At 49.9% G+C, this 63,396-nt stretch overlaps 1 protein-coding gene across 1 annotated transcript; it reads left to right on the top strand.

The window, feature by feature from the left end:
* The first annotated feature begins 9,811 nt into the window (after positions 1 to 9,811).
* znhit6 (zinc finger HIT-type containing 6) lies at positions 9,812 to 60,419 on the top strand. The gene is made up of 10 exons (XM_069936375.1): positions 9,812 to 10,134; positions 12,184 to 12,249; positions 14,468 to 14,574; positions 14,661 to 14,746; positions 25,232 to 25,335; positions 37,223 to 37,291; positions 38,450 to 38,530; positions 39,442 to 39,522; positions 57,656 to 57,780; positions 59,306 to 60,419. Exons 1-10 carry the CDS (start codon positions 9,869 to 9,871, stop codon positions 59,389 to 59,391), a joined length of 1,071 nt encoding a protein of 356 aa, XP_069792476.1. The 5' UTR covers positions 9,812 to 9,868; the 3' UTR covers positions 59,392 to 60,419.
* Positions 60,420 to 63,396: the final 2,977 nt, after the last annotated feature.

The raw sequence follows: 63,396 nt of genomic DNA, 5'->3' as shown, positions 1-63,396 counted from the left end.
AAGGGGCTGCGGGAAGGGCTGAGTGGTGATGGGCTGAAACTTCTCATTGGTTCACTTCATCAAGGGTTCTGGCCCAGCAAGGGTACCCACAAACGCTGCACGACCTGCTGAGCTCCTGCAGAATGGGTTTGCCCCCAGATTCCATCGTCTGCAGTCTCCTCTGTCCCCTATATTGTTTGAGGAACCTATTATGATACAGAGGCTTCTGTCATCACTGTCACATCCAGGTCCCTCCTTCCCCCAACCCCACCCCCCCCTCCCCTTCCCCTCGGCCTCCTTTCACAGAGCCAAAAAAGTTCTCACATTCCTCATGACACCTTCTGTCTGTCGGTCTCCCCCCGCTTTTCTTCTCCCTTTCCCTCTCAATATTTATTGAGATGTCTGCTTGCTCCTTGCATGGGGTGGTGGGGGGGGGGGGAAGGCTCTGGTCCTGAACCATTGGCGATGTATTTTTTGCCTCCTGTGGACGCTGTGAGACCGGCTGAGTTCCTCAAGCATTTCTGTGGTTTTACTACATTCTCAGACTCTGCATACTTTAGAGTTTCACTCAGTTCCTCATCTCCAACCTAAATCTACTCGCCTCAATCTCAAGGCTACGTCCCCAAGTTCTAGACTCACCTGCCGGTGGAAACAACCTCCCCGATTCTCTCTCATCTGTTCATTCATAATGTTGCCTGCCTCTACAAGATTCCCCCCTCCTCAATCCAAACCCCATTGAGTATTGTCCAGGACACAATCTCTCCTCACAAGTGACCGCCTCCCCCTCATTTCCAGTGTGGTGTTTGCTGGATGAGGCCTTCCCCATATCTGTTTCCCAGCAGAGTTCAACTGGCAGGCAAACCACCTGGGCTGGATCAGGAGGCCATTCAGCCCTTTGTTCATTCTGTCATTCAGTTGTTGACCCAGTCGTCAACACTGACTTGGTAAGCATTCTACAAACTCAAGCAGAAAATGTTGCCATTGTGGGGCAGCGACTTGCTTTTGATGGTTAGGGGTGAGTCCAGTGGATGGGAAGGGGGGGATGGGGGGAATAGGTATTGGTTGAGCTGAACCAGGCAGGCATTAAATTATGAATGAGGTTGCTGGCAGGACAGGGTTCAGAGAAGATTCACAAGAATGATTCCTGGAATGAAGGAATTAGCATATGAGGAATGGTTGCCGGTTCTTGGACTGGACTCCTTAGTGTTCGGAAGAATGAGGGGGGACCCTGGAATGTTGAAAGGCCTGGACAGAGTAGATGTGGTAAGGTGATTTCCCATGGTGGGGGAGTCAAGGACAAGAAGGCATAACTTCAGGATTGAAGGGGCTCGTTTAAGACAAAGAATTTCTGTAGCCAGTGAGTGGTGAACCTGTGGAATTTGCTGCCAAGGGCACCTGTTGAGGCCGGGTTGCTGGGTGTATTTAAGGAAGAGTTTGATAGGTATCTGAATAGTCAGGGTATCACAGGTTATGGGGAGAAGGCTGAGGAATGGGACTGGGTGGGAGAATAGATCAGCTCATGAATTAGCAGTCTCAATGGGCCGAATGGCTCCTATATCTTATGGTCTTGCATGAATGTTTGCATTGAGATACTGCCGCAAAACAACAAATGTTGTGACTTGCTCATGACAATAAATTCCAATTCTGATACTTTACGTAGCGAAGGTAAAGGTACATAACCAACATTTCAGGCTTGAACCTTCATCAAGATATGAACAAAATATAGGCAGGCGTCTGAACTTGGTGTGAGAGAGGTCAGTGGGTGAGAGGTGGGCTGAGAAGGGGTGAAGGGAGATGGAAGGAGGGAAATGGGTTGGGTGGGTGGTGATTGGTGGAGTATGCAGTGTTGTTCCTCAGGTTTACGTCGAACTTCCCTCTGCCATTGGGAGAGGCTGAGGATAGTGTGGGAATGGGGAGTTGAAATGATATATAACTTGTGGGCTTGAGATGGCCTGAGGAACAAGACCACACACTCCCCCAATCACCTCCCTCACCTTTCTAGTGGAGCAACTTCATTTGTATCTGCAGGATTGATCTACTGCATCTGATGCTCCCTTTGTGGCCTTCTCTACATGGGCGCAAACTGGGGGATCGCTTCGCCGAACACCTTCGCTTTGCCCACATCAGTGACAGGGACCTCCCAGTGGTCAACCATTTTTAATCTGCGTCCTGTACTCACGCCTCTTTTTCGATCCCACCGAGACCACCTGTAAATTGGAGGAACAACACCTGATTTTCTGTCTGGGTCCTCTCCAGCCAGATGGAATTAACATCAGCTTCTCCAGTTTCTGCTGGACCACTCCCCATTCCCCCTCCCTTCCCTTCAACCCATCTTCTTCCCCTCATCTCTCCACCCCCTTCCCTCTCCGTTCACAGAGCCACCCCCCCCCCCCCAATTTGCTGCGGTCCCCTCTCTTCTCAACTTATTACCTCCTGTCTGTGAGTCTGTGCTCCTCCCCCCACCCCTCCCCCTTACCCTTTTATTTGGACATCTGCCGACATTTTCCCGTACCTTGATGAAAGGCTCAAGCCTGAAACATTGGTGATGTATCTTAATCTTTACTACATAAAGTACACTTAGAACTGCTGAGTTTCTCCAGCTGTGTGTTTTTACTGTCACCTCTATCTTGATGTTGAGGAAGGGCGCAGACTGTCGGAACAGTTCCACCGTAGCACACCCCACATCTAAGGGAGGTGATGCCGTGATCATCTGAAGCCTGAACCCTGTGTTGGGGATGTAGGCTAGAACATGGTGCGGTTCACCCGGTCCCATCTACTGGCCCTTTAATTGGCCTCAGTTCATAGCCCAGGGTCCATAACCCGAGATCACACAGTCCATAACCCGGGGTCCGTAACCCGGGGTCACACAGTCCGTAACCCGGTGTCCGTAACCCGGGGTCAAACAGACCGTAACACGGGGTCCGTAACCCGGGGTCACACAGTCTGTAACCCGGGGTCCGTAACCCGGGGTCACACAGTCCGTAACCCGGGGTCCGAACCCGGGGTCACACAGTCTGTAACACGGGGTCCGTAACGCAGGGTCACACAGTCCGTAACCCGGGGTCCGTAACCAGGGGTCACACAGTCCGTAACCCGGGGTCCGTAACACGGGTTCACACAACCCGTAACCCAGGGTCCGTAACCCGGGGTCCGTAACCCGGGGTCCGTAACCCGGGATCCCGGGGTCTGTAACCCGGGGTCACACAGACCGTAACCCGGGGTCCGTAACCCGGGATCACACAGTCCGTAACCCGGGATCCGTAACCCGGGGTCACACAGACCGTAACCCGGGGTCCGTAACCCGGGGTCCGTAACCCGGGGTCCGTAACCCGGGGTCCGTAACCCGGGGTCCGTAACCTGGGGTCCGTAACACGGGGTCCGTAACCCGGGGTCCGTAACCCGGGATCACACAGTCCGTAACCCTGGGTCCGTAACCCGGGATCACACAGTCCGTAACACGGGGTCCGTAACCAGGGGTCACACAGTCCGTAACACGGGGTCCGTAACACGGGTTCACACAACCCGTAACCCGGGGACCGTAACCCGGGGTCCGTAACCCGGGGTCCGTAACCCGGGGTCCGTAACCCGGGGTCCGTAACCCGGGGTCCGTAACCCGGGGTCCGTAACCCGGGGTCCGTAACCCGGGGTCACACAGACCGTAACCCGGGGTCCGTAACCCGGGGTCCGTAACCCGGGGTCCGTAACCCAGGGTCCGTAACCCGGGGTCCGTAACCTGGGGTCCGTAACACGGGGTCCGTAACCCGGGGTCCGTAACCCGGGATCACACAGTCCGTAACCCTGGGTCCGTAACCCGGGATCACACAGTCCGTAACACGGGGTCCGTAACCAGGGGTCACACAGTCCGTAACACGGGGTCCGTAACCAGGGGTCACACAGTCTGTAACCCGGGGTCACACAGACCGTAACCCGGGGTCCGTAACCCGGGATCACACAGTCCGTAACCCGGGATCCGTAACCCGGGGTCACACAGACCGTAACCCGGGGTCCGTAACCCGGGGTCCGTAACCCGGGGTCCGTAACCCGGGGTCCGTAACCCGGGGTCCGTAACCCGGGGTCCGTAACCCGGGGTCCGTAACCCGGGGTCCGTAACCGGGGTCCGTAACCAGGGGTCACACAGTCTGTAACCCGGGGTCACACAGACCGTAACCCGGGGTCCGTAACCCGGGGTCCGTAACCCGGGGTCCGTAACCCGGGGTCCGTAACCCGGGGTCCGTTACCCGGGGTCCGTAACCCGGGGTCCGTAACCAGGGGTCCGTAACACGGGGTCCGTAATCCGGGGTCCGTAACCCGGGATCACACAGTCCGTAACCCTGGGTCCGTAACCCGGGATCACACAGTCCGTAACACGGGGTCCGTAACCAGGGGTCACACAGTCCGTAACACGGGGTCCGTAACCAGGGGTCACACAGTCTGTAACCCGGGGTCACACAGACCGTAACCCGGGGTCCGTAACCCGGGATCACACAGTCCGTAACCCGGGATCCGTAACCCGGGGTCACACAGACCGTAACCCGGGGTCCGTAACCCGGGGTCCGTAACACGGGGTCCGTAACCCGGGGTTCGTAACCCGGGGTCCGTAACCAGGGGTCACACAGTCTGTAACCCGGGGTCACACAGACCGTAACCCGGGGTCCGTAACCCGGGATCACACAGTCCGTAACCCGGGATCCGTAACCCGGGGTCACACAGACCGTAACCCGGGATCCGTAACCCGGGGTCCGTAACCCGGGGTCTGTAACCCAGGGTCCGTAACCCGGGATCACACAGTCCGTAACACGGGTTCACACAACCCGTAACCCAGGGTCCGTAACCCGGGGTCCGTAACCCGGGATCACACAGTCTGTAACCCGGGATCCGTAACCCGGGGTCACACAGACCGTAACCCGGGGTCCGTAACCCGGGGTCACACAGACCGTAACCCGGGGTCCGTAACCCGGGGTCCGTAACCCGGGGTCACACAGTCTGTAACCCGGGGTCACACAGACCGTAACCCGGGGTCCGTAACCCAGGATCACACAGTCCGTAACCCGGGATCCGTAACCCGGGGTCACACAGACCGTAACCCGGGGTCCGTAACCCGGGGTCCGTAACCCGGGGTCCGTAACCAAGGGTCCGTAACCCGGGATCACACAGTCCGTAACACGGGTTCACACAACCCGTAACCCAGGGTCCGTAACCCAGGGTCCGTAACCCGGGGTCCGTAACCCAGGGTCCATAACCCGGGATCACACAGTCCGTAACACGGGTTCACACAACCCGTAACCCAGGGTCCGTAACCCGGGGTCCGTAACCCGGGGTCCGTAACCCGGGGTCCGTAACCCGGGATCACACAGTCTGTAACCCGGGGTCACACAGACCGTAACCCGGGGTCCGTAACCCGGGATCACACAGTCTGTAACCCGGGGTCCGTAACCCGGGGTCCGTAACCCGGGGTCCGTAACCCGGGGTCCGTAACCCGGGGTCCGTAACCCGGGGTCCGTAACCCGGGGTCCGTAACCCGGGGTCCGTAACCAGGGGTCCGTAACACGGGGTCCGTAACCCGGGGTCCGTAACCCGGGATCACACAGTCCGTAACACGGGGTCCGTAACCAGGGGTCACACAGTCCGTAACACGGGGTCCGTAACCAGGGGTCACACAGTCTGTAACCCGGGGTCACACAGACCGTAACCCGGGGTCCGTAACCCGGGATCACACAGTCCGTAACCCGGGATCCGTAACCCGGGGTCACACAGACCGTAACCCGGGGTCCGTAACCCGGGGTCCGTAACCCGAGGTCCGTAACCCAGGGTCCGTAACACGGGGTCCGTAACCAGGGGTCACACAGTCTGTAACCCGGGGTCACACAGACCGTAACCCGGGGTCCGTAACCCGGGATCACACAGTCCGTAACCCGGGATCCGTAACCCGGGGTCACACAGACCGTAACCCGGGGTCCGTAACCCGGGGTCCGTAACCCGAGGTCCGTAACCCAGGGTCCGTAACCCGGGGTCCGTAACCCGGGGTCCGTAACCCGGGGTCCGTAACCAGGGGTCACACAGTCTGTAACCCGGGGTCACACAGACCGTAACCCGGGGTCCGTAACCCGGGATCACACAGTCCGTAACCCGGGATCCGTATCCCGGGGTCACACAGACCGTAACCCGGGGTCCGTAACCCGGGGTCCGTAACCCGGGGTCCGTAACCCGGGGTCCGTAACCCGGGGTCCATAACCCGGGGTCCGTAACCTGGGGTCCGTAACACGGGGTCCGTAACCCGGGGTCCGTAACCCTGGATCACACAGTCCGTAACCCTGGGTCCGTAACCCGGGATCACACAGTCCGTAACACGGGGTCCGTAACCAGGTGTCACACAGTCCGTAACACGGGGTCCGTAACCAGGGGTCACACAGTCTGTAACCCGGGGTCACACAGACAGTAACCCGGGGTCCGTAACCCGGGATCACACAGTCCGTAACCCGGGATCCGTAACCCGGGGTCACACAGACCGTAACCCGGGGTCCGTAACCCGGGGTCCGTAACCCGGGGTCCGTAACCCAGGGTCCGTAACACGGGTTCACACAACCCGTAACCCAGGGTCCGTAACCCGGGGTCCGTAACCCGGGGTCCGTAACCCGGGGTCCGTAACCCGGGATCACACAGTCTGTAACCCGGGGTCACACAGACCGTAACCCGGGGTCCGTAACCCGGGATCACACAGTCCGTAACCCGGGATCCGTAACCCGGGGTCACACAGACCGTAACCCGGGGTCAGTAACCCGGGGTCCGTAACCCGGGGTCCGTAACCCGGGGTCCGTAACCTGGGGTCCGTAACACGGGGTCCGTAACCCGGGGTCCATAACCCGGGATCACACAGTCCGTAACCCTGGGTCCGTAACCCGGGATCACACAGTCCGTAACACGGTGTCCGTAACCAGGGGTCACACAGTCCGTAACACGGTGTCCGTAACCAGGGGTCACACAGTCTGTAACCCGGGGTCACACAGACCGTAACCCGGGGTCCGTAACCCGGGATCACACAGTCCGTAACCCGGGATCCGTAACCCGGGGTCACACAGACCGTAACCCGGGGTCCGTAACCCGGGGTCCGTAACCCAGGGTCCGTAACCCGGGGTCCGTAACCCGGGGTCCGTAACCCGGGGTCCGTAACCAGGGGTCACACAGTCTGTAACCCGGGGTCACACAGACCGTAACCCGGGGTCCGTAACCCGGGGTCCGTAACCCGGGGTCCGTAACCCAGGGTCCGTAACCCGGGGTCCGTAACCCGGGGTCCGTAACCCGGGGTCCGTAACCCGGGGTCCGTAACCCGGGGTCCGTAACCCGGGATCACACAGTCCGTAACCCTGGGTCCGTAACCCGGGATCACACAGTCCGTAACACGGGGTCCGTAACCAGGGGTCACACAGTCCGTAACACGGGGTCCGTAACCAGGTGTCACACAGTCTGTAACCCGGGGTCACACAGACCGTAACCCGGGGTCCGTAACCCGGGATCACACAGTCCGTAACCCGGGATCCGTAACCCGGGGTCACACAGACCGTAACCCGGGGTCCGTAACCCGGGGTCCGTAACCCGGGGTCCGTAACCCGGGGTCCGTAACCCAGGGTCCGTAACCCGGGGTCCGTAACCCAGGGTCCGTAACCCGGGGTCCGTAACCCGGGGTCCGTAACCAGGGGTCACACAGTCTGTAACCCGGGGTCACACAGACCGTAACCCGGGGTCCGTAACCCGGGATCACACAGTCCGTAACCCGGGATCCGTAACCCGGGGTCACACAGACCGTAACCCGGGGTCCGTAACCCGGGGTCCGTAAACCGGGGTCCGTAACCCGGGGTCCGTAACCCGGGGTCCGTAACCCGGGGTCCGTAACCCGGGGTCCGTAACCCGGGTTCCGTAACACGGGGTCCGTAACCCGGGGTCCGTAACCCGGGGTCCGTAACCCGGGGTCCGTAACCCGGGGTCCGTAACCCGGGGTCCGTAACCCGGGGTCCGTAACCCGGGATCACACAGTCCGTAACCCTGGGTCCGTAACCCGGGATCACACAGTCCGTAACACGGGGTCCGTAACCAGGGGTCACACAGTCCGTAACCCGGGATCCGTAACCCGGGGTCACACAGACCGTAACCCGGGGTCCGTAACCCGGGGTCCGTAACCCGGGGTCCGTAACCCGGGGTCCGTAACCCGGGGTCCGTAACACGGGGTCCGTAACCCGGGTTCCGTAACCCGGGATCACACAGTCCGTAACCCTGGGTCCGTAACCCGGGATCACACAGTCCGTAACACGGGGTCCGTAACCAGGGGTCACACAGTCCGTAACACGGGGTCCGTAACACGGGTTCACACAACCCGTAATCCAGGGTCCGTAACCCGGGGTCCGTAACCCGGGGTCCGTAACCCGGGGTCCGTAACCCGGGGTCCGTAACCCGGGGTCCGTAACCCGGGATCACACAGTCCGTAACCCGGGGTCACACAGACCGTAACCCGGGGTCCGTAACCCGGGATCACACAGTCCGTAACCCGGGGTCCGTAACCCGGGGTCACACAGACCGTAACCCGGGGTCACACAGACCATAACCCGGGGTCCGTAACCCGGGGTCACACAGACTGTAACCCGGGGTCACACAGACCATAACCCGAGGTCCGTAACCCGGGATCACACAGTCCGTAACCCGGGATCCGTAACCCGGGGTCCGTAACCCGGGGTCCATAACCCGGGGTCCGTAACCCGGGATCACACAGTCCGTAACCCGGGGTCACACAGTCCGTAACCCGGGGTCCGTAACCCGGGGTCCGTAACCCGGGGTCCGTAACCCGGGGTCCGTAACCCGGGATCACACAGTCCGTAACCCGGGGTCACACAGACCGTAACCCGGGGTCCGTAACCCGGGGTCCGTAACCCGGGGTCCGTAACCCGGGGTCCGTAACCCGGGATCACACAGTCCGTAACCCGGGGTCCGTAACCCGGGGTCACACAGACCGTAACCCGGGGTCACACAGACCGTAACCCGGGGTCACACAGACCATAACCTGGGGTCCGTAACCCGGGGTCACACAGACCGTAACCCGGGGTCACACAGACCGTAACCGGGGTCCGTAACCCGGGATCACACAGTCCGTAACCCGGGGTCCGTAACCCGGGGTCCGTAACCCGGGGTCCGTAACCCGGGGTCCGTAACCCGGGGTCCGTAACCCGGGGTCCGTAACCCGGGGTCCGTAACCCGGGGTCCGTAACCCGGTATCACTCAGTCCGTAACCCGGGGTCCGTAACCCGGGGTCCGTAACCAGGGGTCCGTAACCCGGGATCACACAGTCCGTAACCCGGGGTCCGTAACCCGTGGTCACACAGACCGTAACCCGGGGTCACACAGACCATAACCCGGGGTCCGTAACCCAGGGTCACAGACCGTAACCCGGGGTCACACAGACCATAACCCGGGGTCCGTAACCCGGGATCACACAGTCCGTAACCCGGGGTCCGTAACCCGGGGTCCGTAACCCGGGGTCCGTAACCCGGGGTCCGTAACCCGGGGTCCGTAACCCGGGATCACACAGTCCGTAACCCGGGGTCCGTAACCCGGGGTCCGTAACCCGGGGTCCGTAACCCGGGGTCCGTAACCCGGGGTCACACAGTCCGTAACCCGGGGTCCGTAACCCGGGATCACACAGTCCGTAACCCGGGGTCCGTAACCCGGGGTCCGTAACCCGGGGTCCGTAACCCGGGGTCCGTAACCCGGGGTCCGTAACCCGGGGTCCGTAACCCGGGGTCCTTAACCCGGGGTCCGTAACCCGGGGACACATAATCGGTGACGCGGGGTCCGTGCGCGCCCCCGCTGCAGGAAGCGGAAGGACTGCGGGAGGCGGAGCCGGCGGATGGACCGAATGCGAGGGAGCGCAGTCCCGTGGATTACATGCACGAGCTTCGCGGAGGCGGGACCGATAGGCGCGTGGCCGGAAGCCCCAGAAATGTCGGTGATACCGGGAGAGACGGGCACGAGCGCGTGTTCGCGTGGCGTGAGCCCAGTGGGCGCGGAATCATGCGCGGGCTTGGAGGAGCCCGGGCCGTGCGCGTGCCCGGAGGTGGTGGCGATGCGCGGGCCACAGGGGGACGCGTGCAAGAGGAAGATCTCACTGTCCAGGTAAAGGGTGGGGAAGGGGGAGGGGGAGGGGGTGGGGGGAGGGGGAGGGGGAGGGGGGAAGGGGTGGGGAAGGGGTGGGGAAGGGGGAGGGGGTGGGGGAGGGGGAGGGGGTGGGGGGAAGGGGAGGGGGAGGGGGTGGGGGGAAGGGGTGGGGGAGGGGGAGGGGGTGGGGGGAAGGTGTGGGGGAGGGGGAAGGGGAGGGGAGGGGGTGGGGGGAAGGGGAGAGGGAGGGGGAGGGGGAAGGGGTGGGGGAGGGGGAAGAGGTGGGGGGAGGGGGAAGGGGTGGGGGAGGGGGAAGAGGTGGGGGGGAGGGGGAGGGGGAAGGGGTGGGGGAGGGGGAAGAGGTGGGGGGGAGGGGGAGGGGGAAGGGGTGGGGGAGGGGGAAGAGGTGGGGGGGAGGGAGTGGGGGAGGACGGAGGGGGGAGAGGACGGCGGGGGGAGGGAGGGAGGGGGAGAGACGGGAGGGGTAGGAGCGAGACGGAGGGAGGGGAAGGGGTGGGGGAGAGATGGAGGCAGGGGGAGAGAGACTGGGAGGGGGTAGAGACAGAGGGGGGAGGGGAGATGGAGGTGGGGGAGAAAGATGGAGGGGGGTGTCCCACTGTTGCACTGAAACACAGAGCAGAGGGGGTTTGGGCAGCAGAGTTGATCTCCAAATAAGTCTAATCGGGGCATTAGGGGGGTAACCTCAGGGAGTGGGGGGAAGAGGAGAGGCATAACCTGCTGTTCAAGAACTCACTCAGTATGGGGGTGCGGGTGCCATAACTGCCATGAACATCCTCTGTGAGCCGCCGTCACACTTCCCCTCCCTCTGACGTAACAGACAAGCGTGTGTGTTTATGGCGCGTGGAGACAAAACCACATTATTCATTTTGGTGACCCCCCCCTCTGATGGAATCACCCGGTGTGGTCTGCAACCCCCTAGTGACCCTAGTGCTGGGGGTGGGAGCAATGCTTCATTTGGGGGGCATGTCTCACACATGCCTTTCCCCCCCCCCCCCGACCACGATGGGCAGTGAGGGGGAGAGAAGGTCAAACAGCAGAATCTTCAGTGCAGAAAGCGGGGAAAATTTGGAATTGGTTGGCCCACCATAAGCACGGGGTAGTAGTGGGTGGAGTGTACAGTATTTTGCCTAGTAAATGACCTGGAGGAAGAATTGGAGGGAAGGGGTCAGTAAGTCTGCAGATAATTCGATGGTTGGAGGAGTTGTGGATAGTGTTGACGGAGTTGGGCAGAGAAGTGGCAGATGGAGTTCAATCTGGACAAGAGTGAGATGATGCACTTTTGAAGGTCAAACATGAAAGCAAAGAGAGAGACCTTGGGGTCCAGATCCATAGATCTCACCAAATTGCTGTGCAAGTTGACAGGGTGGTTAAGAAGGCTTAAGGTGTGTTGGCCTTCCTGAATCAGGGGATTGAATTCAAGAGCCACAAGGTAATTTGCAACTCTATAAATCTCTGGTTACACCAGAGTTTTGAGTTCAGTGCTGGTCATCTCATTACAGGAAGGACGTGGTAGCTGTGGAGAGGGGGCAGATGAGATTTACCAGGATGTTGTCTGGATTGGAGAATGCGTCTAATGAGGCAAGGTGGCAGAGCTGGGACTCTTTGGAGCAACGAAGGTTGAGGGGAGACTTGATAGAGGTGTGGCTTAGACAGCGACAGGAGCCAACACCAGAGGACATCCATGTACGTTGAAGAGAGGAAGGCTTACAGAACACGTAGGAGGTCATTGGTTTTCACACACCGAGTGGTGGGGGCTGGAACAATAGGGACATTTAAAAGACTTGGATAGACACACGGATGCCCGAAAAATAGAGGAATATGGGTGTGAGGTAGGGAAGGGTTAGATTGTGGAGTAGGTTTGCAAAGGTCGACACAACATCGTGGGGCTGAATGGCCTGTACTGTGCTAGAATGTTCTAGGCTTTCGTGATTTATCCCCACTCACCATGAGAAAGGCGTGGATCGCTCCCTGTTCCTGTGTCAAGGGTTGTGCAAAGTTCTGCCGACTCCACTTGAAGCTGCCACGGTTATGTTTCGTCTCCCACAGGTGTGAAGCGTGCGGTGTGACAGAGGCAAAGTACCGGTGTCCTCGATGTATGATCTTCTCCTGCAGGTACCTCGAGGCTTCTCTGTTCATTGCTGGTTCGTGCCATGCGGCACCTCGTGGGTTCCCCATTCGGTGTCTGGATACATGCCCTGTGGCACCTCGTTGGTTCCCCGTTCAGTGTCTGGGTTCGTGCCCTGCGGCATCTCATGGGTTCCCCGTTCGGTGTCAGTAGGGCACCCACAGCACCTCGTTGCTCCCATCCAGCCCCTTCCACCTGTGGTGTGGGATTGAGAGACCAAAAAGAAGTCAGTCAGGCCCTCTGTCCTTCCTGTTGTGTCTACCCCACTCCGGACCCCTCCCAGCTCCCCATCATTGAATCTCCGACCCCTCTGCCCCATCCATTCATCCATCTCCCCAAATGACCTGTCCCTGATTTTTCACTTTCAATGGGAAGACTGGAGTCTATTGAGATGCAGGTAGACAGGGTGGTGAAGAAGGCTTAATGATACTTGCCTTCTTCAGTCAGGGTACATCGCATTGGAGCTGTAAGACAGACCACACGCGGAGTAAGTCCAGGCGCAGTTCTGCTCACCTAGTTGTCGGAAAGATGTTGCTTAATCAAAAGAGGATTTGTGAGAATATTATCAGGAGTTGGCAGCTTGGAGTTCCAAGGAGAGGGTGGGACTGTTCTCCCTGGGGCGTCGGGGTGACATAGAAACTTATAAGATCATGTGGGGCATCGGTAGTATGAATGGTCAGAGTCTTCTCCTCAGGGTGGCAGTAGAGGCCAAAGGTTTAAGCAGAGGGAAAAATTTGAAGGGGTCCTGAGGGGCAGGTTTCACACAGAGTGTGGTGGGTGTGTGGAACAAGCTGCCAGAGGAAGTGGTGGAGGTGAGCACACAATTATAGCATTTAAAAGACTTTTGAACAGTTCATGGATAGTCAAAGGTTTCCATACGGCCATAATGTATAGGAGGAGAAGTAGGCCATTCAGCCCATCAAGTCCACTCTGCCATTCTATCATGAGTTGATCCATTCTCCCACCAAGCCCCGCTCTGGTGCCGTCTCCCCATAACCTTTGATGCCCTGAAGATTCAGAAACCTATCAATCTCTGCCTTAAATACACCGAATGACTTGGCCTCCACAGCCGCCCGTGGTAGCAAATTCAACAGGTTCACTACTCTGGTTGAAGAAATTCCTCCGCATCTCTGTTTTAAATGGGCGCCCTTCAATCCTGAAGTTGTGCTCTCTTGTCCTAGACTCCCCGACCATGGGACACAACTTTGCCACATCTATTCTGCCCAGGCCTTTCAACATCCAAAATGCTTCTATGACATTTCCCCTTTATTCTTCTAAACTCCCGTACTCCAAGTGAGGCCTCACCAGCGCCTTATAAAGCCCCAACATCACATCCCTGCTCTTGTATCCTGTCCCTCTGGATATGACGCCAACATTGCCTTCGGCTTCTTCACTACCGACTCAGCCTAGACGTTAACCTATTGGATTCCCTGCACGAGGACTCCCATCCTTTTGCATCTCCGAATTTTGAATTTTCTCCCCGTCCAAATAATAATCGACCCGTTTATTCCTTCGACCAAAGTCCACGACTGTACCCTTTCCCACATTGGATTTCATTTGCCCCTTCTCCTAAGTCTCTCTGCAGCCTCTCCATCTCCTCCTCACTACCTGCCCCTCCACCTATCTCTGTATCATCTGCAAACATAGCCACCGAGCTACTAATTCCACAATCCAAATCATTAACATACATCATAAAGAGCAGTGGCTCCAACCCCGACCCCTGTAGATCACCACTGGGAACCGGCAGCCAACCAGACTAGGATCCCTTCATTCCCAATCTCTGTTTCCAGCCAAGTGATATGGCCAAACGCAGGCAAGTAAGATGAGTTTGGGTGGACAACTTGGTCATTGTGAAGGCCAAGTTATTAGGGAGATCAGAAGTACGGGTTGATAGTTTTTTGATCAGTAAGGGTTGTGAGGAGAAGGTAGGTGAATGGAGATGAGAGGAAAACTGTAGAGGCCATGAGTCAAATGGTGGAACAGAACCGATGGGCTAAATGGCCTAATCCTGCTCCTAAGTCTGTTTTTTAGAGGTGTACCTCCAAGAACTGCCTGTCAGAAGATGGGGATGATTGTCCTCCTTCCTTGAACTGGTGAGGGTGCTCCTCCTGTGCTCTGTGGGTGGGTTAGGAGTTAGTCTGGGGGATGTGGGGGTGACTGTGTTTCCACACTGACATTGACCTGGTCCTTTGTCACCTGTTGAAGCTTGCTCTGTGTGAAGAGACATAAAGCAGAGAGGGGATGCACTGGCGTTCGGGATAAGACGAGTTTCACATCTCTCAGTGACTTCTCGGAGATGCAGCTGTTCAGCGGTAAGTGTTGGGCCCCGTGTGGGCGCTGTTTGTGGCGGGAAACCTCGGGGGTGCTGTACAATTCCTGACCATGCTGGTCGTTCCAGATTACAAGTTCCTCGAGGACACAGGCAGGCTGGCAGATAGCGCACGCCGAGACACCTTTGTTCACAAGCCGACAACCAGCAAAGCAGTAAGTTGTTTGTCATTGTGTCACCCAGGACCTTCGGCCCACCCCGTCTGTGCTGGCCATCAACCTCCCAGTCACATTACTCTCCCCACATCCCCACCACCACCTCCCACTGGATTCCGTCCCTCACCCACCCACTGGGGACAGTTAACCCACCGACTCCCACGTGCCTTTGAACATATTCCCAAGACTAATGAAAGAAACAGTAAGAAACCATAAGGCCAGTTAGCATCTGGCATTGGGAAAATGCTGGAGCCCATCCTTGGGGCCACGGGTCAGTGTTGGGGCCACCTCTTTTTGCGTTGTATATAAATGATTTGGATAATGCCATAGATGGTTTTGTGGCTAAATTTGCAGAGGATACCAAAATAGATGGTAGAGCTGAAGTGCCAGTTGATGAAGTAGACAAAGACGATGCAGTCAAACAATAATCATGGCTTTTAGTAGCAGAAACTCATGGTACAATAATGAAAGACAATAGGTGCATATAGTTATACCCAAAGGGTGTCCTTAACAGAAGAGATAATGCACAGCCAATGTTAGTACAGCAAGGCTCGCCAGAGGGGAGACAGGCAGCTTGGCAGACATTCACCACAATCTCCCCCCAGCAGAAGAAGGGTTAAAATCAAAAGGAGAGGTGCTAGGAAAGACTGAAGCAAGCAATACATGGATACCATGTTTGGCTTTGAGATACCCTAACAGCCAAAATACGCCAGTATCTAGCAAGCAATCGAAGTATAATGAGATGCTTTATGAATATGTCAGCCGATCAGGTTGTTTACGAATTCTGGTCCTTCGTCTCAAAACAGATGGCTCCTTTGCAACCTTGGGAATTGGTACAGATCCTGGGTCAGTAGTGTGGGAAGGACTGACTTCGGACCCGCTCCAGAATCGCCAGCGTGAGGCAGTGGCCATCTGAAAGCTGACTAGGGGTCATAGGCTAGGGGGTGAGTTCAACCTCTCAGGCTCACTCTGAGTAGGGGTGCGAGGAAGGGGCGAACCAGGCAAGGCCAGATCTCTTAGGGGTACAGTGTCGGTACTCCCATCTGGGAATCTAACATGAGCGTAGTGGGGGTTAGTATGCAGTAGCTGAACTGGTTGGACTAGGGGGTCTGTTTTACGCGCCCAAGCGTGGCTCTTCAGCAGCACGGTTTCAGGCTCAGATAAACAGGCAAAATACAACAGTATCTAGCAAGTCCATCACAGTTCCTGATTTCCTAGGAAAGGCAAACATATGTTCATGAGGTGTTTGAGTTGTTGCAGTACACAATAAAGACCGAATAGAATGTAGTGCCTCAGGTAGCACCTCCTGCCACCGGGTAACAGGGTAGCCATGTGTTTTTAAAGCAAGATTAAGTCTTCCAGACTGTAGCATTAGCCCTGTCAACCTGCCCATTGCCCTGCGGCCTGTTGCTCATGGTACGGCTGGTGGCAATCCCTTTTCGTAGCAGGGCTCGCCGCAGTTCAGCGCTCATGAATGCTGAGCCTCTATCGGTATGAATGTAATTGGGAAAACCAAAAAACGCTGAAAATTCTATCAAGTGGCTTAATGACAGATGCTGACGAGACGTCAGGGCAGGGTATCACAAAGGGAAACCTTGAATATTCGTCAATTACAGTAAGGAAATATACATTTTTGCTGTTGGAAGGTAACGGCCCTTTAAAATCTAAGCTAATCCTCTCAAAAGGTCGCGTTGCCTTGATGAGAGTGGCCTCCGGAGCTTTGAAGTATTGCGGTTTGCATTCTGCACAAACAGGACAGCTTTTAGTCAGTTTCCTGACTTCTTCCAGAGAGTAAGGAAGGTTGTTAGCCTTTATATAGTGGAAGAATCTCATGACTCCTGGGTGGCACAGTCTGCTATGGATCTCTTTTAGCCCCTCCAGCTGAGCACCAGCAGCAGATCGTGACCATGCGTGAGAGGGATCATTTCACCTGCCCAGTCTGGACTGGATCTCATAATTATAAATTGAGAGTTCTATTTGCCAGCGTGCCATTTTATCGTTCTTGATTTCGTGTTTAGTACTCAACGTAGGCTTCAGATTTCTGATCAGTGACAAGAGTCACTCATTTGTCCTCGTTAAATGTAAGGTTGAGTTCTTTAGCTGTTGTTAAAAATTTCTTTAAGTTGTTGTCATGCTCAGCCTGTGTTTTCCCACAGATAGTGACATTATCCAGATAGGGAAATGTACCCTGTAGCTCATACGTCCTAACAATCTTATCCATTTCCCTGAAACACTGACACACCATTAATGACTCCAAAAGGTACCCTTTTAAACTGGTATAACCCCCCCCCCCCCCCACCCGCCTCATCAGCCTCAAAGGCTGTATAGGGTTGTTCCTTTTTTTTAATGGGGATTTGGTGGTAAGCTGCTTTGAAGTCAATAGTGGAGTACACTTTGTATTGCGCTATCTGATTAATCAACTCATCGGTGCATGGCAGGGGGTATCCAGGTTAGTGTAATGGTTGATTGTCTGGCTGTAGTCAATAGCCAGTCATTTCTTAGTGTGATTTTTTTTTCACAACTACCACCTGGGCTCGCCAAGGAGTCTTACTGGGTTCAATTACTTCCTCTTTAAGCAATCTCTGGGTCTCAGCTTTGATAAACTCAAGATCCTCTTTGCTGTAAGAACGGCTCTTAGTGGCAATCGGCCGACACTCGGGGGATAAATCACTGAAAAGGGAGGGAGCTTTGATTTTTAATGTGGACAGACTGCAGTAACTAGTGCGGGGGATGGTAAGTGTGGGTAGTGGCCAAAATTTAACACTACTCTGTTCATCTGAGATTGAATATCTAACCCCAGTACCACCGGGGCGCAGAGCTCTGGTATAATAAAGAGCCACACGTCAGCCAGGCAATGTCCCTGCAAATTTAAAGTAACTTTACACTTGTCCCGTACAGTTTTTGTAAGTTCACTACAAGCCATTGATATCTTTCAGTTCGCTAGATATCTCTGCAAATTTAAGGCTCTGGCAACTCTCTCGTGCATGTAGCTGCCAGCACTCCCCGAGTCCATTGGACAATCAAGACTCTCACCATTCACCTCCCCCTTCATAGTCGACTGTTCTAGTCCATAATATCCCCCAAACTTTGGAGTCAATTGAGCTATCACAGGGGGTCTCACCTCGCTGTCACTTGAAGTCGATTCAGCCTGCTCGACTGAAGATTCCCCCTTTTCACAGTTGTCTTCCATTCCTGCAGCTCCAGGATGCATTTTCTTGGTGCTTCTCTTCTTCTTTTCGCATTGCATGCTTTAGCGAAGTGGCCGAGTTTCCCACAATAGCTGCAGGTAGCAAATTGAACCAGGCACTTTTGTCTGGGGTGCCAGCTCTTATCACAGAGGTAGCATTGTTCAGGAGTTCACCTCTTTCTTTCCTTCGGGGTTCCAGCTCTCCTGGATGTTTCCTTTTCAGTTTCTAGCTTTTCACTGGACCGCATGGCACTTCTCAGTGTTTTGGCTAGAGTGACTGCCCGGTTGTAGATTAAGGGCTCCGTCTCCAGCAGCCTCTGTCGGATGGAACTGGAGTCAATCCTGTTGACTAAAGCCTCCAGCTTCAAGGCATTGCGGTGTTGTTGCACATGGACTGCCCTGACATCACATTCATTTGCCAGTGAGTCGAGAGCCAGTGCATAGGCAGCATCACTTTACCCGGGTTTCTGGCGTCTAGTCAGCAACTGGTGTCGAGCAAACACCACATTCCGTGGCGCTGCATGGTAAGCAGCCAAACGTTCCCGGGCTATAGCCAGAGTGATAGCTCCCTGCGTTACGGTGAAAGGGACCTCACCCAACAGAGAGTTCAGGTGGCCCCACTGCATCGCCTCATCGACCATGTTGTTTCGAGCCATGTAGTAATCGAAACAAGCAATCCAGTGGTTGAAAATTTCTCTGGCCCTCAGGGCAGACTGGTCGACTATCAGCCACTCTGGCTTGAGGGCTCCATCCATTTCTGCTAATAAAATTGAAGTGCCAGTTGATGAAGTCGACAAAGACGATGTGGTCAAACAATTATCATGGCTTTTAGTAGCAGAAACTCATGGTACAATAATGAAAGACAATAGATGCATATACAGTTATACCCAAGGGGAGTGTCCTTAACAGTAGAGATAATGTACAGGAAGGCTCGCCAGAGGGGAGACAGGCAGCTTAACAGACATTCACCACAAGAGCAGGTGGTGCTGAGGATATGGAGAAGCTGCAGAAACATGGATAGATGAGGAGAATGGGCACAGAGGTGGCAGATGATGGAAGTATACGGTTATGCACTTTGGCAGAAGGAATAGATGGGCAGTCTATCATTTAGATGAGGAGAAAATTCAAGATTTGGAGGTACAAAGTGACTCGTGTAGGAAATCCTAAAGGTTGAGTTGGTGGTGAAGAAGGTAAAGGCAATGTTGGCGTCCTATCCAGAGGGATAGAATACAAGAGCAGGGATGGGATGTTGGGGCTTTATCAGGTACTGGTGAGACCTCACTTGGAGAACAGGGACAGTTTGGTCACTGTATTTGAGAAAAAATGTCCTGGCGTTGGAGAGGGTTCAGAGAAGATTTAGTAGAATGATCCCAGGAATGAAAGGGTTATTATATGAGGAACATCTGTCGGCTCTTGGACTGAACTTGGAGAACGAAAGGATGGGGGGATCCTCACAGAGTCATTTTTTTATTACTGTAAGGTATGGACAGAGTAGATGTGACCAGGATGTTTCCCATGGTCGGAGATTCAAGGGCAGGAGGGCACAACATCAGGATAAAAGGGCGTCCATTTAAAACAGATGTGGAGAAATTTCTTTAGCCAGAGGGTCATGAATCTGTGGAACCTGTTGCCACAGGTGGATGTGGAAGCGAGGGCATCGAGGGTTACAGGGAGAAGACCGGGGAGTGGGGCTGAGTGAAAAGGATCATGATTAAATGGCAGAGCAGACCCGACGGGCCGATTGGCCTGCTCCTGCTCTTATATCTTGTGATCTTGTTAAAGGAAGAAATCGGAACAGACTTCGCAAATCATTGCCCAATTGAACAGAGTCAATGTCGTTTTATGAAAGGAGTGATCACTGTGATCAGGTGTGATCACTGTGTCAATGTTCGTTGAGGATGTAATGAACAGGTTAGACAGGCGGTTCTCAACCTTTTTCTTTCCACTCACAACCCACTTTAAGTATTCCCTCTGCCATCGGTGCTCTGTGATTAGTAAGGGGTTGCTTAAAGTGGGATGTGGATGGGAAGGAAAGGTTGAGAATCACTGGGTAAGACAAATAGGAACCAGTAGATGTGATGTATTGAGATGTTGAGAGAAAATGCAGTGGAAACATGTGGGGTTAAGAGAATTGTCTCATGAACGAAAAGCAGAGATGGGGCAGGATGTTTTCTGGTGGGCAGGCAGCAACCAGTGGGATACTGCAGAGGCCTTCATGGAAGAGGACAGAGGTGAGGTGATGGGTGGGCAAGCAGGCCATGAGCAGGATGTGGAGAGCCTGAGGAGGGATATGGAAAAGTTAAATGAGTGGGCAGATGGAGTTATCCACCTTGATAATAAAGTCAATAAGACAGGATCTGGACAAATTGCGGTCAACGGCACATGGAACATTACATCACAGAAAGACGCCCCTTTGGGCCTTCTAGTCTGTGCCGAACCATTTTTATGGTGAGTCCCACTGACCTGCACCCAGTCCATTGCCCTCCATACCTCTCTCATCCAAATTCCTCTTAAATGTTAAAATTGAGCCCCCATTTACCACTTCAGCTGGCAGCTCATTCCACACTCCCACTACTCTCTGTGTGAAGAAGTTCCCCCTAAACCCATCTCCTTTGGTTTGTATCTCACCCACCCTCAGTGGCGGCTACCCTGCTCCTGCAATAACACACAAAACCGGACGGGTTGAGCTCAGAGAGCAGACTAGTTTATTGCAGGCTGCTGGGCTTCACTTATACTCCCAGCCCGGACCTGGCTGAGAACCGCACTGGAGGGCGCTGACGTCACTCGGGTGTCAAGTGGTCCCCCAGCGTGGGTTTCTGAGCTCCGTGCTGGAAGGAAGGGAAACCCCCCCGACGGTGCCATTTTGACCTGCTGCTTACAAGCGGGGCCGGTTCGCCTGCCTTGTGGTGAGCCGTCACACAGCACCCCCCCAGAACCGATGCCAATGTCCTTTTTCGCCGACGGCCTCGCCTCTTGGGCTGGGCAATGACCACGGGCACGGTGGGATCGAGGTGCACTGGATTCAGCCTGTCCATGGTAAACAGCTCCCTCCTGCCGCCAATGTCCAGCGTGAACGTCGAGCCAGAACGCTGCAAAACCCTGTACGGCCCTTTGTACGGTCACTACAGAGGTCCCGCGGTCGGGCCCCACTGAACGAAAACATACTCTGCGGAAAGCAGTTCGCCAGGAACGTGAGATGGGCGGGTGCCATGCCTGGGCAGCGGTAGGGGTTTGAACAATTCCAAGCGTGCCCTGAGGTGATGAAGTAGTTCATGCGGCGACCGCTGGGGATTGTGAGGTGCGTTGACGAACTCACCAGGTAGTGCCAGCGGCGCACTGTAGACTAGCTCGGCAGATGACACCTGCAGATCTTCCTTGGGAGTGGAGCGGATGCCCAGGAGCACCCAAGGCAGTTCGTCTGCCCAGTCGGGGCCGGTGAGGCGGGCCTTGAGCGCCGACTTAAGGTGGCGGTGCAGACATTCAACCAGTCCATTGCCCTGCGGGTGGTAGGCCATGGTGCAGTGTAGCTGGATCCCCAACCTGTTGGCGAACTATGCCCAAATCACAGATGTGAACTGGGCGCCCCCATCGCTGTTGAGGTGACCCGGGACACCGAACCGGGCAACCCAACCATGCAACAGTGCTCGGGGCAGGAGTCGGTGGAGGCGTCTGGCATCAGGATCGCCTCGGGCCAGCAAGTGGTGCAGTCCACCACTGTAAACAGGTAACGGTTGCCCCGGGAAACAGATAAGGCCCCGACGATGTCCACGTGAATGTGGCTGAACCGTTCCCAGATGTCCTCGAACTCCTGTACGGGTGCCCTGGTGTGTCTGTGCACCATAGACGTCTGGTAATGGGTGCATGTTCTGGCCAAGCCCGCGATCTGCTTACGCAGCCCATGCCATACGAACCGTTCTGCCACCATTCGGACCCTGGACTTGATGGACGGATGTGAAAGGTCGTGGATGTGACGGAAGACCTGCATACGCCACTGCTGGGGAACCACTGGCCGCGGAGTGCCCAAGGAGATATCTCACAGAGTTGGTGCCTTCGCTGCTCGGAGTCGGGAGGTCTCGGAACCACAGGCCCGTGATGGTGGTCTTGAAGGCCCTCGTCTCCTCATCAGATTCCTGGTCCTGGGCGAGCTGGTTGAAGTCGAGGCCGGGTGTCAGCGCGCAGATGTGTTGCGCCCGGTCCTTGCTGGTGACGAGGATGTCGTCCAAATAAATAAAGACGAAATCCCTGCCCACAGAGTCCATGAAGTGCTGGAAGGTCTGAGCGGCGTTCCTGAGCTCGAACGGCATGCACAGGACTTAGAACAAGCCAAAGTGGGTGATGATGGCCGTCTTGGGTATGACCTCAGGGTGCACCAGGATCTGGTGATGTCCGCGCACCAGGTCAACCTTGGAGAAGACCCTCGCACCGTGCAGGTCGGCCTTAAAGTCTTGGATGTGAGGGATGGGATAACAGTCAGGAACGGTTGCCTCGTTAAGCCATCAATAGTCTCCACAGGGACACTAGCCGCTGGAGGCTTTCAGGACCAGGTGGAGCAGCGAATGATCCCCAGCTCCAACAGGTGCGAAGACTCCTCCTTCGCTACCTGGAGCTTGTCAGGCGGGAGCCGGCGTGCCTTGGCGTGAACCGGTGTGCCCTGGGTGGGGATGTGATGGAACACCCCGTGGCGCGGCGAAGCAGCGGAGAACTGTGGCTTGAGGAGTGTCGGGAACTCATCCAGGATTCGCTGGAACTCGCCTCTGGGCGTGCTGATCGTGGCCATTTGTGGTTGCTCCGAGGGGGAGGTGTCGAGGTGAACGGCCTGGAAGGTACGGGCGTCCACCAGGAGCCTACCTCAAATGTCCACCAGAAGCCCATGTGCGAGGAGGAAGTCTGCACCCAGGATGGCAGTCGGGAGGGACGAGACGATGAACCTCCACGCAAAATTCCATTGGCCGATCTGGGTGTGGACTGTCTTGTCTCCATACGTCCGCATTGCCCTTGTGTTGGCCGCACGGAGGGGAGGTCCACGAGGTCGGTTTTGGACTCAACGGCCGTGGCCAGGATGACGCTGATCCGGGCTCCATTGTCAACGAGGAACCACCGGCCGCTGACTGAGTCCCGCAGGTAGAAGAGGCTGTGTCCTTGGCCAGCCGCTGCAGCCATTAACAGTGGCCGGCCTGGTCATTTCCCTGGAACGAGCAGGGCTGATTACACTTCCGAGCCTTGGCTCCCCAGTGCTGATGGTAGAAGCAGAGGCCTGAAGCGGATGCAGTGGCCTTGGTTATGCTCTTGGGGACCCCTGCAGGGGCCGGGTGCTCTACCGTAGAGCTAGGGGCGGGCTTGGCATGGTTGTGCCTGTGCCTCGTCACCTGCTGGACCACTTAACCCTCCGAGAATCGTGCAAGCCATAGCTCTTGGGCCTTCTGGGCGACCTTCCTCAGGTCGGTGAAGCTCTCCTGGACCAGCAGTGGCCGGATGTCCCCAGGCATATGGTTGAGGAAGATGCGCTCGAAGAGAGCGCAGTTGGTGAGCTCACCCATGAGTGCAAGCATCTTGTCCATCAGCTCTATCGGGAACTTGTCCCCAGGGCATCAAGGTGCAGCATCCGAGCGACATGCTGGTGTCTGGATAGTCCGAGGGACCCGGTAAGCACTCGCTTGATAGTCTCCTATTTGTACTTAGCGGGTAGGTGCTGAACAAGGTGCAGCACGCGTCTGGCGGTGGCCTGGTCCAGGGCAGCGACCACATGGTAGGATTTGGTCATGTCAGATGAAATCTGGTGGAGGTAAAACTGGGCCTCTGCATGGCCAAACCAGGTCTCCGGCTCCTGAACCCAGAATTCAGACAGTTTTACGGTTATAGCACTCATCCCAGGCTTTGAACCAGTCGGGGTCACCAATTGTAGTGCTGGCTACACGGTTCCTGCAATAACACACACAACCAGACGGGTTGAGGTCAGTGATCAGACTAGTTTATTGCAGGCTGCTGGGCTGCACTTATACTCCCAGCCTGGACCTGGCTGAGAACCGTACTGGAGGGCACTGACGTCACCCGGGTGTCACATGGTCCCCCAGCGCAGGTTTCTGAGCCCCGTGCTGGAAGGAGGGGAAACCCCCGACTATGCCATTTTGGCCGGCTGCCCCGCCGCGTGGCTTACAAGCGGGGCTGGTTTGCCTGCCATGTAGTGAACCGCCAAACAACATCTGTTCTGTCTGTCCCCCTCATAATTTTAAATACCTTTATCAAATCTCCCCTCATTCTTCTACACTTCAGGGAATAAAGTCCTAACTTGTTGAACCTTTCCCTGAAACTCAGTTCCTGAAGTCCAGGCAAAATCCTAGTAAATCTTCTCTGCCCTCTTTCTATCTTATTGATCTCTTTCCTGTAGTTTGGTGACCAAAACTGCACACAATTCTCCAAATTTGGCCTCACCAATGTCTTCCACAACTTTACCATAACATCCAAACTCCTGTACTTTGATTTATGAAGGCCAAGATGCCAAAAGTTCTCTTTACAACCCTGTCCATCTGTGATGCCACTTTCAGGGAATTATGTACCTGTAATCCCAGATCGTCTGTCCTACTGCACCCCTCAGTGCCGGACCGTTCACCGTGCACGTCCTTTGCATTTGGGGGCTCCTCCAGCAGTTTGCATTTTGCTCCCGAAACATAGAATATTTTGTTTTGCAATTCAGGGATGTGTCAGGTGCAAGTCAACACGTGAATCGGAAGGGGAATGGGACTTTATTCGAAAGGGCTTGGTCTCTAAAAGTAGGGAAATCTTGCTGCAGATGAGACTACACCAAGCTCTGCTTGCAAGTTTGGTCTCCTTATTTACAGAGGTCCGTACTGGGTTTGGAGATGGTTCAGAGAAAGCTCCACAAATCCACAGAGAGATTGGGCAGATAGGACTTGTATATATTGGAGAAGAATTCTTAGATGGGTAGACAAGGTGTGTAGAAGGGCGACATGGTTACCGCAGTGCTGTTACCTCCTTCCCGAGTGTGAATAGGGCATGGCCTGGGTGCTGGACGTCGTTGAGGCTGGAGGCTGCTTTCTTGGGAGAGTGAAGCTGAGGCCATGATCTCATTGAGTGGCGGGTAGATGCGGGTATCCTTGTCCCTTCTGTTGGTCGATACTCCATGTGACTCCCAGCCCACCGGTGCTGGTGGAACTTCGTTGAAGCTCTTCACTTCACTGACAGGATGGATAGAACTCCGGCAAGTAAATCCATCTTCTCAGAGCTTTAACCCGCGTTGAGCTGAACCTTGTCGTGAAAATCGTGTCTCTGTTAACTTGCAGCTAAACTTTATGAAGAAACATGCTCGGAGGTGCAACGTAGACCTGAAACTTTTACCCATTGGATTCACAAAGAGAAGAGAGAATTCTACCTTCTACCACAAAAAGTGAGTCCACACGGCATTGGTTCTAGGCAGAAAAATGGTTCGGCACAGACTAGTGCTGTAGTGATTTATGGTTCTAACTGAAAACAAGTCAGGGGCTCCACTTGAGATTAAATATTGAGGAGGCCATTCAGCCCATTTAACATCCTGCAATCTCTTTTTCAGGTTGATCTGTTACAATTTTCTAGACCTTCCGCCACTTCTGACTCACGAGCCCACATACCCCAATTAACCTACAAACCCCCATAGGTTTTGAAGGGCTGGAGGAAACTGGAGCCCCCCGAGGAACTCCTTGCAGTTCAGGGGAAGAACAAACTCCTTACAGAGAGTGCTGGATTTGAACTCTGGTCGCTGGCGCTGTAATAACGTTGTGATAACTGTGACTAACCGTAACACCCCTTAATATAAAGTAGAACCAAAAGATGTGGCTCGGTTGGCATCGCAGTTAATGCAACGCTGTTACAGCGCCAGCAGTCGGGACCAGAGTTCGAATCCCGCGCTGTCTGTAAGGAGTTTGTACGTTCTTCCCATGTCTGCATGGGTTTTCCCTGGGGGATCCGGTATCCTCCCACCATTCGAAGCATAGGCTAACTGGCCATAAATTGGGCGGCATGGACTCATGGGCCAGAAGGGCCTGTTACCGTGCTGTAGGTCTAAATTTAAATTTTAAAAAGCTGCGGAGACCTGAGGGCCTTGATAAAGGGTTCGAACCCAAGAGGTGACTGGGCTTCTCTCCCCACAGTTGCTGTATGACTCTTTGAGTTCTGAAGGAGCACTGGTGAGGGAGCTCCACACTCCGGATGGGGCAGTAGTGAGGGATCTCCACACTCTGGAAAGGGCATTGGTGAAGGAGCTCCACACTGAGGGATGGGTGGTAGTCAGGAAGCTCCACCTTATGGGAGGGGCATGGTGAGGGAGCTCCACACTCTGAATGGTGTGGTAGTGAGGGAGCTCTGCACTGTGGGAGAGGTGGTAGTCAGGGAGCTCTACACTCTGGATGGGTTGGTAGTGAGGGAGCTCCACACTGTACTTGAGGTGGTAGTGAGGGAGCTCCACAGCTCAGATAGGGTGGTAGTGAGGGAGCTCCACCCTCTGGATGAGGTGGTAGTGAGGGATCACACTCTGGATGGGGCATTAGTGAGGGAGCTCCACACTGTGGGAGAGGTGGTAGTGAGGGAGCTCCACACTGTGGGAGAGGTGGTAGTGAGGGAGCTCCACACTGTGCTTGAGGTGGTAGTGAGGGAGTTCCACACTGTGGGAGAGGGGGTAGTGAGGGAGCTCCACACTGTGCTTGAGGTGGTAGTGAGGGAGTTCCACACTGTGGGAGAGGGCGTAGTGAGGGAGCTCCACACTCCGGATGGGGTGATAGTGAGAGAGCTCCATACTCTGGATGGGGCGGTAGTGAGGGAGCTCCACACTCCAGATCGGGCGGTAGTGAGGGAGCTCCACACTCTGGATCGGGCACTAGTGAGGGAGCTTAGCGCTTGTTGAAATGTAAAAGAATGGGTTAAAATCTCTTGAAGGCTGTGGAACATTGGCTGCTGCCGGCCCTGGCGGCCAGAGTGATGAATGTATGTTGCTGTCGTAACTCGTCACTCGGTCCACATTGCGCCTGGGCCAGAAAATTCTTTCCCTTTATTCTGATTGGTTGAGCAGGAGGTTAGAAATGACAGCGAATTCCATGTGTATTCGTGATTCCTGGCTTTTCCATTAATGAGGATCACATATGGTTTGATGCATAGGCAATCCATCATCCTTGCTTCGGGAATGTTATTGCAGATTTCTATAAATATCTTCCTTCCTGGAAGAGCGATTGGAGAGTGTCCCCTGCGGTTCTCGCTGTGGAGAAGCCCCGAGGTTCCTTTATCTGGTGAACACAGCTATGGGTCCCATGTCCACAGGAGGTGCCCATCGAGGATTTGTTCCACCCTCCCTCCGAGTGCTTGGTGACCTCCTTCTTTTCATTCTTGGCCTCCTCTGCCCCGCATCCCCTCACTCCCCACCTATATTCCTTCCAACCTGGAAGCAGACTGTAAGTATCAGGCTCGGTGGGCTCACAGAGAGACGAGTCTAGACACCAGTATCACAAACAGACAGCTTTATTGTCCACACGAGAAATATCTGGATGGGGGGAAAATTCAATCCTCGGAGGTGTAAAGAGACCTGGGGCTCCTCGTGCGGAGGACACCTAAAAGTTAATGACCAGGTGGGATTGGTAGTGAAGAAAGCGAATGCTATGTGGGCCTTCATTTCGAGAGGAATAGTTGTAGAGCTCATCGAAAGAACCAAAGACTTGTTGATCCAAACCAAGGCTCTTATTAGCAAAAGACGGGAGCTCTTCAGAGGTGGCCGACCAGTCCGGAATGATCCGACCTGGCTAGGGACACAACCCTTTAAGGCCCAGACAGTAGGCGTGGCTTAGCTCTCAGCCAATCGCTGTAAGCACAGTCTAGATACTGTAACTATATACATTGGTGATAGATCTGTCCTATCACAATAGTGTATAAGAGTAAAGAGGTGTTGATGAGGTTCTATGGGGCACTGGTGAGACCCCATTGGGAGAACTGTGTGCAGTTTTGGGCCCCCTAACTTAGAAAGGATGTGATGTTATTGGAGAGGGTGCAGAGGTGATTTACCAGGATGATTCCTGTAACGCAGGGGCTGGCGTATGGGGAACGTTTGGCAGCTCTTGGGTTGTATTCATTGGAGTAGAGGAGAATGAGGGGATCTCATAGAGACATTTCAAATATTGAAAGGCTTTGACAGAGTGAATGTGGATAAGATGTTTCCATTGATGGGCGAGTCGAGGACAAGGGGTCATAGTCTTAAAATTAGAGATTATCCATTTGAAAGAGAGAAGAGGAAGAACTTTAGTGAGAGGGACGTGGATCTGTGGAACTCATGGCCTTATGCAGTGGTGGAGGCCAGATCACTGGGAGAGTTTAAACAGGAAATGGATGAGTATCTCATTAGTAAGGGTTCAAGGGATACGGGGAAAAGGATAGAAATTGGAACTAGGTGTGTTTAGTTTAGTGGATAGTCACGGAACAGACCCGATGGGCCTAGTGGCCTGCTTCTGTTCCTTTATCTTGTGAACAAGACTGGGGTGGGGGGGGGGGGTCACAGTGCATCAGTCAGGGAGGGGTAGAACACAAGTATAGCAGGTGGTGAAGAAAGCAAACAGTACGTTGGCCGTGATTGCGAGATGTTTTGAATACAGAATCAGGGAGGTCTGACTGCAGGTGTACAGGGCCTTGGTGAGCTCACATCTTGGATATTGTGCACAGTTTTGGTCTCCTGATCTGAGGAACAACATCCTTGCTATTGATGGGATGCAGTAAAGCTTCTAATCCTGGGTTGGCAGGACTAACATATGAAAGAAGACGGGATAAACCAGGGTTAAACTACTGGGATTTAGAGAATGAAAGGGGATCTCAATGAGACATATAACATTCTGATAGGACCGGACAGGTTACAGCAGTGGTTCTCAACCTTGTTCTTCCCACTCGCATTCCACTTTAAGTAATCCCTATGCCATCGGTGCTCTGCGATTAGTAAGGGATTGCTTAAGGTGGGATGTGGGTGGAAAGAAAAAGTTTGAAAACCACTGTTTTAATCGTACCTCATTGACTCGTTATGTGCACGGTTTCGTAACTCCAAAGAAAATCGACCAATGACCATTTTTCTCAAGCAAAATATTTCAGTAATATTTGGGTCCAGAGCAGTGATTCTCAACCTTCCCTTCCCACTCACATCCCACCTTAAGCAATCGCTTACTTATTACAGAGCACTGATGGCATAGGGATTACTTAAAATGGGATGTGAGTGGAAAAAAAAGGTTGAAAGCCACTGGGTTAGATTCATGAAGAATGTTCCTGATGTTGGAGAAGTCCAGAACCAGGGCTAACAATCTGAAGAGAAGGGGAAAACCATTGAGGACTGAGATGAGGAAAAACTTCTTCACTCAGAGACTTTCCAAACCACAGAACACTGTTGAGGCCAGATCGTTAGACATAGTCAAAGGCAGTTGGATGTGGTCCTAATGGCTAAAGGGGTCAAGGGGTGTGTGGAATAGGGGACTAAGGTCCTTTGATTATATTGAATAGTGGAGCAACCTCAAAGGGCTGAATGGCCTCCTATTTTGTATGTATACCAGCCCTTTGGGATATAACTCCACACCCTGCGTTTTTGTTTCATTGTTGCACAACCTGCTGTACTGAAATATGAGTTGTCTTGCCTGGATACAGTACAAAGCTTTCTACTGGTTGATAATGATTTAAATAATTTAGATAAATTTACATAATAAAATTAAAGAAGATATGAACAAGTGGAATAATTTGCCTATAACCCTAGTAGGTAGAATGAATTGTATAAAGATGAATATTTTTCCAAGGGTTCAGTATCTATTTCAGTTAATTTCATGTTGGAATCCTCAAAATTCTTTAAGGACTTACATTCGAGTATTCAGAAGTTTTTATGGAAAGGAAAGATGGCTAGAGTGTGTTCAGAAAAATTGACTTGGAAGTTTGAATTAGGAGTTTGGAATTATAGAGCAGCTCAATGGAAATGTATTAATGTGATGTTTGATGTAGAGAAATCTCCAGCCTGGGTCTAAATAGAATTGGGTCAAATAGGAGAAAATTGTACCCAGGACTTTATTTACAAATGGAATTCAAAGTTGTTAATAGGAAGTAGAGACATGTCTGTTTTGAAACACTTGATTGAATTATGGAATAAAATAGATCAGGAAATGGATGGAAAAGGTTTGATTTCTCGAAAAGTGCCTTTATATCAAAATAGACCTCCTTCCTTTTCTATGGACAATCAATTTTTGAGGATTTGGAGTCGAATGGGGATTAAGAAAATAGAAAACTGTTTTGAAGCTGGTAAATTTATTACTTTTCAGCGAATGAAGAAAAAACGTAATGTCCCGTATAATACTTTTTACTGTTATTATCAGGTTAAGGCTTTCTTGGTTGATAAGTTGGTCATCATTTGATATTATCTAGACAGATTGAATTAAAATTATTGATTTGTAAGGGCAGTCTGAATAAGTTGATATATATATTATATACACACACACACGCATATATATATATATATTCTCCATGTAATTTTTTTCTTGTAGATTTATTGAATATATATACATGGATGTGGTTTTAAAATTCTTAAATATAATTTAAAAAAAGCTCTCCGCTGTATCTCAGTGGATTGCCAAGCGGAGGGGTCCCAGAGCAGATCGCTGCGGAACAGCACTGGTCGCCAACCTCAGTGCAGAAAGCAGACTAGGAAACACTCAGCAGGTCAAGCTGCCTCTGTGGAAAGAGAGAGGGACAGCGCTCAGGTTTCAATGACCTTTCATGATTACCGGCTCTGATGAAGCCCTCGACCTGAGATGCTTCTCTTTCCACGGATGCTGCCTGACCTACTGAGTGTTTCCTGCATTTTATCTTTAAGCCATAAGGCATAGGAGCAGAAATAGGGCATTCATTCCATCAAGTCTGCCCCACCATTTCATCACAAACGGATCCATTTCCCTCACAGACCTACTGCCCATAACCGTTGATGTCCTGGCTAATCACGAACCTTGGAAAGCTCAGCGATCAGTGGATGGGGACTGGGCAGCAGAATGCCAGAGGATCAACTTGGTCATTGAATGGAAAAGCAGGAAGGAGGGGCTGAATGGTCATCTTCTGCTGGCATTGACATGAAGATAGGTGTGAGGGCACATGACGATGTTGGTGTTTGAACTTGCAATTGGATGGCGAGTAAACGGATGAAAATTTGGCAAGAGGAGCTTATGTGGGAAAGGGTGAGGTCATAGACTTCAATAACATTGGGATGTAGAAAATCTAGAGGGATCCAGATGTTCATGGTCATGAGCCACAAGCAGGTACATCAGGTGCATGGGATAAAAACGTAACAAATAAGAGCAGGAGTCGGCCATTCGGCCCATCGAGCCTGCTCCGCCATTCAATGAGATCATGGCTGATCTGATCATTAACTCAACTCCACCCACCTGCCTTTTCCCCATATCCCTTAATTCCTTTTTTATGTAAAAATCTATCTAACTGAACCTTAAATATTTCTAATGAGGTCATCTCAACTGCTTCCCTGGGCAGAGAATTCCACAGATTCATGACTCTCTGGGAAAAACAGTTTTTCCTCATTTCTGTGCTAAATCTACTCCTCTGAATCTTGAGGCTGTGTCCCCTAGTTCTGGTCACACCTACCAGTGAAAACAATTTTCCTGCCTCTAATTTTATGTTTCTCTAAGATCTCCTCTCATTCTTCAGAATTTGAATGAGTATAATCCCAGGCGATTTAGTCTCTCCCCGTAAGTCAATCCCCTCATTTCCTCTGGACAGCCTCAAGGCAAATATATCCTTCCTCAAGTGTGGAGACCAGAACTGCACACAGTTCTCCAGTTGCGGCCTCACCAGTACCTTATACAGTTGCAGCATGACCTCCCTACTCCTGAATTCAATTCCTCCAGCGATGAAGGCCAACATTCCATTTGCCTTCTTAATAACCTGTTGTACCTGCAACCCAACTTTTTGCCATTCATGCACAAGCCCTTCCAAGTCCTTCTACACCTCCGCAGCCTGCAGTTTTTCACCATTTAAATAATAATCTGCTCTTCTATTTTTCCTGTCTAAGTGGATAACCTCGCATTTACTAATGTTGGACTCCATCTCCCAGAACTTTGCCCACTCACCTAACTTAACTGTCCTTCTGCACCCTCTCCACATCCTCTGTACAATTTGCTTTTCCACTCAGTTTAGTATCATCCACAAACTTGGCTACACTACACTCTGTCCCCTCTTCCAAATCATCGATGTAAATGGTGAAAAGCTGTGGGCCCAGCATAGACCCCTGCGGCACCTCACTTTCCACTGTCTGCCAATCAGAAAAACACCCATTTATCCCGACTCTCTGCCTTCTGTTAGAAAACCAATCCTCAATCCCTGCCAATATATTTCCCCCAACTCCATTCATCTATATCTTATTTATGTCTCTTGTACGTACCTTATCAAACACCTGAAAATCCAAGAATGCAACATCAACCTGTTCCCCTCCATCTACCCCACCCATTATATCGTCAAGGAACTCCAGCAAGTTTGTCCAAAATTACCTGCCCTTTCTGAATCCATGCTGCGTCTGCCCGAAGGAACCCCTTCGTTGTGGAGGTTAAGGGAATGTGGTGGAAACTGGGAAGCTGCAGAAGGACTTGGACAGATAAGGCGAATGAGTAGGGAAGTGGAAAATGAAACATAATGTCGGGAGGTGGACGTCACGCACTTTAGTAGAAAAAATAAATGGGCAATTCTTTATTAAATGGGGAGAAAATTGAAAATCCCCAGATGCAAAGGGACCTGGGAGTCCTCGTGCAGGACGGCCTGAAGGTGAACTTGCAGGTTGAGTCAGGGTGAAGAAGGCAAATGCGATGCTGACGTTCACTTCAAGAGGAATGGAATCCAAGAGCAGGGGTGTGATGTTCAGGTTTTGTCGGCCACTGGTGGGACCTCACTTTGAGATGTCAGAGGTAAGTTTTTTAGATAGTGGTGGGTGCGTAAAATGCATTGTCGGGGGTGATGATAGAGGCTGGAGCAATTCTTTTCTTTGGCTTGGCTTCGCGGACGAAGATTTATGGAGGGGGTAAAAAGTCCACGTCAGCTGCAGGCTCGTTTGTGGCTGACAAGTCCGATGCGGGACAGGCAGACACGATTGCAGCGGTTGCGGGGGAAAATTGGTTGGTTGGGGTTGGGTGTTGGGTTTTTCCTCCTTTGCCTTTTGTCAGTGAGGTGGGCTCTGCGGTCTTCTTCAAAGGAGGTTGCTGCCCGCCAAACTGTGAGGCGCCAAGATTCAAATAGTGGCACTTAAAAGGCACATGGATGTAATAAAAATCGATGGGTGTGGGGTAGGGAAAGGTTAGATTGTTGTGTAGGTTTGTATATAGATTGGCACAACGTTGTGAGCCGAAGGGTAATGTCTCCAGCTTTGAGACCTTTGGTCAATAGGACCCTGAAACCTTGGATGTTTCTCTCCACAAATGCAGCCTGGCCAGGGGTTCCAGCAAATTCAGATTTTAAAGAATCTGTACTTTTTCATTTAAATAACAATTTCAATTAAACACAATAACAGGCCCTTCCGGCCCACAAGCCCGTGCCGCCCAATTTACACCCAATTAACTAACAACGCCCGGTACATTTTGAACAGTGGGAGTAAACTCTCACAATCACGGGAAGAACTTACAAATTCCCTACAGACAGCACGGGATTCGAACCCCAGTCCCGATCGCTGGCGCTGTTACCACGTTGCACTAACCACTACGCCAACCGTGCCACCCCTGATTTTCATAAACATCATTTTGTTCATTAATTTTAGTTATGTTGCTGGAAGGATAAATATTGGCTGGAATTCTGTCCGCAGAGCTCGACAAATCTCTCGTCATCACCAGAGCGAGCTGCAGTTTAAATATCATGTCCAAGAATCACAAAGGCTTTCCCTGATTTGGCTAATTTTCCTTTCAACACTCTTCGGAAATCATCTGGAACATTTTTCTTCTCCCTCTGCAGACCAGGCAAATTGCCGAAGCATCTTATCCTGACAGGCACACAGGAGGGGGATGTGGGAGTAATTTGGAAGGGGGCAGCAGAGGGACCACTGTTGGGGCCAGAAGTTGAGGAGGCAGAACTTTTCCTCAGTCGGGCAGCACGGTTAGTGCAGCGCTGTTACAGGTCCAGAGATCATGACGGGGGTTCGAATCCCACGCTGTCTGTGAGGAGTGTGTACATTCTCCCTGTGTCTGCGTGGGTTTTCCCCTGGAGCTCAAACCATTCGAAACGTACCGGGGGGTTGTAGGTCAATTGGGTGTAGTTGGGCGGCTCAGATTTGTGGGCCAAAATGGCCTGTAACCATGCTATAAATTTAAAATTTAATTTTGAGAATTGTCCTCAAAAGTTTGAATGTTTTTGAGCCAGAGGTCGATAGATTCTAGATCCTTTTATTGTTGTGTACATAACACACAAAAGTGGTTTATCTTTGGCCTGATGTAAAGGCAGTCAAAGGCACAGTGGTGCCAACAATGAGAGAAAGAGATGTAACTTTTTGAAAGGAATTCTTTCCAAAATATTCCTTCCTTATTTGGAAAGAATATGTGGGTCGACACACCATTGAGGCCAAAGTTCTAGGCTCTAAAGAGTCCCTTCAGAGACACTGAGTGTCCACAGATTCACCTTCTGTGCTCCGCAGCCACATTGCTTCTTGCCCATTCCAGCGGTGCCCCCAGGCTCCCCCAACCACCAGCAGGACCAGGGAGCTGTCCTTTGGGGCTCGTCCTCACAGATCCTGATTCCTGGTTACCACGTGCCTGTCTCCCTGTGAAAGGTGACTGAGCTCAGGCCGTTATCCTGTTGAATGGGAGAGTAGGCTCCAGGCGCTGTGCACCTGCTGTCATCAGACTCCTAAGTGAACCCAGCACTGGTAAAACAAAGGTGTCCTTGCCCCATGCCGACTGATCTCTCTCTGCATCTCTGCACTTCTGTCCAGCGCCTTGTACTACGTATGAGGTGTCGACTGGTCTGCTCACAAAACAACCTCCATGCAGAAGTAAAACATGAAAGTCTGCAGACACTGTGGTTGAAGTAAAAGCACAAAATACTGGAGAAACTCAGCAGGTCAAACAGTGTCCTTTATTTAGCAGAGATAAGATAAAGAACCACCTTTAGCCCTTAATCAAGGTATGGAAAAATGGTGGGGGGGAGGAGTGCGGTCCCAAAGGCAGAGGGAAACGAGAAGCAAGCAAGAGGAAAGGAGACAAGGGAAGAAGTTGGGAGGGTTCTAACTAAGTGTGAGAACCAGTTCTGGTTCCTAATGAAGAGTGATCATTCGATGTTAAATCCTTGGACCCCACAACCGAACAGCTGACCTGCCAGAACCAGTAGAAGCACACAGAAACGCTGGAGGAACTCAGCCAGTCTCGCAGCGTCCACAGGAGGTCGAGATATATCATCGACGTTTGGGGCCTGAGCCCTTCCTCAAGGTATAAGCAAAAACAAGAAGGAATCTGAATAAAGGCTGGGGAGAGAATGGGAGGGGAGGAGTCCAGATCAACAGCCAAAAGGTGCTCATTGGATATGATGATTTGAACGGTGAAAATAGATTTTGGCTCCGTGAGGGGAACGGGAGGAAAGTTTTTTTTACTCATACCTTAAGGCCCCAAACACCTTCGCCTCTTGTGGACGCTGTGAGACCCGCTCACTTCCTCCAGCATCTCTGTTTTTATACTACTGCCCACCTCCATGTTTCACTACACGTGGTAGCCCGTTCCAGGCACCACCACTCTCGGGGTTAAAATACTTCTGGCAAGCCTTATCGTGAGAAGTTGATTCATTCCCCCCCCCCCATGTCTACATGTATTTTCCCTGGGTCTCTGGTTTCGAGGGGGGGGGTTGTAGGTCAATTGGGTGGCACGGCCTCATGAGCTGAGATGGCCCATTACCGTGCTGTAGGTCTACATTTAAAATTTAAATAAATCTCTGTCAAACAGTCCCCATCCCACATCAGAGGGACGCCCTCCAGAAATTTGCACGCAGATTCTGCCTTTATGTTCGCCGGAGATCAGGGAGGGTCTGGGCATTTCCTTGATTCAGCACAGTATTGGAATCAAAGGCCTGTCTTCTGTGCTCCTGGGGAGGGAATCAATCCCACAACCTTCCTGCCTGACAGGGGGAGGAGTGGTTGGAGGATTCGGGTTCCTCCAATGGATACATTTGACAAATTCACTTAAGAGAAGGAACGAATGATCCAAGTGTTCCAGGGAAAGGTTAAACAGGTACGGACCTTACTCCCTGGAGAGTAAATGAACGAGGGGAGATCTGATCGAGGTATTTAAAATGATGAGGGGGATCGACAAGAGTAAATGTAGGTCGGCTTTTTCCACTGAGGGTGGGTGAGATGCAAACCAGAGGACATGGGTTAAGGGTGAAAGGGGAAAAGTTAGGGGGAATTTCTTCACACAGAGAGTGGTGGGGGTGTGGAACGAGCTGCCAGTTGAATGTGGGCTCAATTTTAACATTGAAAAAGAATTTGGACAGGTCCATGGATGGGAGAGGGATGGAGGGATGTGGACTGGATGCAGGTCAATGGGTCTACTAGAAAACTCGTCTACTACGAGTTTTAAAAACATTTTATAAGACTACTCTAAAGCCAGGGGGAGACCTGGGAAACAATGGGCATTGGGTGAATGCAGTCGAGGTCTTCAATGAATGTTTCTCACTTGTCTTCCCATTCTCTCCCCAGCCTTTATTCAGATTCCTTCTTGTTTTTGCTTATACCTTGAGGAAGGGCTCAGGCCCCAAACGTCGATGATATATCTCGACCTCCTGTGGACGCTGCGAGACTGGCTGAGTTCCTCCAGCGTTTCTGTGTGCTTCTACTGGTTCTGGCAGGTCAGCTGTTCGGTTGTGGGGTCCAAGGATTTAACATCGAACGATCACTCTTCATTAGGAACCAGAACTGGTTCTCACACTTAGTTAGAACCCTCCCTTCTTCCCTTGTCTCCTTTCCTCTTGCTCGCTTCTCGTTTCCCTCTGCCTTTGGGACTGCACTCCTCCCCCCCACCATTTTTCCATACCTTGATTAAGGGCTAAAGGTGGTTCTTTATCTTATCTCTGCTAAATAAAGGACACTGTTTGACCTGCTGAGTTTCTCCAGTATTTTGTGCTTTTACTTCAACCACGGTGTCTGCAGACTTTCATGTTTTACTTCAGCACAGACTAGAAGGGCTGAAGGGGCCTGTTTCTGTGCTGTAATGTTCTCTGGTTCTATGTGGAGTTGATTGGACATTTGAGGGAGGCTTGACTCACAATCTCTGGTCTTTTTATAGGGAGCAAAAGTTTTATTGGCATTTGAAACTGGCCTTTCCTCAGAGCTGCATCACATACACAGAGAAGAGGTGAGTGAAAGCTGCTTCAAGGGAAGAAGGTTGAAGCCCCCACAGATGCTGCCCGGCCTGCCGAGTGTTTCCAGCTCTTACAATCTTTATTTTGGAATTCCATCATCTGCCTTCTTGTGTTAATCTTCGACCACAGTCTTCTCGTTTGTGAAGACAAGTGAGAAACATTCATTGAAGACCTCGACTGCATTCACCCAATGCCCATTGTTTCCCAGGTCTCCCCCTGGCTTTAGAGTAGTCTTATAAAATGTTTTTAAAACTCGTAGAGACGTACAAACTGATGAAAGGAAAAGAAAAGACAGAAGCAGGGAGGTTGTTTCCACTGGCAGGTGAGACGAGAATGAGGGGACGTAGCATCAAGATCCAGGGGAGTAAATTTAGGATGGAGATGAGGGGGAACTGCTTTTCCCAGATGGTGGCGAATCTGTGGAATTCTCCGCCCATAGAAGCAGTGGAGCCGACCTCTTTGAGGTTAAGACATGGCTGGACAGATTTTTGAATAATTGGGAAATTAAGGGTTCTGGGGAACAAGTGGAGCTGAGTTCACAGCCAGATCTACTGTGGCCTTGTTGAATGGTGGAGAAGGTTCAACGGGCCGGATGGTCTATTTCTTATGTGCGTGCGTGCGTGAATTGATTTGCTAGAGGAATTAGTGGAGGTGGGGACATCTCCAATGTTGGGGATAGCTACACAGGGAAGGTTTAGAGCAGTGGTTCTCAACCTTTTATCTCCGCTCACGTACACCGTTACCTAATCACAGAACATCTGTGTGACAGGATGCCATCGGTGCCCTGTGGTTAGTAAGGAACTACTTAAGGGGTGAACCACTGCTTTTGAGGGACGTGGGCTGGACACAGGCAGACGGGACTAGCCCAGGTAGACAGCTTGGTTGGCAATGAACTATTCAAGGTCCAAGATCGATTAATTTATCCCCAGTGTGTGGTTGAGAGATGGGGGAGGTTGGTTGGTGGGAATGTGGGATGGATAGAATGGGATCGGTGTAAATGGGTGGATGCTGTCAGCACGGACTGGGTGTGCTGAAGGGCCTGTCTCCGTGCCGTGTGATTATCTGCCAGTAACCGGCATGGGGTAGAGGACGGGAGTGGCCTGCTGTCTGTCCGTGTGATAAAAAGATTGAAGCTTGTTTCCTGTGCCTAGGGTTCCCGACAGCAAGACGGTGGGAGAGGTGCTGAGGAGATATGTGAACCCCCTGGAATCCGACCCAATCATCCGGCAGAAGTACGTACAAATCCTTTCGTACCGCGCTTGTCCACCGTAATCCCCCACTGCACCTCAGCAGCAGTGTTCTTCCATCACCAATTACCAAATGATGGCAGGATCAAGGATCTGTGAGTCGTAGAAAATTCCAGCATAATCCAGGCCCATGTGGAGGTGCTGATCCATGTAAACCTATTCAACAGTCTAACCCTTCCACACCTTACATCCATAACTCTCTATTTTTCTTTAAGCCAACCTTTCCAAACAGTCCAAATCCTTCTGTAGTCCATGAAAACCCTATTTTTGTATCTCCGCTTATTTACTCATCCAATTTACCACCATCCAAATCATTAATGTAAATGACGAACAACAAAGGCCCCAACACCGATCCCTGAGGCACACCGCTCGTCACTGGCCTCCATCCTGACAGACAGTTGTCCATCCTGACTCTCTGGTGCCTATCTTCTAGGAACCCATCTGACTATCTCTATATTAATCCCTAGAGACTGAACCTTCCTCACTAACCTTTCATGTAGAACCTTATCGAAAGCCTTACTAAAATCCAAATAGATCTCATCAGCTGCTCTACCCTCATCAACCTTTCTGGTCACCTCTTCAAAAAAATTCAGCAAGATTCGTCAAACATGACTTTCCCCTCACAAATCTATGTTGGGTGTCCCTGATCAATCCCTGCCTTTCCAGATATTTATACATATTATCCTTAAGAATTCCTTCCATTAGTTTCCCCACCACTGATGTCAAACTTACTGGCCTATAGTTGCGCCCTTTTTAAATAGCGGAACCATGTTTGCAACCCGCCAATCCCGTGGCATCACACCCTCCTCCAGTGACCTCACTGATGCTCCTGTTTTAATCCTGGGTTCTTGTGTAGACATTGTACTGTTGGAACATTAACACCAGTGTCCCTGCAGGTTGAAGGTTTACGCCCTGGCATCTCTTGAGCAAGTGTGCATCTTTCTGAAAGTGGAGGGCCGGGCCTGCTGTTCCATCAGGTAGGGAGGGGAAGCCCTCACCATCCCACTGAGTTCGAAGAGTTCCCCTGCCCAAGCTTTCTCTCTACTGGGTCCTGTTCAAATTAACTGGCTGTGGTTAAAATAAGGAGTGAAACAAAATTCTGCAGACACGCGGTGGAAGTAAAAACACAAAAAGCTGGAGAAACTCCACAGGTCAAACAGTGTCCTTTATATTAGCAACGGTGAAGATGCAGAACCGAGGTTTTAGGCTTGAGCCCTTCAGCAAGATCTGGAAAAATGCTATCAGGCGTCCGAACAAAATGGTGGGGGGAGGAGCACAGTCCCACAGGCAGGTGGAGAAGGGAGGGAGGGCACAGCAGCGAACAGGGAGAGGGGGGATGGCTCTGTGAATAGGGAGGGAAGTGGGTGAAGAGCTGGAGGAAAGGAGACGGGGGGAAGGGAGTGGGGGGGAGGGGAAGGAAGAGCAGGCTTGCGGAAACCGGAGAAGCTGAGGTTAATGCCATCCAGATGGAGAGTGCCCAGACAGGAAATCAGGTGTTGTTCTTCCCTGGGCAGATATACTGAAATGGTTGGCCACCGGGAGGTCCTTGTCACCGGTGCGGACAGAGCGAAGGCTTGTGTTTGTGTAACCAGTTCCTGCAGGGAGACCACTGACGTCCTGTTGAAAAGCCTTTGGGTTAGATGTACAACTAACTCCTCAATCCTCAATGGTGTCGAGCCGGAGAGGGGCCAGAGAAGGTTTACGAGTATGTTGCCAGGACTCAGGGGCCTGAGCGACAGGGAGAGGTGGAGCTGGACAGGGCTTTATTCCCTGGAGCGCAGGAGGATGAGGGATGATCTCACAGAGGTGGACAACATCACAAGAGGAACAGATCAGGTGAAGGCAGGAAGTCTTTTGCCCAGAGGAGGGGAAACGGTAACCAGAGGACAGAGTGTTAATGTGATGGAGGGGGAGAGATTTAACAGGAACCTGAGGGGTAACTGTTTTACACAGAGGGTGGTGGGTGTGTGGAACGGGCTGCCAGAGGAGGGGGTTGAGGCAGCGACTACTGCAAAGTTTAAGAAAAAAGTTGGATGGTTCTATGAATAGGATAAGTTTAGAGGAATATGGGCCAAACATAGACAGGTGGGACGAGTGTGGGTGGGAGACTTGGTCCAGTTGGGCTGAGGGGCCTATTTCCACATTGGATTACTATAACTCTCACAGCAACAGTGGTCGAGAATACTTCAAGGCTTATAAAATCACAAGGGGCATGGAAAACGGTGGAAGCTCACAGTCTTTTCCCCAGGGTCAGGGGGTCTAAAACCAGAAGGCACAGGTGAGAGGGGAAAGATTTGAAAGAGATCTGAGGGGTAAATTCTCACACAGAGGGTGGTGGGTGCATGGAACGGGCTGTCAGTGGAGGTGGGGACATTTGCAGCATTTAAGACAGGTACATACACAGGAAAGCTTTAGAGGGATATGGGCCAAATTCAGGGAAATGGAAACTAATTCAAGTAGCATGAACTAGATGGGGTGAAGGGCCTGTTTCTGTTCTTTACAACTCGGACTGATCATTGGGAGAGGGGGTGCAGTGCAAAGGAAACAGACAAATTCTCCTGATCCATTTCCTCCTTGAACCTTTACCCTGTGGAACCACATTGGAATCCCACTGGATCTGCCAACGTCATTTTCCTTTCTCGTCCTGAGGAAGGGGGTCCGACCCGAAACGGCAACCGCTCTTTCCCTCCTGCGGATGCTGCTCAACCTGCTGGGCTCCTCCAGCACATGGTGTCTTGTTGCCAATTCCAACATCTGCAATCTCAATTTTGCCTTTTCGTTTGTGGTCATCTATTTTCAAAGCCTCCTGCTTCAGTGAGGTCACCAGAGGTCACGGTGGCAGTAGAAGCTGGTGTTTCGGTGGGTGGACTGTTTACCATGTCTTGGACACTCCTAATTGTAAGAGATTTGAGCTCCTTTCTGCAGTTACAAGCTGGGAACCAGGAGAGGGCCCCAGCAAGCCGAGGAACTCAATCCCTCAGCTTCGAATTTAGAACAGCGACCCCCATCCCAAACTTTCTTGACCATCAACCCCTTCATTAATCCTTGATCCCTCACAGACCGCAAGGAATGTACAAAGCAAATAAATAAAGAGATAGATAAATAATAATAATTAAGTAGAATTTTGTTACATACTTGGAAAATAAAGTTAAGGCTTTTCAATAAGCAAGAGATTGCAATAAAAGTTTAAAAAAAAACCTTTGCTTCTGGCTGGAAAGATGCCAAACGGAGCTGGGTCCAAGTCTTTAGCGATGGCGACCCCATTCTCAACATCGGGTGCAGTGCCATCCGCATGAAAGAAGTCGCCTTGGGCTTGTGGCAGGAGCGGGGACCTCGGGTCTACGTTTCTTTCGACCCTAAAAGTTCGATCAGCCCTCCGGCATTTATCGACCCCTTGGATAGTTATATTAACTCCCAGAATTTGCTATGGACCATTTGGAGACCTCCATCTTAGACCAATTTCTGTGATCAGATACTATATATTGTCGTGTACTAATACGGAAATGCAATAGTCAGAGAAAGATTCGTCCAGTGCATTTTACGGTCGGAGAAAGAGAAACCAAAAGCGAAACCCTTCAGAGTCACTTGAGTGTCCGTGGATTCGCCTCCAGCCCTCCCGCAGCCTCCGGCACCTGTTCAGTTCAAGCTATTGGCAGCCCGAGCTCCAGATCCAAACCTCCAACGTGATGAGGAAGCTGTCAGTGCCTGAAGGCCCTTTGGGAGCCCTTCTTGCCCTCATCACCTCTCGAGTACTGTTTCCAATTCCTAGTTCCCATGAGCCCGCAGCCCAGTGTGAGTCCTTTGACCTAAAGTCGCCAGCAGTACGCAGTCTACGTGTATCTTTCAGCCACAGAGCCCCTCGTTGGTCCGCCACCGTGATCATCTCCTTTGGGGGAGTTTGTTCCTGTTTTCTTGTCCCTCCGCCACTCTTCTGCTTGCACAAATTCCCCAATCCCCTCTTGGACATTGCCGAAACCAGGGACCGTCACCTTGGGTGCAGACTCTGTGGTCGTACGATTTAAAATAAAACACCATCAGCTCCTTCAATGGCCATTTAGAGCCTGCAGAGAGCCATCAGCAGTATAACTGGGCGTTTGGACCCTGCAGGGTAGCCCTGTGTCTCTGCTCCCCACTCTCCATGGGTCCACACCGCAGCAGTGCTGCCATTTCTCTGAGTTTACTTAAACCCTTTATAGATTGTGACCAGACACACTTAGCAGCCCCAATGATGCAACACGTAGAACCACTGCGTACCAGCTCCAGGGGCCCAGGATGAATCCCAACCTCGGGCGCTGTCTGCGTGGAGTTTTCATGTTCTCCTTGCGATCACGTGTGTTTCCCTCGGGGGCGCCAGTTTCCTTCCACTTCCCACAGAAGTGCGGGTTGGTGGTTTTGCCCTTAGTGCGTGGGTGAGGGGGAGAATCTGGGGGAAATTGATGGGATTAGGGTTGTGTGGAGCTGCACATGCTGAGATTCTGAAATAAAGAAAGTGCTGGAAACACTCAGCAGATCAGGCAGCGTCTATGGAACAAACTGAATGGCAGTAAAACGGCAGCATGGTCGGCGAGGTGGTTAGCGCAACACTGTTACAGCACCAGTGATCGAATCCGGCGCTGTCTGTAAGGAATTTGCACGATCTCCCCGTGTCTGCGTGGGTTTTCCCGGGAGCTGTGGAGCGTACAGTGGGGTTGTAGGTTAATTGGGCAAAATGGACTCTTGGGCCAGAAGGGCCTGTTACCGAGCTGTACATCTTCATTTAAAGATTTAAATTTAAACTCAGCAGGTCAGACAGTGGCCTTTATACAGCAAAGATAAAGATAAATAACCAACGTTTCGGGCTGGAGCCCTTCATCAGATTGGGGGAGGGGTGGGGGGAGGAGCACGGTCTCCCAGGCAGGAGGTAATAGGTGGAGGAGGGAGGGAGTGGACACCAGCAAATGGGGGAAAGAGGGATGGTTCTGTGAATGGAGAGGGAAGGGGGTGGAGAGCTGGAGGAGAGAAGACAGGGAGGGGGAGAACAGGAAGAGGGCTAGCGGAAACCGGAGAGGCCAACGTTATTACTGGAGAGGCGACCGATGAAATATTAGGTGTTGCTTCTCCAATTTGCAGGTGGCCTGGGTTTGACAGGGTGGGAAGGAGGAGCTGAGTCCACAGCCAGATCAGCCGTGATCTCACTGAATGGCGGAGCAGACTCGACGGGCCAGGCGACCGACTCCACGGACACCGCCTGCCCTGCCCAGCACTTGATGTTTTTACAGAAGGATGTGGGTGGGGGTGGGGCACGGGTGGGTGGGGGGAAATCTGTACATGCGACAAACCCCAATGTGACCCCCTGGATACATTTCTCTGCTGGGCTGAGGTTTAAAATTTCACAAGGGGCTGGTACTGGTGGTGAACAGTCTCATCTAAAGGTTCCAAAACTGTTGGAGAAATCCAACGTTGGAGAAAGTGTACGGTTGTGCACTTTGATTGAAGGAATCAAAGGGCCAACTTATTATTTGGATGGGGAGAAAATTCAAAATTCAGAGGTGCAAAGGGACTTGGGATCCTCGTGCAGAGAACCCTAAAGGTTAACGTCCAGGATGAGTCGGTAGTGAAGAAGGCGAAGGCAATGTTGGCGTCATATCCAGAGGGACAGGATACAAGAGCAGGGATGTGATGTTGGAGCTTCATAAGACACTGGTGAGGCCTCACTTGGAAAACGGGGTACCGTTTTGGGCTGCTTATTTGAGAAAGGATGTCCTGGTGTTGAAGAGGGTTCAGAGAAGATTTACTAGATTGAGCCCAGGAATGAAAGGGTTATTATATGAGGAACATTTGTCGGCTCTTGGACTGAACTCGTTGGAGAACAGAAGGATGAGGGGGAGCTCATAGAGTCATTTTGAATACTGTAAGGCCTGGACAGACTAGATGTGGCCAGGATGTTTCCCATGGTCGGGGAATCTAGGACAAGAGGCCACAACTTCAGGATAAAGGGGCTTCAATTTAAAACAGAGATGCAGAGAAATTTATTTATCCAGAGGGTCGTGAGTTTGTAGAACTTGTTGCTGGGGAAGCGAGGTTGTTAGGTGTACTTAATGCAGAGATTGACAGGTATTTGATTAGTCAGGGCATCAAGGGTTACGGGGAGTGGGGGAGTGATAAGGATCAACTCGTATTGAAATGAGGAGAAGACCCAATGGGCCAATTAGCCCACTTCTGCTCTTACATCTTGTGGGAATCAGGTGATGGGGTGAGGACCAAGGAGAAATGCCTTGTTAGAGACCAATTTGGCTCAGGAACAGATCCTGCGGACCACCAGTCACTGGCAGTGACCATGACACCAATCCCTGCCTGCCTGCACGTTGCCGGGATACAGAAACTCCCTGTCTTTTCATGTGTCGGTCTCAATGCCTCCAAAATGTTGCTGTTGTATCTTCTCCCAGGAGGCAGCCCATTCTAGGCACCCACCACTCTGTGTATAATTAAATTTAGACATACAGCACTGTAACCGGCCATTCCAGCCCACGAGCCCGTCCCGCCCAATTACACCCAATTGACCTACAACCCCAGTGTGTTTTGAAGGGTGGCAGGAAACCAATGTCCCCGGGGAACACTAACACAAACTCCTGACAGACAACATAGATTCGAACCACAGTCATGATGACTGACGCTGTAACAGCATGGCACCAATGTCATGCTCTCCTCTCACAGTAAAGCCTCTTAGGAAACAGACTAACAATCTGTCTGTTGGACATCTCTCGTGACGTTATAAACCTCCACCAGGTCTTCCCTCAGCCTCCGATGATCCTTCCTCGTTTGTCCAACATTCCCCCCCCCCCCATAGCTCATCCCCAGACAACATTCTGACAATCATTTTCCAAAGCCTCCACATCCTTCCTGTAATGGGCCGACCAGAATTGCAGTATTCCAAGCGCGGCCGAACCAAAGAGGGAAGGCAGGGGAGTGGGGGTGAGTGGGAGAATGGATTAGCTTATAGTGAAATGGTGGAGCAGACTCCGTGGCCCAAATGGTCTACCTCTCCTGTATCTTATGATTCTATCATTGCCACGTGGCCTCCTTACTATAACGTTCTCAGTGCCCTGCCCAGTGAAGCCCAGCATCCACACCCCACCTTTACCTCCCCATCTACTTGTGTGGCCACTTTCAACGAGCTGTGGACCTGGACCCTCAGATCCCTCTGCGCATCAATTCTTGTAAGAGTCCTGCCATTTGCTCCCAACGTTCCTCTTACATTTTACCTCCCAAAGTGCAGCAGCGCAGACTTGTGAAAAATTGCATTTTGTAAGGTTGAACTTGAAGGCGGAGTACGGGGTTAATGGGAGGATTCTTAATAGTGTGGAAGACCAGAGAGACCGTGGGTCCCAATCTATAGATCTCTCAAGATCAACGCTTAGGTTGATAAAGAAGTTAAAAAGGCTCATGGTACCCTGGCCTCAAAACGGTCAACCAGTTTACCTATCTCGGCTGTACCATTTCATCAGATGCAAGGATCGACAATGAGATAGACAACAGACTCGCCAAGGCAAATAGCGCCTTTGGAAGACTACACAAAAGAGTCTGGAAAAACAACCAACTGAAAAACCTCACAAAGATAAGCGTATACAGAGCCGTTGTCATACCCACACTCCTGTTCGGCTCCGAATCATGGGTCCTCTACCGGCACCACCTACGGCTCCTAGAACGCTTCCACCAGCGTTGTCTCCGCTCCATCCTCAACATCCATTGGAGCACTTACACCCCTAACGTCGAAGTACTCGAGATGGCAGAGGTCGACAGCATCGAGTCCACGCTGCTGAAGATCCAGCTGCGCTGGATGGGTCACGTCTCCAGAATGGAGGACCATCGCCTTCCCAAGATCGTGTTATATGGCGAGCTCTCCACTGGCCACCGTGACAGAGGTGCACCAAAGAAAAGGTACAAGGACTGCCTAAAGAAATCTCTTGGTGCCTGCCACATTGACCACCGCCAGTGGGCTGATAACGCCTCAAACCGTGCATCTTGGTGCCTCACAGTTTGGCGGGCAGCAACCTCCTTTGAAGAAGACCGCAGAGCCCACCTCACTGACAAAAGGCAAAGGAGGAAAAACCCAACACCCAACCCCAACCAACCAATTTTCCCTTGCAACCGCTGCAATCGTGTCTGCCTGTCCCGCATCGGACTTGTCAGCCACAAACGAGCCTGCAGCTGACGTGGACTTTTTACCCCCTCCATAAATCTTCGTCCGCGAAGCCAAGCCAAAGAAAGACCCTGGCCTTTATTAATGAGGGGATTGAATTCAAGAGTTGAGCTCAGAATGCAGCTCGATAAAACTGGTTAGACCACATGGAGTATTGTGTTCAGTTCTGGTCGCCTCATTACAGGAAGGATGTGGAAGATTTAGAGAGGGCTCGGAGGAGATTTACCAGGATGTTGCCTGGATTAGAGAATGTGTTTCCTGAGGCAGAGCTTGGGGTTTTCTCTTTGGTGCGAAGAAGAATGATAGGTGACTTAATAGATGTCTGTATGATTCTGAGAGGCAGAGATTGGGAGGACAGCCAAATGCCTTTTTCCCAGGACAACAATTACAAATACGTCTGTTTAAGGTGAGGGGAGGAAAGTTTAAGGAAGATGTCAGGGGTAAGTTTTTTTACGCAGAGAGGGGTAGGTGCCTGGAATGCCTTGCCTGGGGTGGTGGTGGAGGATGGAAAAATAGGGACATTCAAAAGTCTCTTAGTATAGGAGTTGGGAAAATTGTGAGGCCAAATTTGGAGGATTGTGTGCAATTTTGGTCCTCAAACTACAGGAAAGATATCAATAAGATGGAAAGATATCAATAAGATAGAAAGAGAGCAGAGATGATTTACTCGGATGTTGCCCAGACTTCAGGAACTGAGTTACAGGGAAAGGTTAAACAGGTTAGGACTTTATTCCCTGGAGCGTAGAAGAATGAGGGGAGATTTGATCGAGGTATTTAAAATTATTAGGGGGACAGAGTAAATGTAGGTCGGCTTTTTCCACTGAGGGTGGGTGAGATACAAACCAGGCATGGGTTAAGGGTGAAAGGGGAAAAGTTTAGGGGGAACTTCTTCACACAGAGAGTGGTGGGGGTGTGGAATGAGCTGCCAGCTGAGGTGGTGAATGCAGGCTTAATTTGGTCAGGTACATGGATGGGAGAGGAAGGAAGGGATTTAGACTGGCTGCAGGTCAGTGGGACTTGGCTAAACAACTGCTTGGCACAGACTAGAAGGGCCGAAGGGGCCTGTTTCTGTGCTGTAATGTTGTATGATTCTTGGACAGACGCTTGGATGCAAGAAAAATAGTTTATAGGTGTGAGGGAGGGAAGGTTTAGATTGGTGAGTAAGTTACTATCGGAACAACATCGTGGGCCGAAGGGCCTGTTATGTGCTGTAATGTTCTGTGTACTAGTCCGGATTAAGCTCCATTCACCAGTCATTCTAAGCCTGTAACCCTGGCTAATCACTGTATAAACTGGTGAACCTCCTTTCAACTTTCGCAGTAAACTATTCCACTCTCTGTGACATGTCCTCTTGGCTCCCCTCAAAGGATGTTGTTCATCTGCACGTTCCTGTTGCATGAGAGCAGGGACATGGTTGGTATTCAGTGTTGCCGTGATCTCATTGCTGGAGTGTGAGTCATTGACACTTGGGCCCAGAGTCAATCTCATCACAGCTTGCAGTTATCAGCCTAGGAATATTCAGAGCAGATGTTCAGGGTGGTGAGGCAAGGTCGAGGAGGGGATTGCTGACGTGTGTTTCCTGGGCGTGACCTCGTTGAACTGTGATTTTCTACTGGATGTGGGTGAGAGCCAGGGATTAATCATCACTTCTACTGTCCCTGCCTGCTTGTGTCCTGCTGGACTAGGGGATGGTGGGGGGTGGGGGGGGGTGTGAATCTGACCGAACGGGGGAGCAGACTGGCCCAGGGCACTAGTAAACAGAGAGACCACCCCCACCCCACCACTACCGTCTGAGAAGGAGAGGTAGAGGAGACGACCATGGTGGCCAACCAGTGAGGCTGAAGAACACACAGGCAGCGGGGCTGTTAGTGACTCGAGGCGAGGAACCCACACAGGATCCGAGTTGCCGGCGACTGCAGTTGAGGGATTCACACAGGGCTGCTGGAGACAGCTCGAGACTGGCTGAAGGCGAACCGGAATGAGAGAGGGAGCCGAGGGCACTATAGGGTTCCTGATTGTGTTCGAGGTTCAGATTTGGAGCTCGGGCTGTCAGTTTGGTCTGGACTCAGTGTTACTGCGGGAGGTGAATCCATCGGTGTCTCTGAGGGGATTCTCTTTTAATTCTCTTTTTCTGACTATAAGAGGCGCTTCAGGCAATTTCTGCTGAAGGTGAATCTGCCTTACGGCAGATGAAAACAAATCTGTGCTATAATGCACTGATTTTATTACATGACAAAAAAATTGAATCTTGAAATTAACTTCTTCCCCCTGCCATCTCCACGCATGGCTTGAGTTGTTCGTTGGTGGGAGGAACCGTGCTCAGGAAGGGTGTGATCGAGGTGGGGGGTGTGCAGAGAAGGTTCATGAGGATGTGCAAGTTAGGGAGGCAGGCGGCACAGAACAGGGCCTTCTGCCCAACTTGTCCATGCTGGCCCAGTTGGCCCTCAGGGCTAGTCCCTGCATATGGCCCCCATCCTTCCAAACCCCTCCTCTGTAAATCTGTCCAAATGCCTTCCCTCCTCTCTGGTTTCCTCTGGCAGTTCATTCCTTCGAGTTGATGCGTGTCACCTCAGTCTCATGAGGGTGAGCGGGCTCAGAAACGACGGGTTTATTGCCATATTGAATATAGAACAGCACAGTACAGGCCCATACAAAACCCTCCCTACCATGTAACCCTCTATTTTACTTCCATCCATGTGTCTGTCTAAGAGTCTCTTAAATGCCCCTCATGTTCCAGCCTCCACCACCATCCCCACCAAGGCATTCCAGGCCCCCACAACTCTCTGTGTAAAAAAACATACCCCTGACGTCTCCCCTAAACTTCCCTCCCTTCACTTTGTACACATGTCCTCTAGTGTTTGCTATTCCTGCCCTGGGAAACAGGTGCTGGCTGTCCACCCTATTTTGTCGACCTCGATCAAGTCTCCTCTCATCCTTCTACACTCCAAAGAGAAAAGTCCCAGCTCTGCTAACCTTGCCTCATAAGACTTGTTTCCCAATCCAGGCAACATCTGGGTAAATCTCCTCTGCATCCTCTCCACAGCCTTCCTATAATGAGGTGACCCAAGTGTGGTCTCACCAGAGATTTGTAGAGATGCACCATGACCTCTCTACTCCTGAATTCAATCCCCTTATTAATTAATCCCAGCATCCCATAGGCCTTCTTAACTATCCTATCAACCTGTGCGATGACCTTGAGGGATGTATGGATTTGGACCCCAAGGTCCCTCTGTTCATCCACACTCTTAAGTAACCGACCATTAACCCTGTACTCACCCTTCTGGTTTGTTCTTCCGAGATCCATCACCTTACACTTATCCAGATTGAACTCATTCTGCCACTTTTCTGCCCAACTCTGCATCCTGTCTATATCCTCTTGTAACCTTCAACAACCTTCAGCTCCGTCCACAACTCCTTCAACCACAAACTTACTGACCCATCCTTCTGCCTCTTCGTCCAGGTCACATAAAAATCACAAAAAGCAGGGGTCCCAGAACAGATCCCTGCGGCCCCTCCACTAGTCACTGACCTCCAGGCAGAATACTTTCCTTCCTTAACTACTCTCTGCTTTCTTCCGACAAGCCAATTTTATATCCACTCAGCCAAGGTTCCACTGATTCCGGCCCTCATGTGGGTACAATGTACACGTGCGCTGAAATTCTTGCTGTTGTTGAACAGATACTTGTGGAAAAAATACAATGGTAAAGATAATTTGAATTAAGACTAACTGTGAAAGATATAGAATAATATTCATTTATTTCTGTTCTTTTTTTTTAAACTTTATTTATTGAAAAATTATTGTTAAATGTACAAAATACACTTCTCAACAAAATTTTTATATATATATGAAAAAAAAAGAACCAAATAAGAGAAGAGATTTACCAGGATGTTGCCTGGATTGGAGAACGTGTCTCACGAGGCAAGGTTAGCAGAGCTGGGACTTTTCTCTTTGGAGCATAGAAGGATGAGAGGAGACTTAATAGAGGTCTACAAGATTCTGAGAAGCAGCGCCTGTTTCCCAGGGCGGGAATAGTAAACACCAGAGCACGTGTGTACAAAGTGAAGGGAGGAAAGACATCAGGGTTAAGTATTCTTTTACACAGAGAGTTCAGTGGGGGCCTGGAATGCTTTGCCAGGGTGCTGGTGGAGTCTGGAACATTAGGGTAATTTATGAGACTCTTAGACAGACAGGTGGGGGGTGGGAGGCGTGGCGTGGTGTAATGATGTGATTGAAAGATGTGGGAATGTGTCTCCCTGAGGAGAATTAATAAAAAACTGAACAAAAAAAGTTTTTTTTTAAATTTCAATAGTCGAAAATGAGCATGAACCCTGCCTGAGCAGTTTTAACTCTGGCTGCGAGAAAGGGAAAGACTCCCAACAACTAGAAAACTGCTTCTAAAATAAATCCCAAGATTTGAAAGAATTGGGCCTACCTCGATGTCGGAGCCCTGAGGCTGAACTTTCTCCTCCTCCGAGAGTGACGAGTGACGGCAGCACTAGCTCAAGTGACCTTGGCGCCACTTCTCCGGGTAGCCAAAGAAGATGGCGCGGGCATCCTGAAGGAGACCGTTGAACTACAAAACTTACAAGAACAAGTGCGCACCCACGAACGTTCGTGCATGTGCAGAATGGATCGAGCAGAATTACAGTGGGAGACTGATTAAACCAGCTCTCAGCAGCATTGAAGCACAAGACCTGCCTCCTTTGGATTCGGAGGCAGAGCTGGAGGCAATTTTTTTCATCTATCAGTGATGTGGAACAGGACGAAGAGGGTCAAAGAAAGCAACTTGAGGAGGGGGCAAAAGAAGGAAGAAACTCTGCAGGTAAAGGGACCTAAAGTTAAGGGGCAAGGTATGGGCAGGCAACTCATAAACCAGCTGCAAGCAATTAGGCAGAAAATGGATTTATAATATGGGTCTATTAGGCGCGATGTTAATACTCAATTTGAATTTGTTAAAGGAGTATTGAAGATAATTAAGGAGGAGATGAAAAGATATGTTAAAGTGGCTGAGTTCAAAAAGTTGAAAGTTTACAAGAATATCCCGATGAAGTGGTTCAGTGTAAAGAAGTGGTCAACAAGTTGGAAGATTCAGTTATGGAGTGGAGCGTCGAGAAGAAGGAAATTTTACGAAGAATTGATATGTTAGAGAATCATGGTCAAAGATTGTTGGATTCCCAGAAGGTTTCGAAGGCCCCAATTCAGTGCAATTTTTTCAAAAATGGATGCCGGAGATTTGGGGGCCTGAAAATTTCCCGAATGGACTTGAATTAGATAGAGCACCTCTGTGCTTAGAAAGAAACCGTTGCCCGGTCAATCACTGCACTCAGTTTGGATCAGATGTCTTCGTTACTGAGATAGGAGACTATTTTGAGAGTAGCAGTTCAGAAAGCTCATCAGTTTCAGTATTTTTTTAATGTAGACTTCAGTGTGAATATGGTGAAAAGGAATTAAATCTGCAAAGCCCATGTTTTGGAAAAAGGGATATAAGTTTTCTTTTCGTCACCCTGCAATACAAACTGTTTCTGGGAAATAATTAGGCGAAATTCTTCAATAACGAAATGGAAGCTTTAGAATTTGCAAATTCTCTTCCAAATAATAAAATGAATCAACAAGTTGATTTATTAACAGCAGATGTTCCACAAATTGAGAGGATGCAAATATCAGATAAGGAGATGTTACAGTAGGAAATTGCTATACTTGATCACGACCAAGTTAACAGAGATCTCAAAGCAGCCACCTTTACCTGAAGATGATAATGGCTACTCGGAAATTGTATGATTTTCTTCTCTCTAGGGGAGCCGGGGTTCTTTCCTTCTCCTTCCCCAGCTATGTGCCACCCAGCGGTGAGAGTCGCTTCCTGCACGACTGAGGGTGGTAGTACTGGGGCTTTTTTTACAGTACTTCTTTTTGGGGGGGGGGTTCTTTTTCTTATCTTTCCTTTTTTTTTGAAGGAGATGCCAGGTGTAGTTAATGATTTTGAACACCCAAGAGGAGAGGCAGAGGGGTGTTATGAATTTTTTGAATTTAGTATAATGGCAAGTAGTAAAACTTTGAATTTTTTAAGTTATTACATTAATGGGCTTAATAATTTGATTAAAAGAAAGAGGGTGTTAGCTTTGAAGAAAACGTGAGTTGATGTTGCTTTCCGACAGGAAATTCATCTATCTGAGAAGGAACATCAAAAAGTGAATAGATATTGGGTTAGACAAGTGTAGCTTCAACTTATAACTGGCGTGGCGACTTTATTTAAGAAAACGTTACCAGTTAAAGTGGTTACTGATCCTGTGAAAGGGTTTGTTTTAGTACATGGTCAAATTTATTCTGAGAATTGGACTTTGATGAATATTTATGCTCTAAATATAGGTGATGAAGGAATTATTAGGGATACATTTATGAATTTAGCTGAGGCACATGAAAAAATAGTGGTAGGAGGGGATTTTAATTGCTGTTTAGATCTAGTTTTGGATAAAATTATCAAATCCATTACTCGAGGCAACTTTGAATGTAATGAAAGACGAATTTAATAGATATTTGGAGGAGATTAAATCCTAAAGAAAGGGTCCATTCTTTTTATTCTCATAGACATGATTCTTATTCTAGGACAGATTTATTTTTAATTTTGATGCAATTGCAAAGAAATATTATGGAAGTGGATTACAAGGCTAGAATTTTTTGAAATACAGAATAAGGCTACAGATGAGAAAAGAAAGGAATTAATAAAGAAAAAGTTTCATTTTAATAAGATTCAGACATGTAGAACTGAAAAATTAATTGATAGAACTAAGCAAAGATATTATGAATTAGAAGAAAAAACCCATAAAGTTTTAACTTGGCAGTTAAAAACAGCAAACGTCTAGAATAATTAATGCCGTTAGGAAAAGTTCAAAGTCGATTACTTAAATTCAAGAGAAATTAATAATTTATCTAAAGTTTTTATATTCTGATTGTATAAATCAGAATTAATTGGAGATGAAGTTAAGATAGAGAAATTTATCGGAGATAAAAATTTATCAGTCTTGACATATCAATATCAGAGAAATTTAGATGCTCCTTTTACAATAAGAGAAGTTAATGAAGTGCTTCGTTCATTACTGAATGATAAAGCTCCAGGAGAAAATGGCTTTCTGGCCAAGCTTAATAAGAAATTTAAGGATCTTTTAATACCTCTGTTTATGGAGGTATTAAAACAGGTGACAGAATCCCATTCTTTACCAGAATCTTTTTCAACAGCGATAATTACAGTTATTGCCAAAGAAAGATAGAGACTTGTTGAATCCTGTGTCTTATCGCATAATATCTTTTATTAAATTTATAAAATTGTTGCAAAAATTTCAGCAAATAGATTAACTAAATGTTTACCTAATTTCATTCATATGGATGAAAGAGGATTTATTAAAAAATGACAGTCTGCTAATAATATTGCAAGAGTAATTAGTTTAATTAAAAAAAAAGGGTGACCTTAATATAGAGAAACTTTGGTTGTGGAAAAAGCCTTTGACAGATTAGAATGGAATTTTTTGTTTAAAGTGTTGGAGAGGTTTGGTATTGGTTCTACATTTATAAATTGGGTTAAAGCTTTATATAAAAATGCTTTAACAAGAGTGATTACTGATGGACAAACACCTGCTTCTTTTCCATTAACTAGATCAAGTCGACAAGGTTTTCCTTTGTCTTGGCTTTGTTTATTTTAGCCATTGAACCTTTAGCTGAACTTATTTGACAAGATCCTAAAGTTAAAGGAATTAAGGTGAACCAGGAAGAATATAAAATTAATTTGTTTGGTTTATTTAACTGATCCTATAAATTCTTTATCCCAATTAAAGGATAGATTGAAAAAATATGGGGAAGATTCTGGATATAAAGTTAATTGGGAATAAAGTGAGAAAATGCCCTTAGCTATGGGTGATAATACAGATTGTAAAATGGTTACTAAATTTCAGTGACCAGATGTAGGCATAAAATATCTAGGTATCCTAATTGATAATGATATTAAAATATAAGTTAATGCTTAATAGAATTGTTAGAGAAGTGGAATAATCTACCAATTACTTTAATTCGTAGAGTAAATTGTGTTAAAATGAATGTTTTCCCTAGAATTCAGAATCTTTTTCAGTCGATCCCTATCCCAATTCCTTCAAAATTTTTTAAGGATGCGGCAGTTAGGATTTTTTTATGGAGAAATAAAATGCCAAGGGTTTCTTTGGAAAAATTGACTTGGAAGTATGAATTAGGGGAGTTTACAATTTCCTCATTTTAAGAATTATTATAAAGCAGCTCAATTTAGATTTATAAATGTATAGTTTCGATAATATCCCAGCTTGGGTTTTTATAGAGTTTAATGCAATAGGGGATATGAATCCCCAGGATTTTATTATATAAATGGAGTTCTAAATTGTTAGTTGGAAATAGGGAATCACCTATTTTGAAACATTTGATTGAGATGTGTAATAATTTTGATAATGAAATTGGTATGAAAGGTTTAGTATCTCAGTAAATGCCCCTGTTTCAAAATAAACTTATTCTATTTTCAATGGATAAACAATTTTTGAGGATATGGAGATGGGTCGGTATTAAGAAGAATGAGGACTGCTATGAGAATGGGAAATTTATAGCATTTGAACGAATGAGGGAAAAATGTAATGTACCCAATAATATTTTATTCTGCTATTATCAAGTTAAAGCTTTTTTTATCTGACGTTTCAAGCCCAGAGCAATAGATATTCACCAAGACAAGTAGTTTCTTAAACAAAAGTTGCTTTTAATTATCTTTAAACATGAAAACAGGATCAAACTTTAACTTATTGCTATTAACTTAATTAACCCCCTTCTAATTCTAAGCTCATGTGGGTGTAAGTTCAGAAAAGTTCTTTGGTTCACAGTCCAATCTCACTTCTCACTCCTCCAAGTTCACTGGTTGCAGGCAATTCTTAGACTGTGCACAGAATTTAACATTTATGAAGTTCACCAGGCTTTGGTGCTTGAAAGGTAAATGGTTACCACTCAGGAAGGCTCTTGTCGGTTTTCAGAGTGAAGATTTGTTGGTCACTGGACATAAATTAATTCCTTCCGATCAGGCACATCAGTGTCTTGCCGAAGAAACTTGCCCCATCAGGGTTTTCCAGATGATAACCTCTTTCTTTCTTTCAGGTCACCACAGAAATTTTTTGTTTCCCTTATTTCAAGTGAAACATTAGGTAGCCAGTCCTCTCCTCTTGTATGAACCACCAGGGCTTTGGAATAATTTTTGAATTGAGTGTAATATAACTATTTACTGTGGTTTAAAATTTATAAATAATCAAATAAAAAGACAGGCACATGGATAGAAGAAAAACGAGGGTTTACAGGGTAGGGAGGGTTTAGGATATTTTGTAGGTTTTGATAGGTTGGGACAACATACTGGGCAGAGGGCCGTTACTGTGCTAGAATGTTCTAACTCCTTATCCATTTCCAGGAGGGGACATTAGCAATGTTTAAAAGATATTTGGACAGGTGCTTAAAAGGAAAGGTTTACTAAGTACATCAGAAGTAGGGTCAGGAGGCAGCTGTTTGGCCCATCGAGCCTGGTCTGACATTTAGTGCTTGATCTGATGAGAGGCGCATCTCCACCTACCTGCCTTCTCCCCATATCTATTAATTCCCCTAATATGTAAAAATCTATCCATCCTTGCCTTAAATATACTTACTGAGGTAGCCTACAGTTTAGAGGGACATCGGCTGAACACAGGCACGGTTGGTGTAGCGGTTAGCGCAGTGCCGTTACAGTGCCAGCGATCGGGACCGGGGTTCGTGTGTAGAGTTTGTGCCTTCTCCCCTTCTCTGCGTGGGTTTTCCCCAGGGACTCCGGTTTTCTCCCACCCTTCAAAACGTACCAGGGTTTGTAAATTAATTGGGTGTAATTGGGTGGCACGGGCCCATGCGTCGAAATGGCCAGTTACGGTGCTGTATGTCTACATTTTAAAATTTAAATGGGAGGAATGTGACAGGCACCATGGTTGGAGTGGATGAGATGGTCAGAGCAGCAAAAGGAAGGCTCATTCCTGGTGGGACAGGCAAGACATGGAACATCGGACATAAAAATCTGCAGCACGATACAGGCTCTTCAGCCCACAGTGCTGTGCCAACTCAATAACCTACTCTTAACAACTGCCTAGAATTTCCCGACTGCATAACCATTTTTTTCAGTTCTGTGTATCTTTTAAAAGGCCCTGTTCCCTCCACTACCGTTGCCAGCAGCGCATTCCATGTCCCCACCACTCTAGGTGTGGGAAAAACATACCTCCCCCTGTACTTCAAACTCCTTAAATCTACATCCCGCCGTGCTTGCTATTTCGGCCCTGGGAGAAAGCCTCTGGCCATCCACACGATCAATGCCTCTCATCATCTTGACCACCTCTATCAGCTCATCCCTCATCCTCTCTAACTCTGAGGCGAAAAGACCAGGTTCACTCAACCTGCCCTCATAGGGGTAGGAGGGGAAGGGCTGGGCAATGGGGAGGAAGGGGCGAGAGGTGACCTGGGCACCTTCTCAAGCCCTCAGTTTGCGAGGCCCACAGATATCCCCATTGGCCCTCTCAACGTTCCAGCTGTGGCCCGGCAGATGGGCTTGTTGTCGTGCTGGTTGTTGACTTGACCTCAGATTCCAATCGCTGACCTGGTTCTCCAGCAGGGGTGCGGATCTCCAGCATCTCCGGACATCCATGGTCCATCGGATTATCTAGAGCAGTAGTTCTCAACCTATCCACTCACATACCAGAAGGGCCAAAGTGCCGCCCCCTCTACCCCAACAGCTCCTATTCTGCCCATCCTTGTGTCCCATCCCCATGGGAGTTAATCCCACGTTACTGCCACTCCCTGGGGGTGAGAACTTCACCGGGGTTTGCCAACATGGCGTTCTCCATTGGATTTAAAATGGATGTGATTTATTTTCAAGGTATCACAGGCTGGATTTGAATAAATCTGTTGCGGAGAACTTGAGCCACAAGATGATAATTGAGTATCCCACGTTGCTCGTGGTGTTGAAGACCAATGCTTCTGAGTACAGGACCCTCAGCAATGGTAAGTAAATCACTCGTCGAGCACCATGTTGCGTGAATGCAGAATAGTGTGTGGGATGATGGTGTGGGGATGTAAATCTACTGAAATAAGACTATAGATAAAGGAGCATAAATAGGCCATTCAGCCCATCGAGTCTACTCCGCCATTTAATCACGAACAGATCTATTTCCCTACTCTGCCCCACTGCCTGGCCTTCTCCCAATAACCTTTGATGCCCTGGCTAATCAAGAACTTATCAATCTCTGCCTTAAATATACCCAATGACCCAACCTCCACAACTGGCGGTGGCAACAAATTCCACAGATTCACCCCTCCGGCTGAAGAAATTCCTTTGCATCTGTTCTAAGTGGACGCCCTTCAATCCTAAAGTTGTGCCCTCTTGTCCTAGACTCTCCCACCGTGGGAAACAACCTTTCTACATCTCCTCTGCCCATACCTTTCAATGTTTGAAATGTTTCAATCACCCAACAAGTCCAGGCCAAGAACCATCAAATGCTCGTCATGTGATAACCCTTTCTTTCCCAGAATCATCCCTCTGAACCCTCTCCAACGTCAGCACATCCTTTCTTAATGAGGAGCCCAAAACTACCCACAATCCTCCACGTGAGGCTTCACCAGGGCCTTATAAGGCCTCAGCATCACATTCCTGCTCTTAGATTCCATTCCTCTTGAAGTGAACGCCAGCATCGCGTTTGCCTTCTTCGCCACCCACAATTTACCTTCAGGCCGTCCTACATGAGGACTCCCAGGTCCCTTTGCAACTGAGGATTTTCAGTTTTTTCTCCATTTAATTTTTTTTTACCAAAGTGCATGACGTCCACTTTCCAACATTATATTTCATTTCCCTCTTCCCTGCCCATTCTCCTCATCTGACGAAGTCAGTGGTTCTCAACCATTTTCTTCCCACTCACACACCACCATAAGTGATTCCTTACAAACCACAGAGCACCTATGGCATAGAAAAAGGTCAAGAACCACTAGTCTTAGACCTTCTGCAAGACCTGTGCGGACAGCAGGGAAGGGTACAATAAATGATCGGGTAGGCCCTTGCTTCAGGAGGGAGAGCACTCGGAAAAGGGAGGGGGAGTAGTTTACGAACGCCCCAAGGAAGAGTGGGGAACTGGGCCTGGTCAGGTTGGAGCAGAGAAAATCAAGGGAAGAAGGGAGAAATAGGACAGAAACACACAGACTGCAAGATAGGGCACTACGGGGGGGTGGGGTGTCATACTGTGGGATGGGCAGTACTGAAGTGGGGGGATTACTGAAGTGGGGGGGTCACACTGTGGGATGGGCAGTATGAGGGGGGGTCAAACTGTGGGATGGGCAGTACTGAGGGGGGGTCAAACTGTGGGATGGGCAGTACTGAGGGGGGGTCAAACTGTGGGATGGGCAGTAATGAGGGGGACACACACTGTGGGATGGGTAATACTCAGGGGGGCCACACTGCCTCCCTCTCACCTGCCAACTGCCAGTGCTTCTAACGAACCCACTTCACTTTCACTGTCACTCCGCTTTTCCTCCTCAGATAACTCGAATGACAATTCATCGAGTGGTACAGACTCCTCGCCAGGGAGTGATATGGAAGAGGGAGAAATCAGGGACGGCTCCTGATCAAATCCTCAGTGGAACCGATGTGTCACGACTGGAATGTTTCCAGAGTAGAATCAGTGTTGGGTGGAATCAATATCATGGCTTTTCCCACTGGAATTTCTCTCATGTCAGAATCCGAAGCATTTTTTAAAATGAGATCCCAAATAAATTTCTAATTAATCGCATTGTTTTATTGCATCTGACACTGTGCACCTTCAAGTCACTATTACAGGAGATCTGTAAAACTACAGAACCAGTTGGGATCGGTTTGGTTGAAAAGCAAAAGAATGGCAAATCTTAGGGATGTGAAATGGGATTGGGAACTGCTGCAAATGCTCAACTCGTTGGGCAACATCTGTGGAGAGAGAGACACACAGGATCAACGTTTCACATCCAAGGCCCCTTCTGGGCACTGGGAAAAGGAGGAAGAAAGTTTTAGGTTACAGAAAAAGTGGGAAAGGGGAATTCATCTATCTTCCTCTCTCAATCCCCAGTGATCCAGTCTCCACACCCCTCCTCTTTAAACCCCCAGTGATCTAGTCTCCACATCCCTCCTCTTTCAACCCCCAGTGATCCAGTCTCCACACCCCTCCTCTTTCAACCCCCAGTGATCCAGTCTCCACACCCCTCTTTCAATCCCCAGTGATCCAGTCTCCACATCCCATCTCTTTCAATCCCCAGTGATCCAGTCTCCACACCCCTCCTCTTTACAGTGATCCAGTCTCCACACCCCATCTCTTTCAATCCCCAGTAATCCAGTCTGCAAACTCCTCTTTCAATTTCCAGTGATCCAGTCTCCACACCCCTCCTCTTTAAATGCCCAGTGATCCAGTCTGCCACTTCTCAGCCCAGTTCTGCATCCTATCAATGTCCATCTGTAACCTCTGGCAACCCTCCCAACTATCCACAATACCAGCCACATAGTGGGCTGAAGGGCCTGTTTCCATGCTGTAACATTCTATTTAATACCTTGATGAAGGGCTCAAGCCCGAAACGTTGGTTCTGTATCTTTATCTTTGCTACATAAAGGACACTGTTTGACCTGCCAAGTTTCTCCAGCGATGTGTTTTTTTTTCAACCACAGAGTCTGCAGACTTTCATGTCTTATTTGTAAGATTCTATTACCTTTGGTCAAAGTTTATAGTCCTAAGGGGTGTTCACAGGGAGGATTTGAACTGTTTACTGTTGCCATGTGTTCAGTCAAAAAAAATTTGTGTGCTATCCATTCAAGTCAACCCGTACTTGAGTACAACAGGCAATATGATGGTTGTTGTGATTAGTGCAACATTGTTATAGCGCCAACGATCAGGGTTTGAATTCCGCGCTGTCTGTAAAGAGTTTTTACATTCTCCCCGCGTCTGCATGAGTTTTCCGCGGGGCTCCAATTTTCTTCCACCATTTGAAACGTACCGGGGGTTGTTGGTTAATTGGGTGTAAATCTAGAGCTGAAATGGCCTATTACCATATTGTATGTCTGAAAAACACAGGTAGCACCAAGTGTAACGGAAATGCAGAGCGAGGTGTTGCAGTGAGAACGGGAGCAGGGATGGTGTGAGAACATAATATCATTGTTTGCATATTGGAGATGATCTGTGATGGAGTAACAACAGGAAAGAAACTGTCCCTCAATCCGCTGGTGTGCATTCTCTGCCCGATGGCGGGGGTGGGGTGGGGGGGGAGAAGGTGACCTTTCCTCTGGCTGCTTTACTGAGGCAATAGGAGGGTGTGGACAGAGTTTATGAAGGTGGGGGGGTGGGGGGTGTGCTCAGGGGTCTCTGTGGTTTCTGGCAGACTTGGTACCTGCCCCAAGCTCTGATTCAGCCAGACAGGATAAAGGCAAAAGACATCAGGAACGTTTCCTTCATCTTCTGATTTTCTGGCCATGACATCGATAAAAACCTGAAAATTCTAGAACTACAGTCACTAAGAAAACAAAGAGACAGTAGAAGAGAGGAATTGAACAAATGTATAATGGCCTTTGGACAGTTCCTCAAAGGACTGCAGAAGGAGAGGCTTTTTTTCAAGTCAAGGCACTCACCGACTATTGTTCTGTGAAGAAATACTTTTGAGAGGCTGGTCATGCCCAGAATTAACATGTACCTTAAGCAAAGATCTGGACCCACTGCAATTTGCCTATCGTCACAATCGCTCCACAGCAGATGCAATATCGCTGGCTCTGGGTCACCTCGAAAACAGCAACTCATACTTAGGCTGCTCTTCATCGACTACAGCTCGGCCTTCAACACCGTTACTCCCTCAGTGCTGGTCAAGAAGCTACAAACTCCAGGCCTCTGTATCTGCACCACAACACCACCCCCCTCCCCTTCCCATAAGACTTGCTCATGGGAAGACCACAATAAGTATGATTTGGAAACGTCACCTTCTCACTGATCATCAACACAGGCGCACCCCAAGGATGTGTGGTTAGCCCATTGCTTTACTCATTATACACCCATGACTGTGTGGCCAGGCACTGTTCCAATGCCATCTACAAATTTGCCGATGACACCACAGTTGTCGGCAGAGTCACAAACGGCAATGAGGAAGTGTACAGGAGGGAGATAGATCAGCTCGTTGAATGGTGCAACGACAACAACCCAACTTCAGCAAAACTAAGGAGATGATTGTGGACTTCAGGGAGAAGACAGGGGAACATGGCCAGGTCCTCATCAAGGGCTCAGTAGTGGAGAGGACTTCAAATTTCTGGGGGTCAACATCTCCGAGGATCTGTCTTGGAGCCTCCATGTTGGTGTCTCACCAGCAGCTATACTTGAGATGTTTGAGGAGATTTGGCACATCACCGAAGACTCTCATAAACTTCTACAGGTAGCATGGAGAGCATTCTGGCTGGTTACATACATCACTGCTTGGTATTGAGGTGCCAACTCTCAGGACAAGAATAAACTCCAGAGGTTGTTAACTTGGCCTGCAACATCACAGGCACCAGACTTGACTCCATCGAGGACATCGACATGAGGTGGTGTCTTAAAAAAAACAACTTCTATCCTCAAAGACCCCACCACCCAGGCCAGGCCCTCTTCACTCTGCTACCATCAGGGAAAAGGTACAGGAGCCTAAAGACAAGCACTCAACAGCACAAGGACGGCTTCTTTCCCTCTGCCATCAGATTCCTGAATAATCAATAAACCACAGACACTGTCTTACTTTTCGTGTACGATTATCATTTTTTTAATAGTAATGTTGTAAGATGGTTATGATGTGAATGTTTGCCCCGTGTCGCTGCTGCAAAATACTGAATTTCATGACTTGTACATGACAATAAATTCTGATTCTAAAGTCAAGTTGATTGTCATCTGATTGTACAAATACCAATTGTACAAGGAATCAGCGTTCTCCGGTCCTCGATGCAAAACACACAGACACAAAATCAGACATAACACACATTCAGACAAATAATACATATACAGGACAAATATTTAATCGATCCCAATAAATAAATAAATATTGCTTCATGAATATGAGAGTCTCAGAGGGTCAGTGTGAGCAGTTCCTTTGGTCGTTCACCATTCTCACTGCCTGTGGGAAGAAGCTGATCCCCAGCCTGGTGGAGCTGGCTCTGATCCTCCTGGATCTCTTCCCCGACAGGAGCAGCTGGAAGATGCTGTGTGCGGGGTGGAAGGGGTCCTCAGTGATTTTACACGCCCTCTTCACACCACGACGCTGGTAGATCACACCGATGGCGGGAGACAGACTTTAATGATCCTCTCTGCCAATCTTGTAGTCCTGTGGATACTGCTGGACAGGACACTCTCGATAGAGCTCCTATAGAAAGTTGATGTGATGGTGGCCGGTCACCTTGCCCACTTCAGTCTTCTCAGGAAGTGCAGTTGCTGTCATGCCTTTCAGACAAGTGAGGAGGTTTGCGTGTCCACGACTAGTTAAATGAACTCCAAGAAACTTGGTGCTCTCCACTCTCTACAACAGAGTTATTGATGTCAAGTGGAGGCTGGTCATTCTTGGTCTGGGAACAGGACAGAGCTGGACACTTGATAAGCCACTGGATGA

The sequence above is a fragment of the Narcine bancroftii genome, chromosome 5 (assembly GCF_036971445.1).
Source record: "Narcine bancroftii isolate sNarBan1 chromosome 5, sNarBan1.hap1, whole genome shotgun sequence".
In the NCBI taxonomy this organism is placed as follows: Eukaryota; Metazoa; Chordata; class Chondrichthyes; order Torpediniformes; family Narcinidae; genus Narcine; species Narcine bancroftii.
This window is presented reverse-complemented; position numbering and strand designations above follow the sequence as displayed.

Bases quoted from the DNA above. Each gene is read 5' to 3' on its own strand.
- znhit6 (XM_069936375.1), top strand. From the start codon at position 9,869: ATGGACCGAATGCGAGGGAGCGCAGTCCCGTGGATTACATGCACGAGC. The intron at 10,135-12,183 runs GTAAAGGGTGGG...CGTCTCCCACAG, and splicing joins AGGAAGATCTCACTGTCCAG to GTGTGAAGCGTGCGGTGTGA. The intron at 12,250-14,467 runs GTACCTCGAGGC...CACCTGTTGAAG, and splicing joins TGTATGATCTTCTCCTGCAG to CTTGCTCTGTGTGAAGAGAC.